Genomic DNA, 70959 nt, shown 5'->3' on the forward strand with positions numbered 1-70959 from the left:
CCTGGGTCCTCTTCCTTCTCTGGTTCCCTAAAAGTCATTTCAGGGGAGTCGATGACTCCCTAGATCTTGTTTGAGTTTGCCTTAGTTTGCTTCATTCGGTGCATTCCAGTTCTTCTCTTGATAATAATTGTATCCCCCTGTCTGCCTTCTTTCAGCAATAGCTGACCTGGCTGTGAGCCCAAAACATGGTAAATTACAAATTACTACCAGATGAGGCTACAAGTTTTCCACAGAGCACTTACTTCCTCCAGGCTCAGAACACTGCGAGGCTCAGTGACATCACTGGAGTGACTAAGACCTGCGTGTGTGTGTGTGCGCGAGCGCGTGCGTGCATGCATGTGTGTGTGTGTGTGTGTGTGTGTGTGTGTGTGTGTGTGTGGTGCATGTATGTGTACTGTCAGCCAAATATGCATTTGTTACTAGACGATAGAGCATTAACGAAGTGTCCCACTAATTTTTAAAATCAGAACGTAAGAAATAAGTCGCAATGGCCTGGGAAAATTTCAACAGTGACAAGAAATAGTTACGAAATAAGTTATAACATAATTCTCTCCTTTAAATTTATTTTCTCAATAACTTACCTGAAACTTAAAAACTCACATAGTTACAATTAATTTTAATTCTGCTATTGGAAATGAGACTTCTCAGCCATTCAGGAGTGGCGCACACCTTTAATACCAGCACTCGGGAGACAGAGGCAGGCTGATCTCCAAGTTCAAAGCCAGTCTGGTCTATAGAGAGAGTTCCAGGGCAGTCAGGGCTACACAGAGAAACCCTGTCTTGAAAAAAAAAAAAGAAAAGGAAATCAGACTTCTTGAGAAATAAAAAATAAACAATATTCCTATTAAAATGTGTTCTTACTTTTAATTTTTCAATGCTTCTAACCAAAGAATGTTTGCTATATTTTTATCAACAAATAAAAAAGTCCATCCAAACGACTTTATTATTTTTATTGATAAATTTTAATAATCTGGGTTAAGATAAGTTTCCAACACTCTAGTAAATTAAAACTAGAAGAGAAATAGAAAATCCATTTCTACTACTAAGTCCATAGAGAAACGTAATTTTCTAATCATGTGACTGGTTCTATATTTTCATCCAGGCATCAAACTGTCTTTCTCAGTCCCTGAATGCCAATATCAGTTTAAAATCTGAATTTATCCCACAAGCTACAAAGGCTGTTCAGGAAAATGATTGGAAGACCGCCTCCTGATAGGTATAATTCGGGGTGACTTACTGGTTCTGTATACAAGTAGGAAAGGTGGAGCATCTATCAAATTAAAATGGACCATCTGTAGAGCGCCTTCCAAGAGAATGTTAAAATGTTAAAAAAAAAATGCGAGTGTTTACCACAAAGTGAACCCGCCCTGTGTTTCGTGGATTTGATTTATTCCCGTGTTTTCCTGGCGGTGCTTACACGGGGTTACACTTCAGAACCAAAGCTCAAGGAGCCAGATTTCTTCGTAAGTCCCTTCCCACCAAGGTATTCCTATTAAATCAGCTGTGGTGGTTAAGATTTCATCATTTCAAAACCCGTGGCTGATCAGGAGGCTGGCACAGAACTCACTGTGCAGCCCAAGCGGGGCTCGAACCTGAGACCCTCTTACTGAGCCTCCCATGTGCTGCCATCACACGAGCCGTGTACCCCACCCCTGGCCCCAAACCCGTTCAAACGTAAGCGCCCTGTAAGCACAGCACCTATTCCCTCCCTGTCTTGAGAAACAGAGACATGGAAAGCCATCTGACGGTGGGAGAAGAGGGACTCTGGAGACCAAAGCCACGCCGCACACAGGTGAAACGCCTTTCTCCACGCGGTGTGTGGCCACGCCAGGGCAGATTTATCCACCAACACTGCTGCCCTGCCCTGTGAAAGAGGCTCCTCTCTCTTCCCTTTCCCCGGGCTGTGTATCAGTGTGAAAGCTCTTCCCAAGGACAGAGGGTCTCACTTCTTGGTTAAGTTCCTCCGAGGGAACCATGGAGGGTGACTCTGGCTTCCTGAGCATCTTGTCTAAGATCACTGCTCCCATGCTTCCCCTGAATCTCACCCAGACTAGGCAGGTGTGAATCCAGCATGTGATGGGAGCCTGTGAGACTGAAGGTGGGGCGGGGGGAGGAAGGCGTGACCTCGAGATGCTAAAGCTTAGCCTTTGTTGACAGGACAGAAAAAGAAAATCTAGGAATTCTCTATGACCCACACACACACACTCACACACACCTCAGAGGACGCGTATCTGGCAAGGACTGACTCCTGAAGTCTGTTTGTCCCTTGGTAAGAATCGGAAAGAGTGTTCTGTGTGTTTGTGTGTGTGTGTGTGTGTGTGTGTGTGTGCGCGCGTGCACGCACGCTCATGGGTTGTGTGCAGGCGTGCTCACCTACGCAGATGCACACAGCTCACTGCTGTGGACAGAGGAAGCCCCCACCCCCACCTCCACCCCCTGCTTGTCTCTGCCTCCACAAGTGCTGGGGTTAGAGGTCACTTCCGCTGCACAAGTGTTTTGCTTTCTGCTTTTCCGTGGGGCCTAGGGGGTCAAAACTCAGTTCCATGTAATTGTTGGGCAAGCACCACATACCCTCTGCAGTGCATTGTGGGAACCCAAGCACTCAAACCCAAGGGGCAAACTTTTGAAGACTTGGCGCGGCCAAGTCCTATCAAGGGAACTCAGCAGCGCTGCTTGATTAGGGCAGTGTAAAAAGTATGAAATAAAAGCAAAGCCGGCTTTTTAAAAATCTCTTTTCAAGAAGCTGGGAGGCCATTCTTTTCTGTCAGGGTTGGCAATCACCTGGCATAGACTGCAAAGTTAGGGTGGAAAACAGTAGTTACCGCCTGCTGCGTGACCAAGATAACCCTTCCTATAGACCTTCCGGTTTGCAGAGCTTCTCCCCAGCTCCTCCAGCTTCTCCCCAGCTCCTCCAGCTTCTCCCCCATCTTCTCCAGCTTTCCTTCCGGCCTGAAGCTGCAGCCTGGGTAAAGGCCACCCAAGGCTGACAGTGAATGAATTCCAGGCAAATTCCATGACTTGGTAAAAGGCAGCATCAGCAGCCAGGCTCTGAGGGTTTAAGGTAGATGATCCCCCAACAAGAAATTTCAGTGAGCTGAAGACGGAAGCAAAGGGAACTTCAAAGGAGCGCGTCTAGACAACACCTTCCTGTCTCAGAGAATCGTTTGCGACCTCCACTCACTTGCGGACCAGCAAGAAGGAAAAACCCGTCAGACCTCATTGACCATAGGTAATGAAACAGGGTAATTTCTTCTGATAATGTCACCAAAGAGGAAATCCTACAGACTAAACCGATTAAGTCCTCAGGGGAAATATCATATGAACAAAATTGTTTGAGGGGCTTTGGGAAGACTGTGGGGGGTTGGGGAAGAAGGGATTATGGGAGGGACTTTTAAAAACTGAATTGGTCTCCTTTTCTTTTCTAGCTGAAACAAAATTTGAGGGAAAAAATGTTGAGTTATAATATAGCAATTGGTAAGTCTTCTATGTGTTTCCCCCTTTAGACTATTGTAAAGGCCGAGTCCTTAGTTCTCCGCAATCGGAAACCACTCCCCTTCCAGGAAGAGCAGAGACAAAGCTGACTGCACTGGGAATGTTTTATCTTATGGCAGATGCACCAGATGAAGCAGGAAAGCCCTGCTGTGTAGCCAAGCTGATGGCATGTGAGAGCGTGATTGAAAAGAACCAAGGAGCTCTGGAGATTTCAATTTAATGCGTCTTGTTGACCATGAGGTTTGGGCTTATCCTGCTACTATGTTTACATTTTTGTTTCGAAGGGCTTTCAGTGTGAAAACAAAAGACATCATCTCAAATGCTTTTGTGTTCCGCTTTTACCAAACTCTCCCTTTTAACCACCTGTTTAAAAATCAAGGGTATTTTAGTTCTTCTTGAGGACCCCCAAATCAGTGAGCCCGTTTAGCCCCAAGCACTTGCATCCATGGAGGGAATTTGACTGTCTGTGATAAGGCTTTTGCTGACTTAACACCTCGTTCTCTGACTCTCCTGGGTTATTTGAGTCAGAACAATGGATCTTTGTTAAGGAATCTATGACCTACAGTAGCTAGCTCAGAGCTTAGAGTCCCTGTTTACTGGGGGGGGGAGGGCTCACACTAACCTGAAGTTTAAAAGCAAAAGGGCATGACAGATCTCTCGAAGGTTTTGACACCTCAGTAGGTGCCTCCTTGATATGGGTGTCCCTCTGGGAAAAACACACAAACACACACACACACACACACACACACACACACACACACACACCACTCAGCCTGTTTCTGAGCACTTTCCTGCAAATGCAGAGAGGTCTGTGATAGTAACAGCTGTAGTAACGGTCCTGAGGCTTGAAGTTTGCAGTAAATGGGAAGCATAAAGCCACACTCACTCTCCTTCTCCGTTGAGCATGCTGTTCTCCTGTAAGTATGTCCTTGAACGACTGGAGCCAGTGTGGAATCAGTAGCAATCGTCAATTACTTCTTACTGAAAGATTATATGCTTCTATTTTAAAAAGGCCCTGATTTAAGTTCTGAGAGAAAAAAAGCAACGACTATTGGTAAAATTCTGACTTGACTTGAGACCAAACAAGTTGCTATTATTACTCTTGAGATTATTAACTTGTGAGAAATATGTATGATATCATTTAAGTCGCTGCATTTAAGGGGAACTCGTTTTTTTGTTTGTTTGTTTTTTGTAAAAAGAGAAACCTCTGGAAGCATTGCTTACAAAAATCCGGTGTCTGTTAGTCCCATTATGACATCGAGCACTGCAAATGACTCACAGTGTAGGTGTTGTGAAACAAGCAGAAGCATCTAGAGTCGATAAAAACACGTCCTGTTGTGACCATGGTGACACGCCACCCTGGTCTCAGTTTCTCTTCTTGTACACTTCACCTCTGCGCACGGGGAGATCGTACTCTTCATACAGCATGCTTCCAAGTCGTGTCGGAATTGTCTCAGTGAAAAAGCGGTGTTACCAACTATGTGACACTCTGTTCTAGAAATACACTAGATCTTAATGCTTTTCTGGAACACCTTGCTTACTCCAAACACGGTACTACTATTAACCTACTACCGGCAACTTAAAAGTAGAATTACTTTCTAAAAGTCTGAAAGTGTGAGCATAGATTCTTGTTTTGACTTTGTCGTTTTTTTTTTTTTTAAGAAAATCTCACAGTGTAGATTGTGCTGGCCTCAAACTGGCTCTGCTCCCCGGACTGGCCTGGAACGTGTCCTCCTCCTGCCTAACTAAGCCTCGCCACTGGTGAGATGACAGGCATGGCCACCATTCTCTGCTTTGATGGACTGTTCTGTGGAGGCCGACTCGTCCTTCATCCTTTGTTGAGGTCTCGCCTTAGTCTCAAAATAAGCTAGGTGTGGTGAGTCACACTGGTAACCCCGGTGCCCAGGAAGCTGAGGCAGGAGGATTGCCGTGAATTAAAGGCAAGCTTGGACTATAGAGTGAGACACTATCTGAAAAAAAAGTAATACTCTTTAACCAAAAGTCCAAAGAGCAAAAAAACAAAACAGAAACGAGCAAACAAAAAAAACAACCTCATGAATTTCTTCCTTGGGCAACTACACATCATCATTTTTCCTTCCAGTCTTTTTTCTTTCAATAGATTTGAAATTATCTTGATTAGGTAATTTTGAACCCATAATTTTCTCTTCTCACATATTGGAAGCATTTTCATATGGCATAAAATGTTATTATTATGCCTAGTGGTATTTGTGACCATTCATGGCTGCCTGAGGCTCTGCAGCCTGAGGGAACCATATAGACTCTGTCATAGTTGCCAGACACTTACATACTTTATAGTGGGCTGTGTCAGACATCCCTGATGGTAAAGCTCAGAAGGAGACTCATTTCTTTCTCACAAAATGACCAAAAAGAAATGGGGCATACTCGGCACCAGAGAGATGGCTCAGCAGTTAAGAGCCCCTACCAATCTTTGAAGGACATGAGCTCCGAGTTTCAAACACAGATGAGTGGCTCACTACAACTCCAGTTCCAAAGGATCAGGCGCCCTCTTTTGGCCTCCACAGGCACCTGCACCCACAAGGAGAACATACGTAAACTTAGGTACAGGCAAGCAGGATCTCACACCCCCACACAGGAACCTATTCTACAGTTGCCAGGTATTGGCATCGTGTATATAGGTACATGGAGGCAAAACACACACATGCATAAAATAAGTAAGTCATTGTTAAAAACTGAAAAGAAAAGCACATAAACTAGTATTTCAATTTGATGAGTTTGGAAAGTGTGGTTTTCCAAAGATATATTTAATATATTTAATATCCAAAGATATATTTAATAAATACAGAGATATTTAAGATGCAGTTCATTTGAAAGGAAATGAACTCATGTAAATTCCTCAGCTTCTTGTTTTCTTTTCATGATTTCTTGGTAATAAAATGTTGAAAGAGATATATCACTTCTTTTTTTTTTTTAACAAGTTTCTAGGAACTGAGCCCAAGTCTCACTGATGCAGTCCAAGCCACATGTGGTTGACTTACAGTCTTTTTTCCAGGACTACACAGGGCTTTATCATGCAGATAGGAGTCGTTCATTTACCTGTACCAAATCAGCTGTTTAGAAGGAAGAGTTGGGCTGTCAGGAAAACAGCACAAAGTGTCGATGCTCCTTGCCAGCCTACCCTGACCACAATCACCAATCTTTTATCAAAGCCAGAGGCAAAATGTACTTGGAACAGAATCTACTAAAATGTACCTCTTGCTGTAATTCTGCGATATTACTTTTATATATGCACAGATAGTACATTTTGGCTATATTACTACCCAGTCTTATAAAGTACTGTGATATTTCATGCAACCATTTTTTTGTTTCTTTTCTTCTCTTTTATAGTTCAGGGATTGAACCCAGGGCCTGCCACACAGTCACCTCCCCACCGAGCTACACCCCCCAGCCTTCGTTTTGCTTTTTATTTTAAGACAGGGTCTCTAAAGGTTGCCCAAGGAGGCTGTGACATTGCCAGCTCTCCTGCCTCAGCTCCTGAGCAGCTGGATTCCAGCCCTGTGGCACCAGGCACAACCTAACACAATTGCTTTAAAAATTAAATTCCAAACGTGATAAATATCAACCACCATGTGTGTAACTATAAAGAAACATTGTATTCTTTTTTCAATATTAGCCATCCACAAGCTTCTTAGTATTTGTATTTGATAATTTAGGATATCTTTACCACAGGACTATTTTAAACAACTTCTTGTTTTCCAAGGAGAAAAGTGGGCAATGTGTATCCTAAAATTAAAAACACTTCACTTATAATTTAAATCTTCCTTTTCCCTTGTGCTGGGGCTAGAATGCAGGTCACCCATGTGCCAAGCCTGTACACTACCTTGAAGTTCCATTTCCACAACCAGAGGCAAAACTCCACCATTACCACTCCTTTTTAGATGTATCTTATTTTAGGTATGAGAGTCTTCTGCAGGTGTGTCGATACACCATGTACATCCCTCATGCCCTAGGAGGTCAGAAAAGGGTGTTGGATCCCCTGGAATTGGAGTTATGGACAGTACTGAGTTTCCATGTGGGTGCTGGGACTAGGAGACTGGGAGACTGTTCTTCTGCAGGAACAGGTGTTCTTAAACACTGAGCCATCTGCCAGTTTTCCCCTCCCCACTTTTAAGACAGCCGGGCACCGGCTCCTGACCCTCCTGCCTCAATCTCTCTATTCTTGGCAATAGAGGCATAGGCTACCACTCTTGGCAATGGCTTGGTGTTTTCTTTTAAAAATCAGCCCTCTCAAAGATAGGTATAACAACCATGTGTGGTGAATCTCAGCATTCAGGAGGCAGAGGCAGTGGTGCACATAATCCCAGCATTCAGGAGGCAGAGGCGAGCAGATCTCTGAGTCTGAGGCTAACCTGGTTTCTAAGTGAGTTCCTAGACAGCCAGGATTACACAGAGACACTCTGCCTTAAAAAAACAGCAAGACAGACAAAATATTATACACACGTTGTGAGTGCCTCTTTACTCTATTTTCTCCTCTTGGATCTCTAGAAATCCTCCCCAAGGGCAAAGCACTAACTGAACCGTGTGCTGAGCTCCTCTAACAGGAGAGATAAATATGAGCTGGAAGCAAAATCATCATTGCACTTGACCCATGTTCAGGGTGCAATGTTTACTTTAAAGCTGCTTGGTTGGAACACAGCAGACTGCACCCAAGAGACAACAACCGACCTGATTTACACACACACACACACACACACACACACAAACATGCACACACACATACATGCACACACACATACAGGCACACACATATACACACATACACCCGCACACACATACATGCGCGCACACACATACATGCACACACATACATATATATACACACATGTACACACATGCACACACATACACGCATACATGCAAACACACATACATGCATACACACGGAGGCATATAGGTAACCCTCACATATGTATCTGCACACACATGAACACACATGCATGCACTCTCAAACTGCTTGACTTAAAATGATGCATTGAGTCTGGAGTGGTGACTCAGAATTTAAGTGTGTTGGCTGCTCCTCCAGAGTGCTGGAATTCAGTTCCTAGCACCCGTATTGCAGGACTCACCAGCTCCAAAGGATCTGACACTCTCTTCTGGCCTCCACATATACCTGAACATGTGTGGCACACACAGACACACATATGAATACACATAAATAGAAAATAAAATATCTAAATAAAAAATAAGGTGAGGTGTTTTTCTATACTTGCAGTTCTTGGAGCAGTCAAAGACACATTTTGAGACAGGGTCTACCCTGCAAGGTTCGACAAGTTTCTCTTACTGTCCAGGCCCTCCCTGTACAAATCCCTCCACATGACTTATCAGAGAGCTTGTCAGCTGGTTCACCTCACATGAGCAAATTGGAAAACACATTCATCCACTCCAATCAGTGCCCAGGACTCAGTTGCCACGCCAGAGGAGACCACAGACCTTCCCATACACCCCCCCACTGAAGATGTTTCAAACTCAGAGTCTAAGACAAAGGGAAGCCAACACCCAGAATGCAGCATACTCACTGTAAGGCCTTTAGATGTGCCTTCCATCACCAGGGAAATGGTGAGAAAGGTCCTGATGGATGGAAGCCTGACCTGCAGGGCAGAAGCCCACCCAGGGCAGAGTTAATAGCCAGCAAATATCAGTAACATCCCCACCCCTTACGAGGCTGGAAACTCTTGAGTTGAAGCTCCTCTCCATTTGTTTTAAGATTTTAGTTTTACTTATGCATGTGTGAATGTATGCCACATGTGTGTGGGTGCTTGAGAAGACAAAAAGACACACCCAGTCCCCAGAAGCTGGAGTTGCTGGTGGCCACCCCATCCAGCTGCTTGGAAGGGAACCCAAATTCTCTAGAAGAGCAACAAGTGCTTTCCAGCACTGAGTCATGTCTCCAGCTCCAGGTTGGAACTCGTTTCCTTGCAGTTCCGGGATGACAGATGAGCATTCTGGAAATCTGCACAACAAGAGGTAACTACGTATGTCAGTGCCCCACGTTGAGGGACGTCTGTCGGGTGCAGCACACTTGTCCAGTCCATACTTGAGAAGGAGGCTACCTACAGGAGATAGAGTCAGGAGGGCATTCAGTGATCACTGGAGTCTGCCTTTTAAGTTTGTTGCTCAAAGTTCTTATATACCCCAACCAAAAGAAAGGCAAAAGACTTTCCCATGATACAAGGAACAGACTTAATTACTTCCTTAATTCTCCAAACATTTAGTAGCCATACCTTAGATCAAACCTCTTGTTAGCTGACCTTGAGGATTAAGATGTCTCGTAATCTTAGATCAAGTATTCTGTTATCTAGGTAACACATCCACACCTCAGGCCAAACATCCTTCAGCAGCCACGCCTTAGACCTTTAACCTTGAAAGAACAAGGATCGTTTTGAACACTCTTTCTGACCTTAAGTCAATATGGAATGCAGCCATCTCTGTGGACCCCAACAGGTTTATTTTGCAGCACAAAGTCCCATGATTTTGCTCTCTTTAATGGGTCAGAACTGTTCTGGTACATCAAGTTTCATTGAAAAACATTTATTTCTTAGGAACCCAGGAAAACATGTAAACAGTGAAGTGTCTCTGTCTCTGGGGAAATAGAAGCTGCAGGACACGGGCTGTCACCCCAGCATTGAGGACACTGGGACAGGAGGATGAGCTCCAGGTCAGGTTCTGGAGTGAGATGCTTCCTCAAAAATAAATTTTAAAAAATGGGAGTGATAAAAAAAAAAACAAGCAAGATACAAGAACAGCGACTTCCTAGGGAGAAACAAAAGCAGATTGCAAAGCAAATTCTCTGGAACAGTTCGCAGACAGTTTAAAGGTTAGTTTAAAAAGAGCGAAGCTTAGACACGGTGAATCAAGGACCAACTGCATAAGTAATGTCTCCAAACGTGGTCTGAAACATGGCGGGATTGGGAACTCAATGGCTGCCCAGAAGAGTAAAATACCTCCCTGGAAAAGTGAAAGCGTGGTGGTCTGAATTCTGACCAGCCAGTCTGTGTGATGATTTGTTTTCCGGTCTGTCCTAAACTGTCAGGTTGGTTAGTAATAGCTGCACCCAAACGACAGGAGGGCAAACATCTTTGAAAGGCAGTTTTGTAAACACAGTAGTTTCCCCTCAGTCCACGGTTATAGCTACAGAGTATCTGAAGGTATCACGTGGAACACTGAAGAGATCAAAAGTTCTGGGCTGGAGAAAGCCAGCTCCACAGTTAGGAGGCCAGGAGTGCTTGCTGCTTTTCAGGGGCAGGGAATTCCTCTTCTAGCATCTACATACAAGACATTCACGTTCACCGCCTGTAACTCTAGCTCCAGAGGAATCCAGCACCTCTGGTCGCCACAGGTGCCTCCACCTCCCACACAGACACACACACACACAGACGCGCACACACGCACACACACGCACTCACACACACACAGACAGACAGACACACACAGACACACACACACCACACAGACACACACACACACACAGACAGACACACACAGACACACACACGTACTCACACACACACAGACAGACAGACACACACACACACGCACTCACACACACACAGACAGACACACACACACAGACACACACACACCACACAGACGCACACACACGCACACACACGCACACAGACAGACACACACACAGACGCGCACACACGCACACACACACGCACTCACACACACACAGACAGACACACACACAGACACACACACTCACACACACAGACACGCACACACGCACTCACACACACACACACAGACACACACACAGACACACACACAGACACACACACACAGACACACACACAGACACACACACCACACAGACACACACACACGCACTCACACACACACAGACAGACACACACACACAGACACACACACAGACACACACACCACACAGACACACACACACACGCACTCACACACACACAGACAGACACACACGCACAGACACGCGCACACACACACTTAAAATAAAACACTTTGCTTGTCCCACTGTATTACTGTATTTTTTCATATCCTTTGGGGTTTGTAGAGAGAGATTTTTAAGATACCTCTGCCGCTAGCCACGCCCGCATCCCACTTCTGACACCAAACTGTCGCTGTAAAATAAAATGGCACGCCTGATGAGGGTATAGGTAACTATTTAACTATGTATTGTGGAAGGTACTTACAAGAGAAACTGGCAACCCAGGTGAGTCAGCAGCTTTCTAAGACTGGACCGGAACCCCGAAAGAGAGTGTGTGTCTCTCCTACACAGCCTTTTATTTCCAAGTCCATGTGTGCCTCTAGCCATGCCCAAAGCAGGCGTGGTCAGCGGCACAGGTATCTAAGATCTCTCTCTACAATTCCCCTTTTAGTCTAAATAAAATATTTAGACTTAATACAAAACTAAATTGTGTCAATATACAAAATGTCTCAAACACATGTAAAGCATATACACATAGAAGATGATAAGGATATTTATGCATAGAAAGAAGACTTTACACAGTATGAAGAATTGGGATAAACAATATTGTAGGGAGAGATTTTAGATACCTGTGCCACTGACCACACATGATATACATATATCATGACCAATAAAAGACCCAGAGACAGATATTGGGGCTTAAGCTACAAGCTGAAGATCAGAAAATCAAAGCAGCCGGCCACTAGCTCTTACCTCTATCTCAGACTGAAAGGGCTGATCTGAGAGCTCTTCACCAAGCCTCAGACTGCTGCCTCTCCTTGGCATGGCTGGAGAATCAGTTCTTCCTGTCCGCAATGCCAGCTCTGAGACCCTGTTCCTGTCTTAAATACCTCTCATGAGCCCTGGGTGGCCTTGAACTCACAGAGATCCATCTGCCTTTATCTCCTGAGTTCTGGGATTAAAGGCGTGAGCCACCACCTCCTGCCTTCTATGGGTAACTAGCATGGCTGCTTTGCTATTTCGATCTCCAGTAGCTTTAATAAATAATAAACAACGTATCACCACATATATTAATAAAAAATCACTAAAATTTAAGGTACAAAAGATGATATTTTAAGATGCTATTACATCAAATTTCTGTTAATTTTTTTGATTTGTAATTATTGTACTTGCTTACTCCATATTTGTGGAAATTTTATCTACGCCTATGTGGTGGTTTGAACAGGAATGGCCCCCATAGACTCATGTGGGACATTGAGGCGTGGAGGCAGACATGGTACATCTTGATCTGTAAGCAGCAGAAGCAGCTGTGAGCCACACTGGACATAGATTGAGAATATAAGACCTCAAAGCCCACGCCCACGGGCTGTGCCCCCCCCACACTGACACACTTCTTCCAACAAAGCCACACCTGCTCCCCCATGTCCCTCCATGACAATAATTGACTGAACCTCTGAACTGTAAGCCATCCCCATATAAATGTTTCCCTATGTAAGAGTTGCCATGACCATGGTGTCCCTTCACAGCAATAGACACCCTAACTAAGACAGCCTACTTTCAGAGCTGTATTCATCTCTACAACCTTGGACCATCAAACTTAGTGGTGATGTTAAGAAATGCAGGCAAAGAAACATTGTTTTTTGAAGTTTTCGAAGAATGTAAGAAATTAATTTGGAAATAAAAGGTTAGGAGACAGTTGTTTTCCCACGTGAGAGCTCTCAGAAAGCTGCTGGTCCCCTCTCCAAGTTTCATGTACCACAGCACCTGTGATCCTGCAAGTGTTAAAAAGAAAAGAAGGGTCGGACAGTGTGTGTTCGGTTCATCTGAGTTGGTCTCCAGGGGCCCTGAAAGCAGCCAGCGCAAGACAGGTGTTAATGTCTAGCCACCTACAAGCTCTTCTTTCTACTCTCAATGCTGGAATGAAGACTTCCCCTGCTAGGCTCACTTCCCAGTTGACAGTCTTCTACATCTTTAAAAACCTGCGCATCTATGTGGTCCCTCTCCCAGGAGGGAAGTACCCCACAGAGCATTTATATGTCTTCCTACTAGCTACACAAAATCACCACAAGAAACACAGTTCGCCTCTGTAGTTCTAAGAACTTGCCTTTTCAAAAATTTTCCACCCCACCTGACACCCAACCGGAACTTCCCTAGAATGTCAGGGTCTAGAAAGTGAATAGCTAGGAATTACAATAGAAACCATTCCCCAGTTCCTCCTTGGCTCCTAAATGCTAATAGGTCATTGTTTGGGTGGCTTGTCTGAGCTTAGGTTAACTTCCCAGTTCAGGCTCCAGATACTTATGGATTGCATACATTAGGTTATTCTTTTTCATTTTAAAATTACCTTAAGGGACCTGGTGTGGTGACAGCACCAGGAAGCTACTCTGTGAGTAGGAGGCCAGCCTAGTCTAATTATCAAGTTCCGGGTCAGCCTGTGTTACATAGTGAAACTTTGTCTCAAAAAAATAGAGAGGAGGGAGGGAGGGAGACTGAGAGACAGGGAGACAGGAAGACAGGGGAGGGGGAGGGAGGGGGAGGGAGGGAGGGAGACAGGGAAGGAGGAAGACAGGGAGGGAGGGTAGAGGGAGGGAGGGAGGGAGGGAGGGAGGAAGGGAGGGAGAAAATACTTTGAAACACTGGGGTAAATATAGCTCCTTGGTAGAATGTTTGTCTAGCATGCACAAGGCCAGTAATGCAAACCTAGGAAACGCACACAAACTGTTCAGATATTATCTGAGTTAATATCACAATGTCCCTATAGACTAAGGGAAGTTATCTCCACTCTCCAATTTTTAAAGAAAAGCATAGAGACAAGTAGTTAGTGTCTACGTTTTTTCAAACAAATAAAAATCTAAGTCACAAAGCTCGTAAATGACGATGCAGATCCTCTTAATTGAAGGAAGAGGTTTATTTGGCTTTTTGTTTGTTTCTTTGTTTGTTTTTAACAGTGAACTAATGCATTGATCATACTAATGCATTGATCATGTACCTGGTCCTGTTGACATTAACTTCAACGTAGTTAAGCAAGGTGTGCACAGGCCTGCTGCTCCCTACCCACAGAGCCACCACTACCCATCGCACAGAACTGCCGTTCGTGTGTCAGTCTGCCAATCATAGCATTAAGAATCTCAAGTTCCATAAAGCATGCTTTTTGCTCTCCGAGAGTGTTTAGGCTAGCAAAGAAACGGTAAAAGGTTCCCTGGACTGCGGGGTGGCAGACCCACGAGCAGGCCAGCCCCAGGCCTCCGCCTCTAGGCACTTCTATCCGAGTTTTCTGCCCTGAGTCGAGGGAAATGGAGAGACTCCGGCAATGGTGTGCCAATTTGCTGGGGTAGCACAGGCCTGAAATCCCAGCACAGAGGAGGTGCAGGCTGCATGGTCAGAAACTCAAAGCCACTTAGTCCCGGCTATGGGAGACTCCATGTGGGCTTGGTGGGAGAGAGGGTGGGATGTGGGACAATGTCCCGTAGAAATAAACAGCTCGTGTAAATGCATCACAGGTCAGTGATTGCGTCCGGGTCAAAACAAGATGCAACACCCACGAACCTGACTGAATTCAGCCACCACCATGAAACAGGGACAGAGTAATTCACCAATCACACGATTGCTCCTTTCTCCCCTGCTATTTTCCATAACTGTATAGAAGAATAAAAGTATGCTTTGATCTGCAGAATTATTAGAGACAGTAGATAAATGTAACTGCTGTAATCTCTGTAAGTGCTAAGAAAAAAATTACATCTAAAATTTTACTCTGATTTTTTCCGAAACTTTATACACACACACACACACACACACATTCTGCCAAGCAGCTTATCCACAACATGCTTGTATGGGGAAAAGAAGAAAATAAACTCAACCTTCTAGATTGTGGGACAATTAATTATCCAGACCATAATATACATGATGAAATAACAACAACAACAACAACAAAACCCTGTAACCACTGGCTTCAGTTATCAATTGTCTTGACTTCAAGGGCAAGCACAGCCTGATCACACAGTCAGTTACAAGCCAGTCAGGTCTACACAGTGAGACTCTGTCAAAAAAAAATTATCTCCACTCAACCACTACTTAGATCCTACATTAGACCACGTGACTGACTCTGGCACCGGAAACAAAATAAGTGAGCAGGTACTTCGGAAAACTACCAGCTTCCTTCCGGTGGATGGTGCACGGCCTATAGGTTATCTCTAAGGCCTGTGGTAACGGTCTGTGACTTGTGGCGGGAATTTGTTTCCATTCACACAAATCACAGCCTTCACAATGTGTGAATATATGTGTATATGTATGCAGAGAAAATTACATGAGATCATCTGATAATTCTATTAACCTAAAAGCCAAGGTATAGATGGCAACATTATAGGATTGAAAGGACCAGCACATTAAATCTTTGCCCAGTCTCCCTCTAGACATGGAATTTTCAGAGTCAAGGACCACCCATGTGTTACTCTAGAATCTGGGCCACCTGGTACCTTGTAGGCACTCAAACAAGCTGGATGAATTTAACCTAAAGAGTTACGTGGTGCAGCTTTCTCTCTTTCTCAGCACTGATTCTCGTCTAGGGACTCTCTCTCCCACTGATGTAACAGTCAAAGACTTCTTTTTTTTTAGAGAAAATGCATCTAGCTATTTACTTTCCAACCCTGGTCTTCCAAGACTAGAACCATGAATTAATGTGTGTAAGAAAAGGCATTAGACCTTAAAGAGGCCCGTGGAAAATTGGTGCAGAACTCCAGATTGGCTAAATCAGGTTTGTTATTTTATCCATTAAATAGTCTAAGCGGATTAATTGGAACCAGACATGTGAAGATTCATAGGGTTTGCATTTTAGTAACATTGGTTATTTTACAAAGAAACCTGTAAGTTACATTTCAACACATCCAAACTCACTGCTTAATGAGAATAGAGATCTTGATAAATAATTTTTAAAAATACACACAGGCAGGGATGTTGCAAGACCTCTTTCCTTTTACAATCAAGTTCATCTCACAGAAACAATGTACTCACTCAGCTCCAAACATCTTGTACAAATAGTCTCAGTCACCTACATTACCATAGATGCATTTTATTTAGAGATTATGCACGTCAAAGAAAAATTTATTTTCATGAATAAACAGAGAGAGTTTACAGCCTGAGTTGGTATTTAATGGACACCCTAAGTCGCAGTAGCCTGTCCAGGAACAGCCTGATTCAGCAGGTGTCCATCAAAGGAAACATTTGTGTCAGCTGAACCCTGATCTCCAGGCACCCAGGCCACAAGCGCATGTTCACTCAGCCCTCAGGACTGCTGTGAGAGCCTATAACTGAAACACCTTCAGAAATTAGCATAGTAAGACTTCACCCTGGCCCAAACAGAACCCGGTCAGGGTAACCACAGGAATTCTGCATCCTAGAAAAGCTGTTTAAAAACAGTCAGCCTATGTCCACATTCTCCAACCAGAGCCTTACCGTTACTCCAGACATGCTACATAGCAATCAAACAATAGATTTATGAATAGTCTTTGAAATGCCACATTAGCTCTGCTTGGAAGAGCTCAAGCCTCTGTGAGTGACCACAAGATAAAATAAATAAATACCTAATTAGATAGGCTCAACAACCTCTGTGTTGCATTCAAAATATGTTTAGCATAATCACATTACGTTGCATTGTACTTTATTATTTTGCAAACCAGTTATCACAGCCTTGGAATAATGTCAAAAATTCCTAATTTCGATGTTATAATGAAGAAATACATAAATCATCAGAAATATACAATAGTTCCCAATACAGGTCCAAATAGTCTCGTTTTTTTCTTCTCTCTCACTTTTTCTCTCTCTCTGTCTGTCTCTCTCTCTCTCTCTGTCTCTCTCATGTATGTGTGCATGTGTGTGTGTGTGTTTTGTGACACTCATGCACTCTCTGTTTAGTTGGGTGATGATTTGATTTGATTTTAATTTAATAGCTTTGTTTCCAAATACTTCTCTCTCCAGAATCTTTACTACTGTAGTGATTCAGTGCTCTGTCCCTCCCCTGTCACACTTAGCCCAACTGCTGTTGACCTGAGCAAATGTGTTTCTGATGTCTGTCAGCAAGTGTAAAAGCATAATTTCATTAAAGGGTATTATATACGCTCTGGACCAAGAGAGCAGTATAAAACCGAAGTTTGGCTAACGTTCAACCGGGCATCAAATAGCACTGGCAAGAATGTTTTTAAACAGATGGTGTAAAATCTTGCTAACATGATCGTGTGTGCTCAGCATAGAAAGGCGATCAGGGACAGATGTGTTCCAATGACCACCATCCAGAGCAGAAACAATGAGCAGGGATCTACCTTTTAAAAAAACGACGCCCTGGCCAGCGACAAAGAAAACACTGAGAAAAGTGTATCCCCGTCAAACACCAAACTCTACCGATTCTTTCTGCAGACTAAAGGTGGCATGCAAATATATCCCCTTCGGCTCCTACTCACATTAGTACTAAACCTCAGTCAAGGTGGCCAAAAGTAAGGATGTCATTCTCAAATATGTTAAGAAGGTAGTCCCACGAAGGGAAGATAAGCTCTGGGTTTAACTTAGGAAACTCAGGGCCCTAAGGATTCTGCCCATCTCTGGCACAGAACGTATTCTCATCGGCATAGCAGAAACACACACAGCCTTTAGAGCTGTACACCGTGCCTAATCAAGTTACAAGCATTCGCCCTAGCATTGAATGGCTTTATTTAAAAAGAACCAAAGGCCAAGAGGCTATGATTGGCAAGGGGACTAAGGCCAAGTAGGCAATCCCCAGGGAACTGCTCCCTGAGCCAGAGCCACTGGGGGGGCGGGGGGGGGGGGAGCATGATCAGGCCCACACCCTTATCTTAGCCTCCATTCCTCCTGAGCTGCCTGGGACAGAGGGCAGGGATGAGGGGCTGGCAGAACTGTGCCCGTGCCTGGAGCAAGTAGGTTCCAGGATTCTGCTCCAGTCCAAAGCAGGTCATATCTCTCCGGCTCCAGCATCCTGCAGGATTTGGGCATGGGGCCTGCCCACCTAGGAAACCCCTAGGCCCTGGGGGTTTTGCCTAATCCAGCCTTGACTGGAGTAGGTGCCTTGTGCTTGGCTTAATTTTAAAGCTTTCTGTGAGCAGCCCTGGGAGTGCCTGCTTGTACGGGGCTTTTTAAACACAGAGCAAGAAGTGCCCTTGCGTTTGCAAGCAAGTGAGACTGAGGGAATCCTTGGCTTGGGCTAGGGGCATCCTGGGCCAGGGGTGGGAGTGGGGGTGGGGGAACATTGACTTTCTCAGAGGAAAAAAAAGTCTTTTTTTTTCTGCTGTTGTTTTTGTTTTTCGATACAGGGTTTCTCTGTGGTTTCGGTGGCTGTCCTGGAACTAGCTCACAGAGATCCTCCTGCCTCTGCCTCCCGAGTGCTGGGATTAAAGGCGTGGGCCACCACTGCCTGGAAAAAAGTCTTAAGGAGCTCTGGATGCCCCATTTGATTTCAGACCAGGAACATTCGCCGTGAAACCCAAGCCTAAGTGCTTGGCTAGCCGGTGATCAAAGGTTAAAAGAGCAGACGCCTACATCTCTGGACCAGGCAAGCAGGATCCCTACTCTCTCTGTTCAGGGTTGACTCCTGCGGTCCAGTGCTCTGCCCACTCTAGTGAGTCGGCAGGAGTGAAGACTGGCCACAGCAGCCTTCCTGGGCATCCTTGGTGCCGAGATGCTTACAGCATGATCTGGACATCCCCACAGTCACTCTGGACGAAGGCCAAGGGCTTGGACGCCCCAGGTCCGGGTGGCTCCAAGGCAGTCCCCAAGAGGCTGCTGGAGCTAATCCACTCTGCTGCCCAGCTAGAGGAAGGGCTTGGAGCACCGGTGAAACATGGCCTGCTAGCCTCGGGCAGGGGAGTTACCAAGGAAACAGTATTTATGACCCTGGGCTGCGAGAAAGCGCACCTTGCTAGTCTGCTGCCCAGGAGGGCTCCTTGGCACAGCACGTGAACTTTAAAACTGGCGTTCAGCTCAGGATTCTCCACCGACTCTCCTTTCACTGCCCGAGTCGGACGATAATTTTCACTTGTTATTCCACGAGAAAGTGGGGCGGGGGGGCGGGGTCGGAAAGCCAGTGCACCATGGGGCAGACACAGTGATTGAGACCTTGGCATGAGTTCGTGTCTAGTCTTTGTGAGGCAGGCGTCTCCTGGAGCTTTGGGTTTCGGATCTATGAAGTGGGCATCACAGATACAGCAGAGAAAGCTGTGTGATGCTCGCTCAACAGAGGCTTATAATGGGCCCCGGTCATCTCGAAAACAGGTTAAGTCTTTTGAGGAAACGTTGCCTCGGGGCCTTTAAAGGAGCAGAGGCAAGGGTGTTGTCCCCGAACCCTCTTTCCACCCTGGATGTTAAACAGAACAGACTTGCATAGCTTGACTGGACCCACCCTATCAGAGGATTGAACTGCCCACCCTCACCACCCGCCACACACATGGTGTGCTAGCCAAGCCCTCTATCACTGAGCAGCACTCTCAGTTACGATTCGAATTTTATTTTTAAAAATAAAAGTTTCCTCCACCCCGGGAGGTGGAGATGCTCCAAAGAGATAGAAGAAGCACTGGAAAGTGTATTGCACCAGGTGCTAAAGGTGTGTTTGTGTCGTTAAATGTTCAGAAGTCCGTCTGTCCTGTCGTCCCCCCCTTGACTCTAGGACACAAAAGCAATAATGGATGCCCAGTGAGTCTGAATAGTCTCTGAAGGTGGTACAGTGTGAAACATTCTTTAAAATTACATTTATCTGGGGAGAGGCAAGTGTAACGTGTACTCTTCCCACCAGCCACCTGGGCCCTGTCACCGAGCTGTGTGAGCCCCCAAATAACACACAGAGACGCTATATTAATTATGAAGCTGTTGGTCGTTTGCTTGGTTTCTTACGGGCTAGCTCTGACTTGAGTATTTAACCCATAATTGCTAATCTAAGTATTTCTCTTACCGGAGAAAAGGGTCCAGACCTCTTACTCCTCTGGAGGCCTACATCGTGTCTCCCTGAGTCTCTCTTTCCCAGAATCCTCCTTGACCTAGGAGGATTGCTTCCCTATTGGCCACCAGCGCTTTATTCAAATCAATCAGACACATGTTTACAGAATAGTATCTCCCAACAGGCAGGTGCCATTGCTACTGTGTGCAGGTCAAAAGACAACTTCAAGGAATCGAGTCTTCCCTCCCACATGAAGGCTCCGGAGGTGGAACTTTGAGTGTCTTTCCTCACTGACACCCCGAGACACTCTTTGGGGGCATGGGACTCGGTTGGTGTCCCTCCTGAAAAGAGAGCTTACATTTTGACAGAAATTCATGAGCTTGATCACTCTAAAAGTTGCGTTTTGTATTTACAGAAGCCTGTAAATACTCAAGAATTCAGGATAAGGTGTCTCTCTCTCTCTCTCTTACTCACACACACACAGAGAGAGAGAGAGAGGGAGAGAGGAGAGAGAGAGAGAGAGAGAGAGAGAGAGAGAGAGAGAGAGAGAGAGAGGGTGATTTAATCACCATCAGGACTGGTATCCTCATTACAGCTCTTTCCAAGACTTGGAATCCCAGACATCAGGGTTCCTGGGGAGTTCTGGACATCCAGGGTGGAGGTGGGATGGGTCTGGGGTTAGATGTCATAGCAACAGCACCTGGCTCCCAGTGACCTTAGTTCCACTCTTCTCTAGCTATTCTAGGCCCCTTCTTTTCCTGGAGCAAAACCTGTGTCAGCATCCATAAAATCATAGCATTTCTGTGTGCACAGAGACCAAAGAGGCTTATCCCATACATATTCTCTGTCCAAGGTGTCCCCACAATGACACATTCTAGTATCCCTGAGTGTTCCCACAATGATACATTGTAGTATCCCTGAATGTCCCTACAGTGATACATTGTAGTATCCCTGACTAGTTGTCTCCACAATGATACACCCTAGTATCCCTACAATGATACACTCTAGTATCCCCAAGTTCAGAAGCTACTCCTTCTGTCACCTCTCTGGAAGTAAAAGCAGGTGCCCAGTTCCATTGAACACGGAGACTAGAAGTGTCCTCATTATAAATGAAGAATGGATCCCAAGTTCCCTCAATTATTTGTCAGATTGCCCACTCCCTTCCTGGCTAACGTTCTTCACAGGATTAAAATCAAATGCAGTCCTTAAAAAGAAAAGTCGCTGAGCAATGGAGGAAGCACTGAATGCAGCAGGCAGAGAGGGCTATGAACTTGCTGTTGGCCAGAGCTTTTACTGCCCAGTGCCAGGCACTAAACTGGGTTTCAGAAAACCAGAAGACCACACAGCTCCTGTCTCTATGGAGCTTTCAGAATGCCTGCCGGGGTCATCCTGAATCCCCCGTTTGTGTTAGGAAACTATTTCTCAAGACTTTCCCACAGGTGGCAGAGAGTAAGATGTCCTGGTTTTGCATAGGCAGAGCCAGGCATGGTAACCTCTTCAGACTTTATAGTTAGAAAGAATTGTGGCCAAATTCAAAACGGAAATTATAGAAGGGGTAAGCCCTCTGTACCACTGTCAACACAGTGATCCGGTCACAGCTTGATTCATCCAGGATGAATCCACTTGTCACAGTAATGTCCACTGTAAGGGAACAGACACAAACTTCACTGTGGGCTTAAGAACTGACTCCTTTTTCTCCTCTTGTGGCTTTTTTATTTGACACTCCAAACCATTCCACGACAGTGGATACCTGAAACCTCTGTGTACCTAGGGGGTACAGAGGCACACAGAAGTCCCAGGAGACAAGGGTTGGGTTGATAGGTCACAACCAAGTCTTATGAACTCTGAAAGAGTCCTGTTCTGAAACCATTTACCAAAAGTGTCCCTTCTTAACTCACCCAAAGGAGACACATGGCTAAAAGACTCAGAATGCAGCTTCCACATTGTATGTCCGGATTCAAATGTGGAGATAGTATTGCTGGGCAAGTTAAAATAGGAATTGCCTCAGAGCACTGGTGGGGCCAGCAATATCTACCGCCATGCTCACAATACGCAGATGCTAGCACAGAGTCAGGGAAACCCAGGTGCCTACTTTTAAAGTGCACACGGTTAGCCTTGAAATAAACCAGGGAGAACAGAGCGGGCCAAGAAAGTTGCAATGATGGGGGGCGGGGGGGAGGGTATGGTTAAAACTCCAGGCCAGTAGAAGGGGCTCCAGGATGACCATTCTCTCCTGGAGTCTGTGAAGTTCATGGAGGCACATCTGCTTCAGGCAGAGGATCCTGTCAGAGAACCTGGACAGAGAACCTGGCCCGTTCTGTCTCTTGGAACAAAGCTTTGGTCATGCCTCTCCTCCTAGACCTCTCCAGGGAAACGGGGTAGAATTAGGAGAGGGCAAAAACGGCACCCCACCCCCAGGACCCACTGCGTGGGTGAACACTTATCCAAGCATGATCTCTACTCATATGACAACTTCTTAGTGACCATGCTCTCCATCCCGTGGATGATAAATCCCCCCCACTCCCGGCCCCAGGAAGGCAAGAGGGGAGAAAGAAGAAAGGAAGAGAGGAAACTGGAGGAGAGCATTCCTTGGTTACAAGAACCAAGTCTCCTGTGGTTGAAATCCTCATACAGAGTTACTTAAATTTTAAAAACATCGGTTAGAACTTTTCTGCAGACGTTCAAGGCAAACGAAAGCATTTTACAAGTTCCATTCAGACAGGGAATGAAAGGCACAAGCCTGTGGACACCAAAGCTGTGTGTGTGGGCGGCTTGCAGGGCTCTCCCAAGGGCTAACCACTAGAGCGAGTTCCCTTAGCAAACTTTTATCAAATTCTGCGAACCAGAAGTTCTCGCGATACCTTGACTCCCCACTCTTGGCCAGAGAAACTCCGTGGGCACCCGGGGTTTTGCATTCAGACCGACCGAGCATGGCTTTTCTGCCACTCTGGCTGGGGTTTAATTCCAATTATAGAACCGCGAGGGACGGCCTCGGGGGGGGGGGGTGATATGACACGAGTGGGAATAGGAGTGGGGTGAGGGGAGTCAGCTCCCGGATTAGGTCTCCACCCCTCCCAGAAGAAGGAGCTCCGTGGCGGGATCTCCTGGCAGAGGGGGTGTGCCTGGAACCTGAAAGAAAGGGGAGAGGAGGGTGGATTTTTCTCAGGTTCCCCCTACACCTTGCACTTTAGGGGTTTGCAGGCAGGATTCTATAGTCAAGTTCCTGTGGTTCCCGCTGCTTTATTGGTCACGACAAAAGGCACAGAACACCCGCGGCCCCAAACCACAGGCGTGCTTAAAGAGAGATTGTGGGCTTGTGAATGTCACAACGCGTTAATGGAGTTGCGCGCTAACGTTTAACCCAGGAGCCTTCCAGGCTGCCCCTCCCCTAATTTCCTCGTGGCCCCGAGTGAGTTCTTTTCTCTGGCTTCATTTCTCTGTCCGTTAGCAGGCCGGGTTTCCTGATGCTCTAACAAGACCTAATGCACTCGTGCAGGCTCTGGTTAAGCAGAACCTAGCTGTCCCTCTGCGTGTCACCAGTGTGTATTCATTGAGACATGGAGGCACAAGCCCAGGACTCTAAAGGCGCTGGTCTGCACACCGGGGTGTCCCGAGTGTCCGTGGGGAAGTCTAGCAAGAACATCACCCTCCTCTACTCCATGGCTCAGCCTCGGTTAGCAGTAGATCTCAGACCCCGGCAGGCACCCTGGACGATGTGGGTGAGGAAGTCTTTTTTTTTTAAGAGTCTTCTGGGCCCCATGGAAGGTGAGCCACTCTCAGAATCTTCAGCACTTAATGGGGACACGGGCGGGTTCCCAGCCTGACGCTTTTAGCACCAAGTACCTCTGGATACTCTTTCTCCATCATTTACTTTCCAGATTCCTAAGCACAATAAACTAGGTGGGCAACTATCCAAAGACACCCGCCAACAGCCAAGTGTCACACATGCAGTTTCAGGGCGATCAGAGCCCAAAGTTCACTCCAGGGACATTGGCACAAGGTCACACATTCCCCTGCCTCGTCCTTGGGCCTACTGCGCCCTGGTGCGGTTCCTGGGCTGGAGAAAGCCCTGCGCCGCCAAGCTCAGGCCACTGAGGCTACATCGCCCAGGTTTTCCCCCAGATCCTAGCTCTGTCTGGCCCAGGGCTTTGTAGACATGACTCAGAATAGCCCTGCCAACCATCTGGAGGACCACAGCCTCAGAGGCAGACAGCTTTAGAAAGGGTAAGTCCCTTCAAAGGTAGAGTTAGCACCAGGAGCTCAGACGCACGCCCAGAATTCAATAGTTAACTTGGAGGGGACTTTCTCTACTTAAAGTGATAATTTTCTAATTTGGATCTATAACTTTTAAATGCCGAACTCCAGAAACCTCTGTCAACGCAGTCCCCCCTTTTTTTTCTTTTCTTTTTTTTTTTTATTCCGAGGATGCAGGATAGTTTATAAACGGCTCCTGCCGTGCGAGCCAAGTGTGAAAATATCAGTTTTATGCCTCTGATCGGAATGGCCGAGGAGGTGGGTCATTAGAAGACCACAAATTTCGCAGCTGCTCACTGCTTCCCAATCAGCAACTCTTCGCCAAGGTGGAAGCCATGGGGGTTATCTCTTTCTCCAGACCAGGACCAAGGCCTGGCTCAAAGTGATCCAAACCCCTTCCTGCACCCCTCGGTTTTTAGCCGGGCATCCTTGGTGCCTCCGAACTTGTGTGCGATCCAAAACAGCCCGGGACCAGATGTCTTTGGAGTTCTCTCCGATTCTCTTCCCTACTCCATTCATTCCGTGGACAGAGCCAGGGGGTTGAGGGGGTTGGTAGACCCCTTAGGCTGGCCTTCAGCTTCTGATTTGCATCTGATGAGCGCTGACTTCTACAAATTTCAGTCCAATAGGAAGGCACCAACAAGGCACGGCCGATTTATCTTCCCACCTAAAGACAAGCAAGATGACATATATGCTTTTTTTTAAACCGTGTTTTGTTCAGAACTGGTCTCAATTCGAGTTGGGGCTAAAAAGCCTCATGATTTTTCTTTTTTAAAAGAAAAAAAGTTTTGTGAATTGTATCTCAAACACTTAACGTTGGAAGAACAGAGGGCAAACGTTTTCTTCGCTTCCTCGAGGAGGAGCAACGAGCTCCAGTTTGCCTGCGGGCAAGCAGAAGCAAAACTTTTTTTTAAAGGTAAGCAGGGTCAGAAGGTCATTAGACCCCGGACCCTCCGGGAAGCCCAGCCAGCCTTTGCTTTCCGCTCCGCCCATCTTCAGCTCATACCCCCAAATCAAGTCCCCAGAACAGTAATGCACTTTCCACCGGGGAAACGCACTTACCGCGGGATAGCCCCGGGAGCGCGCTGGACACAAGCAATGACGCGGTCGGTGAGGTCGGAGTCCCGCCCGGGCGCAGGAGCAGGGTGGACGCAGACCAGCCGTTTAGATCTTCAGCCCCGGTCTGACGTCGTCCTCCTTCTCTGAGCCAGGAAGCCTCTAAAAACGGATCATTTACTCCACTTATGCAGAGATGGGAGCTCTTAGATCAAGATTAGTGTGTTGAAAACCTGATTGAGAGCCGCCTGATTAGGAGAGGGTGGGTGGAAAAGCCGTGTACTCGCCGGCGCCCCTCCCCACATCCCCCAAAGAGCTCTGGCGCACAGGGCTCTCCGGATGACCCGCTCAGGCCGGTCTCGCTAGCAGGCGAAGGCAACGACGGATCCACGTTGCAAACCTTAGCACAAAGGACTGTAAGGAAATCTGCAAGCTGGGTTCTAGTTTTAATTCCTCCCCGCACCAGGCTGTTAACATTCCGGAGGATCCTCTCCGAGCAGCATCTTGTGGGAAATACATTATTATGTGGATTCCCTCACCCAACCCTGATTTTTGCTTCGACGGGAAAAGAAAAACAAAACAAAAAACACATTTTAGCTTTTTTCTGGGAGTCAGTCCAAACCCGAATCTCTTCAGTGTGCCACCAGAATATAGGCCACATTTAAATCTTGGGTCCCTCTTATTCCGCACTACATTCATTGAAAGGGTGTCTCCTGATGGTGACCGGCTGGAGGACGCTAATATGAATATGTGCACAACGACTGAAAGGGAAATCAGGGGTGGTGTATGTCTAGAAAGTGTCTAAGGAGGAAAGAGGGCAGTCAAGGAAAACCCAGGGTCGCAGCCCTCACTCAGCCCGGGCTCACTCAACCCGGAGAAAGCCTGTTCACCCTTCCACTGCTCGCCCCAAGGCTAGCTGCTGGCAGCAGATCTGGGCAAAGTCTCTCATCTTCGTCTTCCGCACAAACAGGACAAGGGAATAATAAGATTTCGTGTCCGGGTGGTCTTTTTTTTATTGCACACATTTCTGTCTAACTGAAGTAAGAAAGCCCGGTTGTAAGGCTTTCGATAAAATAAAGACTCCAAGATGTCTTGATACTGCCTAAGTTCCAAATGTTTCGCTTTCGTTTATCTACGAGAAGGACAAATGGGAAATGAAAGTCATTTTCTAAAACACTTCTTGAAAATTCATCTTCTTTAAAACGAAGTGAGACTTTATAAGGAGATAACGGCAAATCAAGCAAGCCAACGAAAGGCTCCAGCACTTTTCCACCCTACCTACCCCCTACGTAGAGGCACAGGCGCAGGCGCGCACACTCCAGCACGGAATGCACAGCGGCACCGGCCGCCTCCACCTATGGAAGAAATTTTGTGTGTGTGTCTAGAATCAAATAAAAGCAACGATCGCGAGCAACATACTTTTCGTCTTTCTTGTATCCTTGATTCCGAATCTAGTCGCAAATCAGATCTAGTCGCTCAGACGCCCCTTCTTTGTCCTAAAAGGGAAAACTTTCCCGCAAATGATGATAGATAGAACCACCGATGCACGCACTTCGGGAGAACTAAACTGCTTTGGGGACCCAGGAGACCTCCGCTTCCCTTCCCGCCCGTGCGTGCGCGCGCGCAGCTGAAAGAAATGTAACCTGAATCTTTGTTTAGGTTTTGGCTGGGGAGCGAGAATGTAAAACAAATGAGACGCGGGACGCAGATTCTAAAAGAGAGAGAAGAAGAAAAAGGAAAAAACAAAGAAAAAGGAAAAAAAAAAGAAGTCAAGTGGATGCCCACTCCCCCCCCGCCTTTAGCCCTGAACTTGGAGTAAGTTGTCTGGAGCAGATAAAGATCTCAGCGTGTAGAGAAGGCGGGTTTTTTTTCCGCTAGGAGGTGAGGCTGTCCCTCCAGGAAAAGACTCCCCCCCCCAACACACACACACCCTCCTCCTGCGAGGTTCCACCCTCTGGAAAACACGACTTCTTCCCACTCTTCCTGGAGGGACAGACCTCAGTGCGGCCCAGGGAGGAATCTAAGGAGAGCGGGGGTCCCTCCCAGAGCGCCTACTACGGCCACTGCGGCCTCTTTGGGACCGGGAGACCCAGAGGCACGCACGCAGGCACGCACGCACGCACTTGTGGCATCGCAGCCCTGCGTGGTAGCTCTCCTCCGCGGCGCTTTGGGGCGGGGGCGGGGGGCGCCGCAGACACCCACGGCCCCTGACCCTCTGGAGCTGGTATGTGACAAGCCACAACGCCTGCCTGCGGGGGCCATGTATTGGAAGAGCGATCAGATGTTTGTGTGTAAACTGGAGGGGAAGGACGTGCCGGAGCTGGCGGTTCCCCGCGAGAAGGTGAGCGAGCCGCCGACGCCCCCGGCGGGGTCCGTGGGAGAGCGGTGCCCTGGAGAAAGGAAAAGAGAGTTTGCTAGGCTCCTCTCCGAGAGGTTCGCCAAAACTACCTGCCACTGCCTCATCTCCAGACCTGGACAATTATTATTATTATTATTATTATCATTATTATTATTATTACTATGTAGCGTTAGGTAGTAATCACTGCGTCCCCTCCCCGCCGGCGGCTCACTTAAGCCGAGGCGTGGAGACTCTGATTTGGGAGACGAAGCCTGCTGGAGCCTAAGGTGCTCTCGGGGCTATGTGAGTCCCGCTTTTTATTCCGTTTAACTTGCTGTTCCCGGCGGCCTGGGACAGCGGTGGGGTGGGGTGAGGTGGGGGCGTTTGGCGACGGGCACCCGATACCAATCGCTGCGCTCCGCTGAGCGCTGGTTCTTGCCTGTAGTGTCTGGGGGGGACCCACGGCGACAGACTTGAGGATTTGGTCCTCTAGAATCTGCCCGCTCTTAGGAAGGGTCAGGAAAAAACAAAAACAACAACAACAACAAAAAAAAAAACAACCAACCAAACAAACAAACAAAAATGCTTTCATTGGAAACACACCCAAGAGGCAAACCCCGCAGCAGGAGGCGAGCCTAACGGGGGAGCCGGGAAAGCTGTCGCCTCTCTCCAGAGGCGAGACATGTGGGGGTTTGAATAAGCTGGAGCCGGTTACGGACTGGGGGTCCCAGCAGTACGCGGGTAGGGGCACCCGTGGCTTCATGTTTGCCCGGGAAGGGGTGGGAAGTGGCGGGTAGAGTTTCTTCTGCCTGGATGCTTTTGTGTCCGCGTGGACGCGGCCCGGGAGCAGCAGCTGCGCGGGGGAGAGACCCGTGCGTGCGAGCGGCCACGGGCTCACCTGGGGCTCTCAGAGAGAGAGGAGAGAGAGAGAGAGAGAGAGAGGAAAAGGAGACAAAGAGACAGAAATGCAGCCGGTGTGAGCCGCTGGGCTAGACTTCTCTAAGAGACCTCGTTCGTGTGTAGAACAAAACTGAAAGTGCTTGGGGAACACTTGAGCGACGCGTCGCCTGTGTGTGCTCTAAAACACGCGGACCCGCGTTGGGTGAGGGTTTTTTTTTCTAATGGGACAAATTAAATTCAGCTGGATATTCCCATTATTCGATCCGCTTTTTTTTTTTTTTGCACTGGTTAAAAATAATCCTTTAGTAGCTAAAATGTTGACTTACTGGGCACTAAGTGGCAATTCACACCTTAGAGAAACGAGTGTAAATCGCTTTACGGTTCTAATTGCCTCAAGTTTACCAAAGAGCTGCTGGCTCCCTTTAGTCTGAAGCATTTTCATTCAAATTGTCGGAACAAACACCAGGCTTCTTAAATCCCACTGTAATTAGCTTTCAAGTATCCGATTAAAACCTCTTCACCTTTCTGGGCTATCCTATTCACAAAAGCCACCCCCCTTCCCCATTTTAGAAAAAAAAATATATGTGTGTGTGTGTCTTGCTCTTTTAATTGAGGTTATTAAAGAAATCAAGTTTTTTTTTCTCCCCACTCCCCTCTTCAGTCATTTTTTTCTTCTCTGTCACTCCACCTCTCTCTCCCCCACACACACACCCCGCCCCGCGCCCCCCGTTAGCCGGGTGTTCCCCACTCCCGGGTGATTGACGCCTAGAAAGCCATCGCTTTGTGCGCGGAGGCCGGTTATTAGCTGGGTACCCCCGGCGGGGGAGGGGGGGCGGGGAGCCGGCGTGCCGGGGGGCGAGCGTGGGGGACCCCACCCCCCCTCCGAGCTCCGAGCCACGGCCCCGCAGTCCTCGAGTCGCCCGCTGGCGGCGGCGGCGGCGGCGGCGGCCCAGGGAGGCTGCGCGCTGGGCCCGCCAGCTGCGCCGGGGCTCAGGTGCCCGCGGTTGCACGCGCCGCCCTCGTGCAAGGGGCCTTCAAGAGCCCGGCGGGGCCGAGGCTGCGGGGCGCCGCGTGCTCGCCGCCGCCGCCACCGCTACCGGCGGCTCCTGACCCGTGTCTCCCCCCTGCCTTCCCCGCTCTCGCTGCGCAGTGCCCGGGGCTCATGTCGGAGGAGTGCGGGAGGCCTGCAGCCCTGGCGGCCGGGAGGACCCGCAAAGGCGCCGGGGAGGAAGGACTGGTGAGTGCGGCGACCGCCTGCCGGCGACCCCCAAGCTCCTTGGGCGGGACAGGGCGCGCGGGGTGGCGGGGCGCGCGGGGCGAGCGGGGTAGCAGGGTGGCGGGGCGAGCGGGGCGGCGGGGCTCCAGGGTTTCTTGCGGATCTGGGAACCCCAAGGACAGGATGGGGACAACTCTGGCGGGGGTTGGAGGACAGCCCGTGGGGTAACTCCCCCCGCTCCGTGGGTTGGCGGGACGTGGAAGGGGAGGAGGGGTCTGCGGCCAATGCTCGGCTGTTCCTGCAGGTGAATCCTGAAGGCGCCGGGGACGAGGACTCCTGCTCCTCCTCGGCCCCGCTTTCCCCGTCGTCCTCGCCCCAGTCCATGGCCTCGGGCTCCGTCTGCCCGCCCGGCAAGTATGTGTGCAGCAGCTGCGGCCTGGAGATCGTGGACAAATACCTCCTCAAGGTAGGATGGGTGGGAGCATGCGAGCCCCAGAGAGAGTCGGCCTGAGGCTCTGCGGACAAGTGCCCCACCCCGGGTCAACCGAGGCTCTCTGTAGGCCCGCTCAGCAAAGCCGTCCGCCCCACGGCCCACCGCGAGGAGGGAAAGTGCGATGGGGGACCATTGGGATTTCGAGTGTCCTGAAACTTGCGTGGAGACACGCCGGTCTGCTGGGTTAATTGAGGGTTCCCCAGGTGTGTGAGGAGGGCTTTGGGGAGACGCCACCGGTCCTGAAACAGCTGACAGTTGCCGGGGCTTTTGTTTGTTTACCAAGCCTAGACCTTTACTTAGAAGTCCTGTGCTCTACAAACGGGTCCCTCCTCTCCGATATGCCCGTGTAGTTGCTGTCTTCGTAGAATAGCCCGGCTCGGTATGTCAACCGATTCACCGTCTGTCGTCGCCTCCTCTCCTTCTAGGACTACAAAAACACTGTAAAATGACTTTAAAACACCGTTTGTTTGGGGTTGCTATTATCGTCGCGGTCTTGCGTTCGTTTACGGGCACCCGGAACCTTCCCAAAGCAGACGTTTATGCAAGGCTTCTCCCAGACCTTGCTAAACGCAAAGCTGTTGTGTTCTGCCGGTGCTGGGATTTAAAAACCCAAATACAAGAAAAGTTAGGTGCCACGTACCAAGAGCCTCGGTTGAAGTGCCTCACGCGGTGGTGGTTTCAGAGTTGACTGACTTAATTCAGTTTAGCCTTTTCTTTTAAAATATTGTGCACGAGGAGTGGGGTTTTGGGGGAGCAATTTGGAGTTGGAATCATGGCAGGCTGCAGTTACACATGTCCGTGTGTCCTAATCTGAATACATGGGGTTTCCAACTTCAACTGCTTTTGAAGACCACTACGTAAAATAATGTTATCTTCTATACCAAATTAGTTGAAACCCGGTTCACTTTCTGTCCCCCCTCCCTCCCCAAGCTTCAGTTTTCAGAAGGGATAATTATGGAGAGTAAAAGTTCAAAAAAGTGAATTAGTGAGTTTCTTTAAGTTAATGTCAACATCCAAAAGCTACATTCAGGGTGGAATGGGAATTTTATCCTGGAGCCCAGACACAGCACCAGAAGAGGCTTGGCTGCAAACGGTTTTAGTTTTGATCCTTGAAGCCGGCAAACTAACCTGGCTTTCTCTTTAAATCCTGCCTTCTGAAAATCCCATTTCCAATTTGCTGCTTGGAAAACCAACCATCCACTGAGTCAAAACAAGGTTCTCAGTCAGCAGAATCTTGAGTGGTTTGTGAAACGGACTTAAGACAGCTTTAACATTTCCTAGCAGAGAAGATGCAGAAATAGTTACACAGTAAAATCCGGGTTCCGCCATGGATTCTGGCCCTCATCTTTATTATAATTTTACATATTGCTTATCTTCGTCTCATATACGGTCATATCTAAGTGGGTTATACAAAGTTTCCTTTTGTAACTGGACAGGAGTCTACCTAGGAAGGCTTTTCTACGTAAATCACAGTCTACTAGGTTTTATCAGTTAACTATACCACAGCATCATTTAGAAGCTCCGAGTTCTCAGCATCCGTACCCACAGAGGTAGTGCCAACTCCTTACTCTAAGTTTGAATCTCACTTCTCCGTGGTAAAAACTGTTTTGACCCAGGGCAGATCTAGCTTTGGGGGCTGTAGAGAAAAAAAAATCCACCACCCTGTGGGGCCAGCCACATGGACTCAGAGAGAGGGGCCAGCAGGAGTTACCTGCAGCTGACGCCCCTTCCAGCTCCCTCCAGTCCCCGTGGAGTGGTCCTAGCCTGCCTGGTGCTGAGCCATGTTGGATGAATACTAGTTCAGGGAAGGTTTCCAGAACCCTTTCCAGAATCTGTTCCCACCCTCCTTTGCTCCCTGGCAAAGACAGAAAAGGCTTGGGAGCTTTCTTTTGTTTTTCAAAAGAAACTTTGAGGAAAGGTGTCAAACCCAGACAGGCATGAGGTCTGGCTTTTGTAGAGACTTTAGAGAGAGGCCAGGGCTCTCTGTGTGTATGCTACAAAGTCCTGCTTTAGGAAACAAAAGCCTGGGTGTGAATGAAGTGGAATACTCAAGACACTTGGTCTTTCTGTGTTAATGGGAACAGTTTAGGGGAAGGGGAAAAAAACGAGGAAAATACATCCCTGCTTCCAGGAAGTCTTCATTTTAATCCAATTAACTTTTTTTTAAATATAGTGATCATAAAGTTCTTCTGAAGAAAGACCCAGACCTCAAACTTAAATGTCCATCAGAAATGAACGCTGCTTTGGGAAGGGGTTCACAACTCACTAGAAAGCCCGCTGTTTCCCTCCAAGCGTCTTTTCTGTCTTCATCCTACCCAGAGTTAATACACCCTGACCTGGTGTTTTAACCTAGTTAGTCCCCCGTGCCTGCTTACCAGGGCACTTCAGGAGCCCGCCCTGCAGGCCTGCGCAGCACAGCCCAATTCGCACCCCCTTTTGGAGGCTGCAGTGCTTAGCTTGGCAGTGGCAGTGGCATGGCGGTGTTGCAGCAGCAGGGAAGGTGCAGGTAACAGCAGAGGTGTGATCATTTGCTTCCTGAATCTATGGCCTTCCTTGTTCCTATGTCAAAGTTCTAGAGTGCCTGGCTTTATTAAACACTGTCCTGCCTCACGACTTGAGGTACAAGCGAACGTATCTCCTGGGTGCGTTTTATAACCACATGTAATGGGATAGCCTTCTTTCTCCAGAAGCTAGACTATTCAGGAGGTGGAGGCACCAGCCTCGTCCTTTGGCACTTTGCTCTCTGTAGCTTCCCGTGTTAGAAACTGGCAGGGAGGCACAGGACCACTGGGCCCTCCTTCGCGGTGTCCTGGGTGTTGGGGGAGTGCATGGCTTGCTTTCTCTTGTACCAGGGTATTTTCTTTACAAGGCGTTTTCTGCCTCTGTTGTTCTTACTGATGCTACACAGTTTGTAACCGTTTGGCCAAAAAGTAGACAGAAAGGGTTTGTTATCCCAACTTTCCTAACTGTCAGGTTTCACCAACAGATGGGGTTAGAGGGAAGATGAAGACAGACCCCCGTGTGTACGACTTTAGAATAATCGCTTTCTCTGTGTTCATAGCAGTTTGGATCAGGGAGAGAGAGAGAAGGAAAGAGAATGAATATGAAAGAAAACCAGAAGCCTTCAAAGGAATTAAAAAAAAAGCTTCAAGTGTTACCTATAGGAGTCCGGTTTCTTGTTGGAATCTAGAAGAGGATATGGCGAGATGCATGGTCATGTGGGGCGGGGGAGCATGTGCCACAAGGCTGGCCTTTCTCTTGCCTCCCACACAGCACCAGTGACTGGGACCTCCACAAAGGTGGCCTGGACCGGCTGCTCACCCTTATCTCCCCTTTGCAGGTGAATGACTTGTGTTGGCATGTCCGCTGTCTCTCCTGCAGTGTCTGCAGAACCTCCCTGGGAAGGCACACGAGCTGCTACATTAAAGATAAAGACATTTTCTGTAAACTCGATTATTTCAGGTATATTGCTGCTTTCACTTTTTAATAAACCGTCTCCAAAAGTTATGTTAAAAGATTTCCCTCGTAACGGGACTTTTTGGGTGCATGCAGTCTGATTACTCAAAGCCAGTTATGATGATATTATTTCAAACTGTCTTTTTGGAGGTCCAGTATTGCTATGTAGCCTAGGCTGGCCTTGAACTCGAAGACTTTGTGTCTCCTCTCATGTGCCGAGATTAGAGGCTTTAAGTACCACGATCGACTTCTCATTTGCATTGAAACTAAGTTTAGCGTGTGTTTGCTTCCTTTAGGAATTGGCTAGACAAAACTTCATTTTGGGTCATATTCCCACTCTGAGGGTGAAGGTCTGGGGCATTCAGAACAGGGACTTTGGGAGTCTGCAGTAAAGGGTGAGACACACTTAGGAAGGAGCGAGTGCTCCTTGTAAGGTCTATGTGAAGTGACATAAAATCACTGTGGGAAACTGATCCCTGCTAATAAACCTCCAAGAGACCAGGGATTTAGATACAATTACCAGCCATACTGTTCCCAAGAACAAGCTATCCTGCTGTCAGCAAATACAACACACTGAATTTACTCTGCCCCGAGGTCCTGTTTTTGTTTTTGTGTGGGTGTTTGTTTGGTCTGCTCTTTGACATTGACTTGTGGGGCTGTGTTGTGTATTAAGTGTGGCACGTTCTCTCTCTGATCTCTCCGCGGCTGGCTGTTTAAGTATAAGGTGTTCTCCAGGTTGAACCTCTGTGTGAAAAGTTGTCTAAAACTTGCAAGCGTTACTTTAGACCTAGTCGTGTCTCTTTATCTGCATTCCTAGATAAGAAAAAGTTCATAAAATTCTGTTTAGGAAAATTAGTAACACTATAATTACAGCATCGACAGAGTTAATGTGAAGCTGGACACAATACTTAGGGTGGGTCAGAGTGTGTGGCCATAATATTCAGAGTCTTAAGTCTGTCAAGGGATTTTATAATTGACAAAAAAATATGCTTCTCACCAGAATGATGCCATTTGTCGTGTGTGTGTGTGTGTGTGTGTGTGTGTGTGTGTGTGTGTGTGTGTGTGTGTGTGTGTGTTGAGACAGGGTTTCTCTGTGTAGTCCTGGCTGTCCTGGAACTTGCTCTGTAGACCAGGCTGGCTTTGAACTCGGAGATCCACCTGCCTGTGGCTTCCAAGTGCTGGGATTTTTAAGGCAGTAGTAACAGTTGTCTCCTCTTAAACTTACAGCATGTTAGTCACCCTTTGAAACTTTTGATTGTTTTTAAAATCAAAATTGATTAAAATCTATTTCTTTAGGATTTCTTGTGTTGTATATGTTCTGAAGTTCATTTTTAGAACTCGGAGCTCTAATTAAATTGGCAGTACTTTTAAGGATGGGTCCCTGGGTAGACACAGGTGGGTGTGCTAACCCTGTCTACCCATGACTAGGGTAGGAGATGGAAGAGGACATCTGAAAATTCCCCTTGCCTCCGATATCTTGCTGAGAATGCCCACAGATGTTCTTAGAAGTTTTAGACACCATTCCATTCTCCTGTGGCTGGCAGTCTGGCCATTCATCATGGCTGGAATGCTTCATTTTTTTCCTCCTTGCCCCTTGGGGTGAAGGATGTAAATTCTGTACATTCTCTGATAATTTCTAATTTAAATATGTTAGCATTCATTATTCCCCGTAGTCACCTCAACTTGGTTTTGTGTTTGTTTCTGGTGCTGGAGACTGAACAACCCAGTGTGTATGATAAGTACATGCTCCACCCCAACTTGATCTTAGTCGGTCAGGGTTTCTATGTGGACTTAGTGTAGTTTTGCCCTTTGAGGTTTTCAACCCGGGGAGAGGGAGGGAAGGAGGGAGGGGGAGAGAGAGAGAGACTGTGTATGTGTATCTGGAATCTCTAGATAACCTATAAACACCTTAATATATGACACAGCAAAAGGGCATTGAAGCTTCTGTTTCATTTATTTTAAAAACTAATTTCCCTCACCACCGCTGCCTCCTGAAGCGGTTTTTCCTTTAAAACAGATTTCAGTTGTGACCCTATCTCAACTGCTTCCAATATTTGGGGGGGGGAGAGTAATAAATTCCTGCTTCCTTTCACGACACTTAAAATCTTACATCATTCCAAAGAGCACCGGGCGATGTGTCAGTCTGAGGTCACCCAGTGGACACCTCCCCTGCCTCCCCCCTGTGTCCTGCAGACGCTACGGGACACGCTGCTCCCGCTGTGGGAGACACATCCACTCCACTGACTGGGTCCGCAGGGCCAAGGGCAATGTCTATCACTTGGCCTGCTTTGCCTGCTTTTCTTGCAAGAGGCAGCTGTCAACCGGAGAGGAGTTTGCCCTGGTGGAAGAGAAAGTCCTCTGCAGAGTGCATTTCGACTGCATGCTGGATAATTTAAAAAGGGAGGTGGAGAATGGTAAGTAGGTGGTCTCCAGACACCTTTGCGCCTTTCAGGACGGTGAGTGACGGAGATAAAAACCGATTCCACCCAAGGCCGCTGCGGTGTATTTTAAACGAGAGGTAATGTGTGATAAAGTCAACGGTGCTGCCCATTAAAGGGCTCCCCGTCTGCTGCTTTGCAGGAAAGGGGTGGCCTCTGAGTTCCATGCCGTGCCCTGTGGCAGCAGCCTGGAGTTTGGGTTCAGTTTTACTTCTGTGTACTTGTCGTCCTAACATGGGCCTTTTGATGTATACTTTCAACCGTATTTCAGGCAGAGTGCACAAGGCAGTAGATACCGTCTCTTACGGTCTGTCTGCAACATGTTTTTACACCTCTGCAAATTTGGAGGACTCATGTGGCACCCCAAGAAGCCCAGGTGTGTGAGTGAGGAAACTATGCAGAGGTGCGGAGCCGTCTGAGTTACCAACTGGGCGGTGTGTGGTTTTTTGTTGTCTTAAACACAGGTAATGGGATTAGTGTGGAAGGAGCCCTCCTCACAGAGCAAGATGTCAGTCATCCAAAGCCAGCCAAGAGAGCCCGGACCAGCTTCACGGCCGATCAGCTCCAGGTAGACAATGGTGATGCATGTGTGATTTCTGAAACTCTTCCCCCAAAGAAAACAGACTTGAAGCAAAATAAGATGCCATCTCTATGCTGTCTGACAACAGTTTTCTAAAAGGCTGTGCTATTCTTATTTTTTTTAAAGACCTAACTCGATAAGAATATAAATGCATTCTTATTGCCCTAACAAGTCACGGTCTGCAGAGTCTCGTCATGGTGTCCTTAGGCCCCCTTTGGTGTTTAGGACACTTGTGACTCCTGTGAGCGTCAATCTAAGGCAGACATTTTTGTCACACGAGATGACAGCAAAAGACGACAGTGTGGAGACCCCGCTGAAAGAGACAGCCAGCACCCAGGGCTGTGGGCTCCAACGTGTTGTCATTTAAGCAAATTATGTGAGTTGCTGGATGTACCAAATCACAGGGATTTTTGTAGAGGGAAGAACAGAATCTCCTAAGAGACAGGAATAATGGTTGTTGCCAACTGTAAAGGGAAGGGTGGCCCCACTGTCCCTGCGGAGGCTGACACTGCTGCCCCTTGAAATTAGACTTCGTTATCACAGTTGTCTTGGATGTGAGTATTGTCTCATTTGTGCAAACTGTTAAGAAAATACCCCTTGCTTTATATTTGAGTTTTACATATTATGATTCTATTTGGGATTGTTCCAGATGGTCATATTTTCTGAAAAGACCAGTGTGGCTGAGGTGTTTGTTTTGTGTTAAGATAAAGAACACTTACAGCGCCTCTTGTATCAACTTCAGTCGGGAGCTGGGGCAATTGTGTCTTGTTAGCCAACGAACGAAAATCCACTTCTGGCCAGCGTTTCAGATCTCCACAGTAAAAATATTTCAAGAGCGATTGGGGGAGGGGTAAGCTGGATGTGGCCAGCAAATGGACCAAATGCCGACTATTAAAATCCAGGCCCATCAAGAATAAAGCGTCCAAGTACGCAATTGCTTGCTACTTACCATACATGAAGTCCACAACCAGTAAGTAGTGCGTGAAAAACAACATGGCTGGGAAGCTTGTCCTGGGTCGACTCTCGTGGGGAGTGAGTGTTGGAGAGAGGACGGGACATCCTGCAGCTGATGTGAATTCTTGTCTGAGCTTTGCAAAAGTGCCCAGTCTGAACAGGCAGGCCTGGTTATAGGCAGTGCCCCTTAGGAGGCCAGCGTCGGATCTGAAAGTGGTCTGTTCCGTAGGAAGTTGGCTGTGACTTTGACAATTGTAGGCTTCAGAGCTTGGATGAAAAGTCCTTACTAAAATTGTAGCTGGAACTTTGAAGTCAGAGCGATTGCAGGGGGGAAAAAATTAGGTAGGATAGTTGTAGGGCTTTTTGCAGGCCAAGCCCTATGCTGGGCATCACATTCACGGCATCCACTCCTCAGCCACGCCCACAGGCTCTCAGTGTAGTCATACTCCCGAAAGGGGCACGGGAACCACCTGCAAGGTGACCAACCACTCGGCGAATGGCAGAAGAGGGAGGCCCAGACAGACTTGCCCAGCCTCTGTGCTTCTTGTGTGGCTTTGTCTTCTGAGAGACCGCGCTCTTCGCCAGAGCCCAGCAGTGCAGAGAGGAGAAATCCTGAGTCTTGCAGACAGGCTTACGATTACCACTCACAGTGTTCACAAAACACCTAGACCACGCACTGCTCCATAAGAATGTGACCTGAATCAGAAGCTAAAAACATGACCAGAAGCATGGACTCGTTTTATTCAGAGTTCAAGAGCACGGATCCTATATTCTAGGTGGTCAAAATAAATGAGGTGTATAATCCTTAGTTCTAAGAACAACAGAGCTGGGATAGCCACAGATTTATAAGGGGGTGGGGAGGGGGGCCTGAGTCATTTACTTTCACCAGATAAACCAAGTACTATATTCACCTTGTCAAACTGTCCCATTTTTAAGAAAACAATGTATTCAAATATTGCCTTCAACAAAATAATAATAATAAAAAAATCCCCTGTCAACACTGAGTCAAGATTGTCCACGTGGTGCTTCACACAGAGGAGTGTTAACACAGGGCAACTAAACAAAGTCCTAAACTTCCATTTCAGAACCTCACAGAAGAGACCCCAATTGAGAGAGGGAGGGAGGGGTATGTCTGCAGGTGTTTCTCAAACGTGGTCCCATCGGTAAGCAGGGCTTGGGCCATGGTTAGCGCACAATAGCCAGCGATGTCAGCGTTAGACACACCAAGGTTGACTCCTACTTGGTCTGTTTTCAGACCACGTTGCTCAGATGCTGGCACACACACTCCCCGACTGCTGGTAGACCCCTTGGTGTTAAAATGATGATGCTCTGTAGGGCTTCGCCAGGATCATCCCCAAAGAGCTCGCAGGAGGACTGGGAGTGGTTTTCAGTAGCTTCAACATCTGCAGACTAGGGGAACCAAGTAGAAATCCAAAGCGTCCATCTGTCCGTCCGTCCGTCCTTCCTTCCTTCCTTCCTTCCTTCCTTCCTGTGACTGAACACGGGTACTAACTGAAGGCAGAGCAATGAGTGCACCATTTTCTTTATTAGTTCGAATTGGCCAGGGTAGACTTAAGCTCCATTGCATTCCTTGATGAGCGGCATTTGCGAAGTGTATGCTTGTTCTACTATTTAAAACTTTGATTTCTAGAGGAGTTTTGTTCCTTTTTAAACCAGATCCATCATTAATGACCTTAGAAGCAAATCTCCAAATATCATTTCAGCTCTGTCTTTGTGAGGGAAAAAAAAAAGAAATAAAAGATGTGACCAGTCCACTTGCCATGGTCTTTAGGAGGCTGTGCTTAGGCAACCCCCCATGCAGGCACAACTTGATAGAAAAGCAGTGCCTTGGATAAGGAAGGGAAGAATGAAGGACCAGAGGTTACAGATGCTTACACCATTCTGCCACTCTTACATAAGAAGTCCATGTCCCTTTTACAATGAGTATATCAATACAATATCAGACTGGGCACCAGTCTGATCCGAGAAGAGTCAGTAGCCAGGGGGCATCTTAACTTAAAGGGATCATTTGCAACCTCAAGATATTCCTGGACCCATGCTGGATTTTTCTCTGTCTCTTGAGATTTCCCTCATACCGTCAAGGTTCCTTCTGTCACCAACTCCAATGTACATACTGTGTGGCAGGCAGGGAGTGTAGCATCTGTCCCCCGGGGTGGTGGGTGGGGTGGATAATGCAGAAAGATTCTGTCCTAGTCCCCTGGGAGTTCCCACTGTTCCAGTGATGGGACTTTCCAAAGGAATTGGTTAGGATATCTTCGGAGAGGGGGAGAAAGAGAGAGATGAATGATTATGAATTGGCAGGAGCAGGCAGAGACTTCAATTCACCTGCCTGGGGTGGGGGCCGAGGGCCAGCAGGTAGAACAGCGAGTCCTTACTTCCCAACCCTTCAGACAAACACAACCTACTAAACGGCCTTATTCCGTATGAATTATCTTTATTCTCCCCTCGGCTGATTGGCTCTGGGTAATAGAATTCAAACGCATTACTTCATTCTCGTGACTCCCTCTTCTAAGGATCCAAAGGCCTTGACTCTGGCTTTCATTCTTCTCTCCCCCTTTACCTTTGATTAGAGGTGGTTATTAGCGTTTCTAGATCTTCTTTTCCGAGGGAACCTTAAGGTCAGCCCCTCCCTCCTGCTGCCATGTGTGAATGCTCACCTGTCATAGCGGTTGGCATAGGGCAGTGTCAACACAGGCTGTCATAGCTGGACTTCTGGACTCCGCTGAGGCCTTGTTGCATGGACTGATAATGGATGGGTCTCCTTTTGAGACTGCAGAGGGTGCCTCATAAGGGAGCAAATGCCCCTACACACACACATGGGTGGCATCACCGCAGCGCCGTGTAACCCATGTCCGGCGCAGAGCATTCAAGGAAACCTGTTAGCGGCCTCTGAGAGCGTTCAGATCCACAGATAGAAGCCAGAGACTGGTGTGGTGTGATTTGTCTATTTCGAGGTTCCAGTGCAGGGATACTTAACAAAATGAGAAGCCACGTGAAGGAGACTCCTATTTGTGTGTCTTTTGTCTGTGAGTTCTGAGACTGGATGGAGAAAAGGGGACATCTCTGGTGTCGGCGTTGCATCCTGCAGTGGGTTGGTTTTTAACGGCCTCCGTTAAGAGCTGATGTGAATTTACAGAGAGAGTTTTCTTTTGTTTGCCCTCGGCCACATCAGTTTTCCAGCACTGTATGGAATACACGTATGACATTTTTATTGTGCGTCTCATCTGTTCCTAAACAAAGTGCAAGAGATGAAGCCGTTAACTCTTTGCTCCCAACATTTGTCTTAAAAAAACAACCCGCAGGTTATGCAAGCACAGTTCGCTCAGGACAACAACCCAGACGCACAGACCCTGCAGAAACTGGCCGAAAGGACGGGCTTGAGCAGACGCGTCATACAGGTGAGCATCACGCACCAAGGGATGCAGACAAGTCTGCCGTGGCTCTTTGGGTGGTGTTTGTGCTGTTCTTTTGTGGCAAAAACCTCGGGACGTCAGAGCCTACTTTAGGTCTCTTCCACTCCAAGTCTGTTTTAAAAAACTGTGTGACATTGCTTTTCCTGGGAAGACGCGGCACACATGTCCGCTTTCTGCAGACCAAAGCGCAGAAACCACCCAAGCCGGACGTGGTGAACCAGTGAGCTTTGTTGCCCCTTACCAGGAGGGCAGAGACGACTCAAAGACAGCTGCATCACCAAAGCCTGCCCCAACACGGGTGATGGCTCCCAGAAGCCGGGAACCTGGGGCACACTGCACAGCCTGCTGGCAGCTCAGCGGGTTGGAGCGCTCCCATTCCAGGTGCCCCAGTTGGTCTACACCTCTCCCAGCCGCTGGGCTGGCTTTGTTTTCTGCTTCTTCCAGGTGGGGAGACTAGTCTGGTTGGTCATGCTCAGCTTTTATTGTTTACTCTGACAGGCAGGGGCCTAGAGAATCTAGTCAGTTTCAGGGACTTCCTAAAGCTATTCTGAGTTGTTTACCTTCCTGCTTAAGGATGGAGCTTCCTGTAGGATAGAATGCTTTGATCTCAGAGGAAACTGTTACAGGACAGCCTGGCATTGGCGTCCCTGGACTAGGTTACTGTTTGTCGGAGACACTCTGATCATCTCTACCCATGGTATCTCTGAGGTCCTTGGGCTGAGAAGAAGCACTGCAGTTCCAAGCCAAATCTGGTTCCAAACTTTTCCCTCCCCTTCCCCCTTTCCTTCCCCCTCCCCTCCCTTTTCTGCCCAACCCACATAGGATGACGGTAGTGGTGTAGTGGTGGCCTTCACTAAAGACCCAGGAAAGAAGGGGGTGATGTGACCAAAGCTAGGGAAGATCAAGGTGTGGCCAAACGTGCTACACAGTAGGATTCGCGTGTGCAAATTCTGGGAAACGGTTGGAATTTACAAAAGGCAGCCGTGACCTATGGTTTGGGGAAGAAGGGGACGAGCAGACAGGGCATGGGGAGAAGCAGAGCTAGGAGGACTTTTGGCTCTGGTGGCCAGGAAACTTAGGGAGGTTTTTGCTTTTGTTTGTTTGTTCTCATTTTCTTTTCTTTCTTTTCTTTTCTTTTTTTAAAGAGACTTGACTGCAGGGTAGGCCTATAACTTAAACCCCAGAAACCTTTTTTTTCTAATTGCATAAGGAGGGCAGACACCAGCTGCTGTCAAGTCAGGAAGGCAGCCCATGGTCATTGCTAAACTAGAAGCCCAGGCTCTCCTGGGCACGGGTGCCTGTGTCAGGGACCCAGGAGTCAAAAGAAAGCCCATTGACTATCGGGAGGCAGAGGCCCGTCACCTTTACCTGTGCTAGCCTGGCTGGCTGTATGAGCAGCATCTGAAGGGGGAGGAGCCAGGGGTCAAGCCAAAGGGGTCATGAATTCCTTTTTTGGTACACACGTAGTTGACCCTTAGGTGTGTATTCTCCAGGGAGCGGGAAGTGTTTCAGGGATACCCAAGCGCGAAGCAGCCTCTCTAAAGACAGGGCTTACCGGCGGCCTCTGGTGACTGTAGCGTGTTGAGGGTCCCTTGGGAGGCATGTCCTGCCTGGTGTCTTCTGCACTGCTCACAAGTTCAGAAAACTACGTTTATTCTTACAAAAGAACTAACAAAGGGTCAGTCCCAAAGGAGCGCTTAAAAGATCTAGATGTCCTGTATACTAAAGGCAATGCATGTGAGAAGGACAGCACACGGAGGGGGAGAGTCTACGCAGACAGGGTGAGCGTCTCTGAATACCTGTGCATTAGCTAGCTGTCCTGGGAAGGGCTGGGTGAAAAGGAAGGAGAGACACCATCTGTCATGAACTTTCCTTATGGCAGGCTGCAAGTGCGGTGTGGTGTTGATACCCCTGAAGGCAGTGAGGTTTCCCTGTGGCTGGTTCAGACTCACTTGGCCTGGAGATTCCTCCTAACTTCAGAATTTATTCAGTGTAGAGTGGAGGCAGGCAGTTCAGATTCGTGACTGTTGGGAATCTAGCAAAGGTGTGGTCTTCCCAGAGCGGTTCTTATTACTGAAGGAGTAAGGGCCCAGAGAGAGAGAGACAGAGAGAGGGAGGGAGACAGAGAGAGGGAGGGAGACAGAGAGAGGGAGGGAGACAGAGAGAGGGAGGGAGACAGAGAGACAGAGAGAGAGAGAGAGAGAGAGAGAGAGAGAGAGAGAGAGAGAGAGACAGAGAGAGAGAGAGAGACATCTGCCAGGCTGTCCCAGGCATTTATTTAGGTCACCACGTGCAAGTCAGATTGTGTTTCAGCACTTGGCGCTCAAAGGTTGTTTTCAGATTGGAACTTTAAATATGTGTAGATGGATAATGAGGGCAGGTGACTTCCTGGTGTCACAGGTGGCATGCGGCACCCTCAACAGTGGGGGATGCTGTGTCTTCTCCTCTGAGGGGTGTGGCATGTGCTGGTGTTACAGAGCCTGTGGATGAACCTGGGACTGGAGACTGTGGGTGTGGTCTCCAGAGAATAAATAAGGATGCTGCCACCCCGCCCCATTTTTTCCCCTGGTGTGCCCAGGTGTTGACCCAGCAACGTTCCCTGTGCTCTCCCCCGGCCACCTGCTCAGGCTGCACACCCGTAAGACTGATGAGTCTGGCTCCCTTGGTGTCAAATGATGGCTGGTCAGCCATCAGGGTTTTTTTTTGTTGTTGTTTTTTGTTTTTTTGTTTTTTGTCCCGGGGCAGGGTATGTCTTTGAAATCAGGCCAACTTGCCCCCCATACTTATAAGTTCGTTGGGTGGTCTTTCTCTTCTCTGTGCCATGGAGCTCCTACTCAGCAGCCATGGACACAGATAACATCACTGACCTTTCCCTGGCTGCCGCCTCCTCCCAGATGCCAACATGCCTATCCTAACCTCCCTGAAGGTTTTTAGCTCTTTCTTTATTGTTTTCCCCTGTGACACAATTTGGAATGATGGTGAATCAAGTAGGTGTGTGTGTGAGAGTGTGAGAGTGTGTGTGAGTGTGTGTGAGGGTGTGTGAGTGAGTGAGTGTGAGTGTGTGAGTGAGTTGTGTGAGGGTATGTGAGGGTGTGTGTGTGAGTGTGTGTGAGTTGTGTGAGGGTGTGTGAGGGTGTGTGTGTGTGTGAGTGTGTGTGAGTTGTGTGAGGGTGTGTGAGGGTGTGTGTGTGTGTTAGGGATCGTACCAAGGGCTGTGCACCTGTTAGGTGAGGGTTCAATCAAACTATACCTTAGCCTGTGCTAGCATATTTTAATAGAGTGATACTGCATGTTGAAGCTTCCTTTCCTGCAGAGTCCACTCACCCGCAGACCAGCTTCTGGACGTATTCTGGCAGTCAGGCCTCACGTCCCCACATCTGGATTTAAAGCCTCATCATTCTGGACCGACTTCATTTCTGCTGTGTAGAGTCAGGAGCAGAGTGGTTGGTTGGCTTTTTGTGAGGCCCCACCTGTTGGATGTGTTTGTGGTTCATTCTGCTTAAACATGACTAGTTTGTCCTTATTATAGAGTTGACCTTAACACGCTCCTAAGGGAACAGTCTGTGTATTCATTGAGAGTGAACTCAGCAGGTTAAATGCAACGGGGTGGCTCAATCAAGAACCTTGTAGAAAGCTGTGAGCTCCCAGTAGGGATTTTAATAACGTGAATAAGGGTTTGAAATGCATCCAGCAGGTGTCTAGGAATCCAACAGTACTTCCTTCTGAAGTTCTGATTATAAAACACTGTTCCTGCTTTCTGCTTTTTCCAAATGCCAGTAGTAAAGCTGGAGACACGTTCCTACAATTCTCAAGGCTTTGCACGTTTTAAAAGGTGCTTTTAAAGCATAGAATAGACCTTTAAGTAAATCACCAGAGGCCAACAGCTAAGAAAAAAAAAAGACCATTGTTGTAAAACTTAAGCTAAAATGTTTCTCCATTAGGTGGACGTTTTAAAATTCTTTGAGGCAGAATCTTGCTTGTATAGCCCAAGCTGGCCCGTAGTTTGCCATGTAGCCAAAGAAGCAGGATCTTTTATAGCCCAGACTGGCCCGACCTTGGCATGTATCCAAAAATGACCTTGGATTTAGGATCTACCTTCCACCTCCTCACAAGTGATGAGATTACCGTCATGTGCCACTGTCTCTAGTTTCTGTGGTGTGGGGAGGGAAACCAGGATCCCGGAACAGCCTCCCCAGCTCTGTCTGCAGATTTTTTTTTTTTTTTTTTGGTTTTTTGAGACAGGGTTTCTCTGTATTGTTTTGGAGGCTGTCCTGGAACTCACTCTGTAGACCAGGCTGGCCTCAAACTCACTGAGATCTGCCTCCCGGGTGCTGGGATTAAAGGCCTGCGCCACCACCACCCAGCTTCTGTGGGCAGATCTTTAAGTCTATTTCTGGGGATGTGGTAACGACTTGGGTCACCTATCAGAAGCTGGTGTGTGACCTCTCTGCCTCCCCCTTCTCCCTGCCAGGTATGGTTTCAGAACTGCAGAGCCCGCCACAAGAAACACGTCAGTCCAAATCACTCCTCCTCCGCCCCAGTCACAGCGGTGCCCCCATCCAGGCTGTCTCCGCCCATGTTGGAAGAAATGGCTTACTCCGCCTACGTGCCCCAGGATGGGACGATGCTGACCGCGCTGCATACTTACATGGATGGTAGGTAGCGCAGCACCCAGCAGCTGGTAACGTCTAAGGCGTGATTACGATCCCGTCCACCGTTTTTGAAAGGTTACGTCAGTAATGGCTGAAGAACATTGCCCAGGGGTACAGCAGACAGCGGAGTTGTCCGGCCGTTAGTGCAGAGCTCTGCTGAGGTTGAGCTGGAGCTACCAATGATGACCTGGTGGTGCTTGGTTTTCACTGGCTGCCTTTTGTTTTTTGTTTTCTCCTTTGTCTTTAAATTTCGTTATATGTATGGGTTTTGTCTGCACGTACGTCTGTGGACCACACGCATGAAGAATACCCACCCCTCAGAGGCCAGGAGGGGGAGGAGGGTATCTGCTCTGAAACTGGAGGTACAGATGGTTGTGAGCCACTGTGTGGGTGCTGGGAATTGAACCCCGGGTCCTCTGGAACAGCAGCGAGTGCTGAGCCGCCCCTTTTGTTTTGTTTTCAAGTGGGTACATATTTAAATCTTTTTCTTTTCTATGGTCAGGGAAGGTATTGACACACATATCTCTGGACTGGAGTTTCATCTTTAGACTTTTTAAATTGAAGGAAGTCATGTATGTAGAAAGTGCACACAGTCTGGGCTGGATGAATTGTCATGCGATGGCTCCTGGAAGGAGGAGAGTGGCAACGTCGGCCTCACAATTTACACATTCCCTCACAGTTTAGTCTCTTCTGCCAAAATTTACCCTGAGTTCAGTGTGTGGGTGCATGTGTGTGCGTGTATGCATGGGCTGTGGCACCCATGCAGTGGTCAGAGGACAACTTGTAGGATTCAGTCACCTCCTCCTACCCCAAGGATGACCCTGGGATTGAACACAGGTTGTCAAGCTTAACGGCCACTGGTCTTCTCTGCTGAGCAATCTCGTGGCTTCACATGAACCGAACCAGACAGTGGGATCTTATGTCTCTCTTGTACCCCCCCACCCCGTCTTGGGGCGTGAGAGTCACTTGTGTTTCTGGCTTGTTGCAGAACGCCACGCACATCTGTTTTCCGGTTGGTGGCCTTCTGTGTCCCGGTTTGGGTTTGTGTTAGGAGCATGGTAACTGTGGGTTCTCTCTCGTATCTTCTGGCACCTTTACTTCAAACTTCTACTTACATGGGTCGTGTGTGCCTCTCTGCCTCGGGCCGCTCTGCCAGATGCTTCACGCTGCCTGGGCCGGCTTTCACTTGGAGCTGCAGCAGCCTGTGAGTGCTGAGCGCAGTGTCCCTTCTTCATGCTGGCCACTGTGGGGACAGTGTGGTGCTGTGTCTCATGATGTTTACCGTCGCCGTTGTCTCACGACTGACAGCACGCCCTCCCCCTTGGACATCTGTTTATCTCTTGAAGATCCCCTGTGTGTCTTTGGCTACTGGCCTGATGGTTTCCCTTTTCAAAACAGATTTTGTTTCTTGATTATAAACTACGTACACAGCCTTTTATGGGGTGTGTGTGTGGGGTAACTGCATGTGTGGAAAGTATCATCTACTTGGAGGCTCTCCTAAGCATTTTGATGTCTTGTATTGAGAGGGCCTCCCAGTGTCCTTTAAACATTATTTAGCTGGTTGTGGTGGCAAAGGTCTTAATCCCACCACTCAGGAAGAGGTAGAGGCAGGTGGATCTCTGAGTTTGAGGCTAGCCTGATCTACATAGAGTGTTCTGGGCCAGCCAAAGTTTTATAGGGAGACCTTGTCTCTCTCTGTCTCTGTCTGTCTGTCTGTCTGTCTGTCTCTCTCTCTCTCTCTCTCACACACACACACACACACACAAATATTATTTTAGGCCAATGATGAAGGTTTCTTACATTCCAAAACTTTGGTTTTCCATTTCAAGTATATTTTCTTCCCATTCATCTTTTAGGTCACACATTCTCTGTGTACATAAGAGCATAAACCCCACCCACTGGCTTCTTACTCAGTTGTGATGTTCAGATGGGGACTCTCATCTCTATGCTGGTGTCCTGCTTGGCACTTTATTCCTGATTTGAACAGCTGTGTTCCCTGTGCTCACACGGAAGCTCACATCTGATGGCTTCCAGCACCTGGGTCTTTTCTGCATCTTCTCTGAAGTTTCCCTTCTGGCTCTAGTCAAGCCAGATCTTATTGTTTGCTCCTCCCCTCCCCCCCAAAAAATCTACTTTATTTCAGATTTTGGGTAAGAACAAAATAATTTGAGTTTCTGAGTGCTATCTTCCTCATAGACCATTATGGTTTCCTGTGGTACCAAGCTGGACTTCAGGAATCACCTGAAGCCCTGTCAGTCCTTAGGGAGGCTACTCTAATTCTGTCCCACTGTTCTTGACTTTGGAATCCCAACTGAAGGCCTGGTTTGGTTTTTTTTTCCACCGCCAAAGTCTTAACTTCTAAACAGGTTGTTCAGGGTTTCAGCCTGTCAGACAGACATTCCTCAGGGGCTAAGCTTGTTAGTATCCTTGTTAGCAAGAAGCCTCATTTTCTCTCCTTCCAACTTGCCACTGCATGGGTATCTTTTAAATGCCTCCCAGCACACTGGCTCTCCCAGTTGCTCTCAGAGGGGGATTTGGTTGGAAGCAACACAGCCTTTGCCGAAAGCAGAATTTTAAGTTTTGGTGAAAAGCAGACAGACAGCCTATAATACACCATTGTGGCAATTTAGCTACACTGCTGTTGGGATTGTGTGTGTGTGTGTGTGTGTGTGTGTGTGTGTGTGTGTTCCTGTGAGCGACTGCAGTGTGCAACTTGAGATGAGCATGTTTGGATGCCAGCCAAGCATGGCGGTTCTCACACCTGTAACCTCAGATACACGGAGACTAAGGCCAGGGAAGGGAAAAAACCTGGGTATGCCCCCCTCCCCCAGTCCCTGCACCCAGACAGGCAGCGTCCACACAAAGAGCTCTCCCTGCGAGGTGCACACGGTGCCTTTCTGGATGTAGGGGTGAGGGTAGCGGTGAATGAGAGCCAGATGGGGCGCACTAGAAAGCCCGAAGCTTGCGTCTTCCCCCCTACTTAAAGATGCGTCCGTGGTCCCGCTTGCTTGGATCTGACACCAGATACCACACAGAGCTGATGCCCACATCCGAGACAGATGTCCTTGTCTTTTTACATGGCTTTCAGTCACCCTAAAGAACTGATGCCCACGTCTCTTTTTGTTTTGTAGCTCACCAACAACTCCTGGACTCCAGCCCTTGCTACCCTATACAATGACCCAGCTGCCAATAAGTCCTACCTAATTCCTTTCTTCAGGGATAGAAATGATTGAGGACATAAACTTGTCATTTATTATGTATAAAATACCATTGAAAAGATATTAATGTTAATTTTTTATTTAATACTCAACGCATTTCAGACACCCTTTCCGCTGCCCAGGTATGTATCTGTAGTTGGCCTGCAAGACACTTTTATTGATTCTTCATTTCGTGTTTTTTTTTGTAAAACTTATGTTTACAAGAAGAAAACAAGTCAAAGCATTTTTTTTTTGTATTTTGTCTGGAAATAGTTGGCTCTAGTGTGTTTCTGTTAATTTATTTGTCATCAAAAGAGCACTTTGCCTAAAAGACTGGACTGATAATGTGCAAAATGTTTACAACCCTTTGTGAAACTGTAGTTTATCATTAGTTCGTACCTGTAAGTTATTGTTATAAATATTATCTGTATTTTTTGTTATACACAGCTTTATACCCTGAAGCTTGTATCTGTGAATTTGCAACTGAAATTTATTTTTGCCAGTGTTTTCTGAATGAGCTGAAGGCGTGTCCACTGTAGCATGCCCCCACACCCTCGGTGTGTCTGCACCTGGGAGCTCCAGCTGTAAATAACACTCTAGTTTACGAAGCCACCATCCTAAGTTCATTAAACACCTTTCATCCTTGTGAAAGTTGCCGCGTCAGCTTGTCTTCCGTGTGTGTGTGTGTGTGTGTGTGTGTGTGTGTGTGTGTTGCCACCAGTAAATTGCTCTTAATTTTTTTAAAAAATCTATTTTGTTTTGAGCGGGGTCACGAGTACCTTTTTATTTGGGAAACCTATTTTGTAGAAAACTGTACTTAACAATGGCAAAAAACAAACCCACATGAAAACATCCCATTTGGCCTTTAACCGCTTCCAAATCAGCTAGTCAGATTCATGTGAACTTAAAGGCAGGATGCTTTTCAGACTGACCATTGGGGTACCCCTCGCTCTAGACATGAAATCCAGACATAGCATGTATTTTTTTCAGAGTTTTAAAGGAACTAGAGAAGCATTGAGTCGGGTTTCTTGAGCCAGGGCTCTGGGATTCTTTTGTTCCCAGGTGACGGTGTTGTAGGGAGTCTTAGTTCTGAATTCTAACCCCCAGGACTTAACTCTGCGCACAGGTAACAGATGCTTCTCTCTGCATTACCGAGGCGAGCAGTACCACGCCTGCACACTCTCTCGGTCTTTCATAAACCACTTGTGGAGAGCAAGGTAATGAGACTCTTAGGCTTAAATGTTTCTCCATGGAGTAGACGGACATCTGGCTGGGCACTGGAAGTAATAGTGAAGTGTCTGTAATCCCATCTTCATCATCATAAATGCAACCAGAACACAGTCACATGGGCACAAGGAACTAGATGACCTGCCTCGTGCAAGTGGAAGAAAGGAGGAACAATTTCCTTTTTCAACCTGCTGTTCTAGTTGACCAAAGCCCAGATAACACAGCCAGAAGTCTCCCTACCTGATTCTGGGGAGGTTGACGCGGGTCTCCTTGGGTCTCACTACCTGACACGGGACAGGAAGGGTGGTGACGGTGACATCAGCTTCACTTTTCCCAGATGTCCCAGCAAGCTCCCGTGGCAAAGCCAAACTCAGCACTGGGCAGTCTGAGATCATTCCCCAGCTGTATGTGATCGGCAGCCTCAACCATGAGCCTGGGAAGGGGCCCAGAAGGGGAAGGCTTCTCTCTCCACTGCCCTTTCCCTCTGAATCTGCAAGAGCTTGTAAAGCTCCCAAAGAGATGAATCTCAGAGTTGGAGCCACAGTTCAGCAGAGACTCAAACCCGTGTGAATGGATGCAGTATCTATTCCCCCGCACGGAACATTATCAACAATGAGATGGATACAGAATTAACAGTGTTGAGGGGACAGGAGCCTTCACTTTACTGGGAAAGATAATCAGAAGGTTAAATCTTAGAACTGGAGTGTGTCTTAAGCTACCACGCCCAGTGTGAGCACAATGCTTGCTGGGTTCGAACTGGAGGTAGTATGAGGTAGCTTTGGTGAAGGCGGTAGGAAGGGGCCAGATGACAGCTTTCTTCTTAGGTGCGAAGAGACCAGAGAACAGTTAAGATACTCATTTTACCAGTAGGTACAGCAAACAAGGGTTCTAGAAAGATCTTCAGCCCTGCTGGTGGAGACATACAACACAGAGGCAGTTAATGCACTCGAATGCCCTCAAAAACCACGACACTAGGGAGGCAGGAATAACTTTTGCCATGCAAACCAAGCTTCCTGCTCAGACAGGGGAACCAGACCTCCTTAAACCACGCTTGTTAAGCAGGACAAGTTGCCATTAACAATAGTAATCGTGCATTTCACAAATGCCATTCTTGAAATCCCATATTACTATAAATTATAAGCACACACACGGCTGAGTATCCCATAATAAACACTGTAAGGTAGAACCATAGTTCATACTTTAAGAAACCGTTACGTTCATTTGAAAGCTGATAGCGGCAGCATTTCTTGGCACACGGCATGTATAATTACCGCAGCAGAATTATGAGATTAGATGGGATCTTGAGACGTTTGCTAGGGTATGGAGGGTCTTGCCGGTTGGGAGAGAAACACTTCTGCATTGTTAGGAGTCTCAGGTTAGAATGCAGCACTGAATGTATGTCAGCGCAGGAAAAGGAGGCAAAGGAACTGAGATTATACAGCGAAAGTTTCAGAAAGCCAGATCTGAGGCTCAGGCTCAGGGTCGTTCGGATGGCGGAGCGTTTGTCCACTCTTCATGAAGTCCTGGGTTCAGGGTTCTGCCCTTCAAAAACCAGGTATGGTTATATCCTATCGCTGCAGAGGGTGGAGCCTGGAGGAGCAGAATTTCACAGTCACCTGTGGCAAAATAACTACTCCAAAGCCACAAAGAAAATGGGAGGCCCAAGAGTCGACCGCTCACTGGGTATGAGATCTGAGTTCAAATCCCCATCTCCCATGTGACATCTGGGCACAGCCACACATGTCTGTAACTCCAACACTGGAGGTGGGGTGGGAACAAATACAGGTGGGTCCTGGGAACTTACTGGCCATCCATCCTAGCTCAAACAGCAAGTATCCAGTTCAGTGAGAGACATTATCTTAAAAAACAAAAAACCCAAGGTGGAGAGCTACAGAAGGCAGCTGACACCCTGCCCATCACAGGTATTCACACCCGACCCAACCCCTCCCCACCCCCACGAACTCACACTAAAAGCAATAGAAAACGTGTTAGGAATATATACTGTGTTCACAAGCAGTCCTGTTGGATAACCTGATTTTTCCCTCCTATGGAATGTCTTCTAAAATCACTGACAGAGTATCTCCTACTCTTTGAGAACTTCACATGTGTAAACACCGTGTCTCGGCCACATCCCCATTCAACGCTCCCCTCCACTCATCCCAAGGTGTTCCCCAAGCAGTCCACTTTATCGTTATGTTCCCGCCCCCCCCATAGGCCATTGAGTCCCCTTAGGGCTGCCTGCTGGAATGTTAACTGATCATGTCGGCTTGATCTTGTGCAAGTGACTGTAACTGGAGTGACTTTGTTGGGGGCAATAGCCACCCCTTACGGTCTCTAGGCCCTGTTCCTCGATGTTCCCTGAGTCTTGGGGGAGGCATTGACACGTAGGTCTCATCAGGGACCGACACTTGATCGTTGCTTTTGAAGCAGCGGGGCTGTTGTGAGCCTGTTCTCACCGCCGGCCGTTTCGAGAGAAGCTTCTCTGGTCAGGACTGAAGGCTGCACTCATTAAAACAGCATCTTAATCCCAGCATGCACACTGACCTCCTAAATGACACAACCAGATTGGTCTGTGCCCTAATAAATTGGTAGCAAGTCGAATACCTGTTAACTGTTAGCAATCCTATAGACAAATTGCTAATGAAACTTGCATAAATGTCTTTTAGGTAAAATATTAATCTGTAAGATTTTAATTGATATGAAGGGTTATGGTAGTTATCTCTCCCAAATCCAAACATTAAAACCAACCTCAGTATCATAGTATTAAAAAAGAATTTCTTATACAATACTTACAATCCATGCTACATTGTAATTATATTAATGAGACATCCCCTGCCACCACATATATATATTAAAAAGAGGTGGGAGTTGGTCGTGCTACACAACTTTTCCTCACTACTTGGGAGGTGGTGTCTCTAAGTTTGAGGCCAGCTGGTCTTCAGAGTGAGTTCTAGGACAGCCAGGGCTACACAGAGAAACCCTGTCTCTGAAAACAGAGGTTGTATGTGTGTGGGGTGGGGGTGGAAGCCATAGCAACCAGGATGAACGGACTCATAAAAGAGGCCCGAGGGGGCTTGTTTGCCCCTTAGCATTTCCATTCTTTGACGATGTGCAGCCTGGGCCACCTATGAAGAGACCCTGAATGTGCCGTTGTCCTCATCCTCAACGTCCCAGCCTCTGAAACTGTGAACAACAAACACCCTGTTGCTTATAAATCACCCCGCCTAAGGTATTTTGTTACGACAGGCAGCACAGTAAGTTTAGAGTCCCTGGCATCCTCTCACATCCGGTTGAGCGTCATCCAACACGGGGTGGGTGCTTGAAGGGTACCCTGAGCACCTCAGATGCATCTTGTTAAAAACTCAGTGACCTCAGGGTAGGCAGGGTCCATAGTCTCCCGGCTCTATCACAGGCCTGGACATCCAAACTCTGTGCCCTGTGTGTCGGCGACAACCCCAAGGCAGTGTGTGAACAGAGCAGTTCCGTTCCTCCAGATCCAACCTTTCGATTTTATGCCCTTACTCTCAATTTTCTTTTTCTTTTTTTCTTTTTTCTTTTCTTTTTTTTTTTTGCTGTGCCAGGGATGGAATTAAGGGCCATGTGCATTCTAGGCAGGTGATTTGCCAATGCTGACGCGTGCCAATTTGCTAATTTGCTCTGTTTAAATGGCAGCTGTGGCAGATGTCCTTATACCTTTTTCATTGATTAGATTTGCTTTTTTAGACAGTTTCCCACGTGTGTACAGTGCACGCTGACCACTCTCACCCGCCTTGGCACAGTCTCATCTTTCATTCTGTTTTGTGACTCGCTGAAGGTTACCCAGGTTCATCTGTTTGACGGGGCTTGGCAAACCTACACTTTTATGGATACAATGTAGCCACCGCTGGCTGTTTCCCTAGTGTATTAGTTACCTTTTCTGTTGCTGTGGTAAAAATACTCCCACCAAAATAAAAGACCCCCAACAAAAAAGCAACGTTAGGGAGGAAGGGTTCATTTTAACTCACAGCTTAAGATTCCATCATGGAGGGGAGGCTGGAGGGCCAGGCAGGGGAAGCAGGACAGCAGGAGCAGGAAGCAAGCCTGTCCTACTCCGTGCAGGAAGTACAGGAAGCACAGGAAGCAGGAAGTGGAGCCCGGCCATAAACCACACCCCTCCCCACTCCCAGGGCTGCATTTCCTCCCAAGGTAACTTACCCCAGCCTTGCAAACAGTACCACCAACAGGAGCCTCTGAGAGACCGCGCTTTCGCAAACTGCTACTTTTAGAAATGGTGTGGTACTTTTAGAAGTGGTGTGGTTGTGCAAGCACCGGGGGAGAGAGCAGGAACTGAGTTTGGTGTGTAAAATAAGATTGTCTCTAATTTAAATTAAAAACATTATTAAAAAAAAAGACTTGAAATTCCTTGAGAGTTTCCAGGCCCTTCACGTTGTGTTCACCACAGCCATCTCCTGCTTTTCCAGATCCCTTCCGACTGCGCCCAGGCAGTCAAATGAATTTCCTAGCAATTCTTTCTAACTTTATGGGCAATGGGAAGATTTCCAAAGCTATACTGGGTGTGAACTGCTAATTTGCATTTCAGAGAACTCGTTTCTCATAGAGGCGGCAACATTGGGCACAGGTGGCCATGTCTCTTAGTTATTTTGCGCATGTGGTCAGAATGGATGCCACAGAGACCTTGTTTCACCCAGGTATCATTCGCTTGGAACCAGATTTTAGTTTACCCCACTGCCCTCTCCGCTGTCCGATGCTGTACGCCTTGCTGGTGATTACGGTTGCAGCTCGCGGAACTTGGCCTTCGCATCTTTCTGAATATTTCTTTTCCCTGTTTAATTAAGGAAGGAATGGAAATTTAGAGCGTTTCCATTAGCATAGTTATTAACGATTTGGTTTTATACGCAAGAATGATGCAGATTATTTTCGTAGGTGTACGGAGCCCTTAGGGGGATGCATTCATACTCTTAGTAGTATATGAGTTTTACAAGGAAGTCCCAGGAAGGCAGACTCCAGGTCCAGGGGTTGTCAAAACCACAGCAGGACATCCATCCTCTCCTCTCTCTAAGCTGTGGTCACAGCCTTCCTCAATGGCTGCTAAGCACCAGCCACGTAACTGAACATGGGAGTTAGAGCAGCTGAGTGGAGTCAGGAGATAGGGTGCCTGCATGTACGTGTGAGTGTGTGTGTGTGTGTGTGTGTACATGAGGTGTGCATGTGAGGGGTGAGAAAGTTAGGGGAAGAAGAAAAGTTGCTAAGAAGTAGAGACAGGAAGGGGTTAGGGTTCTCCCCTCGGAGCAGGCGAACACCTGGTGGAGGATGCTGGGAAAGCAACCCGAGCCCTGCACGGTGCCTGAGCATCCGGGGACGTCTTCCCGGAGAGCCTGGATTCCCACACTGTCCCCCCATCCTTCCTCCAGCATCTATCTGGCTTACTGTGGAAGTTCGTGCTTTTCCTACAGCTTTACTAGGGATGTGAGACACCTGCATTGCTGAGGACCCAGCCTCCCCCGATGCCGTTTTCCAAAATTAGCAAAAAAGATTTTATGAGGCTGAGGTGAGAAAATGAATGGGGAAAACAGAACAAAACAAAACTGTGTTTAGAAACAGGATCCCTTGGGTTGAGAGTGAGGCTGGTGCCGAGAGAGAGATGAGGCAGAGACGATGCTGAGCAGCTGGAGCATCTGGAAGCCGCTCCCCCATCCTTCACTTCAGTAAACCCAGAAGCAGAGAATGATCTACCAATGAGCTCCTCACCCTTGGCCTTATCTTGTTACAGCCTCGGTTCTAACGCAAAGCACCCGTCCAGAGTCCACACATTCCCTTCTCCACCTTAAAGGGCTCTTTCAACCAAGGTGTCGTCACCCTCTATGATTTGGGTTAGAAAGTCTGTAATTTTGTTTGCTGGGGTGTTTTGGATGTGTGCAAAAGAAAAAAAATTAAACTCAAAGGAATTGTGATACTATGTTTAAAAAGTGGAAACAGTTTTTTTGTTTTGTTTTGTTTTTTTACAAATTCCATTTCAAAATATTTACTTCCAGGAGCCAGGGTGAAGTCTCAAGAGAAACGCCACCAGCTCTTAGCTGGTTTCCTTCCGATACACTGGAAAGGGGCTGTTCTGTCGCCAGTGTGGTTCTTAACCACACATTTTTGTCTTCGGTGGTGGCTTCCGCCGAGAGTGCGAGCCTGCCCGCCCAGTTCATCGATTGTCTTTCTGGAATCAGTTCTGTTCACTTATGGTGATGGCAGGCATCTGTCTTGTCTCAGAGGGCACAGGGGGCTCCACAGCCTCCTTGGCCAGATCTCAGCGCTGGCTGTTGGTGAGAGGTCTATCACCGGAGCACATTTGGGAAGAGATCAGGAGGACTCTGACAAGGACCCGAATCCACTCCCTGTGAAGGATCCCCACTCCTGTGAGTCTAGGAGAGGAAAAGGCTGTGTTGTAGCAACCAGGAACTTCTGGCTACCAGGGATGTGCTGAGTAAATGCAGACTAGAGTTGAAAAGAAGAGGCAGGAGGTGCTTGCTGCCTATTGAGGATGTCTACGCGGTAACCGCCAGGACTGAGGCCCTGGTAGAGACTAATGCAGATGCGGGGGGGGGGGGGTGAGATATGGCAGATGCTCAGATGCCGATCACAGTAGGTTAAACCCTGGCTTTGCCACAGCCCGGTGCTGAGTATTGTCACTGTAGGTAAACAGCCCAGTACTGTCACTGTAGGTAAGTTAGTAAACTATGCTGGGTAAAGCCTTCCCGCCAGCCTGGTTCCAGAGCCACATCAGTCCCAAATGAACACACAGGAGGCTATATTAATTATGAAACTGTTGGCAGTTTGCTTGTTTCTTACTGGCTAGCTCTGACTTAAGTATTTACCCCATAATTGTTAATCTAAGTATTTCTCTTACTGGAGAAAGGTTGTGGACTTCTTACTCCTATAGTGGCTACATCGTGGCTCCCTCTGTTTCTCCTTCCCAGAATCCTCCTTGACTCCTAGTCCCACTTATCTTGCTTCCCTATTGGCCAACAGTGCTTTATTCAACAACCAGTAAGAGACAGATTTACAGAATGGCATCTCCCATCAAAACTATTACGTTCTAGAGTCCTCTCTCTCTCTCTCTCTCTCTCTTTCTCTCTCTCTTTCCCTCTCCCCTCCCTCACTCCGCGCACGTGTGTGTGTGTGTGTGTGTGTATGTGTGTGTGCGCGCGTGTGCGTGCACGCGCACATTGGTGCTTAGAAGATGCTGGACGCTCTGACTCCTTGGCAAACTAACTCTTACCCCTAGAGGAGGGAAAAGGGGCCCCTTTCCCAAGACTTTCCTCTCCCCTTTGCTTCTCTTTTCCTAGATAACTCTGCTGATTGTTCAAACCCAGCTCACCGCCCCCTATTGGTGGGTTGCTGCCCTCGCAGTCCCCTCACTCCTCAAAGACTGCATCTGGACAACAGCCTTCCCACCTAAGTCTGCCTCAAGTTTAGCCCTGAGAATGTGGGGAAGGGATGGTTGACCTCAGGGTCCCCAGAACCTACCCGCTGTCTCCCATAGTTAACACCTCCACGCAGGTGGGTAGGCTCCAAGGACCAGCCTCCCTGAGCACCACTTTACTGTGGCCCATGGTGGGGAGACGGTTGCTGCCTCAGTTGGAGACCTGTATCTTGTTCTCTTTACCTAAGCAAAATAGACAGTTGGGTGATTATCGAGTAACTCCGGCGAGGGAAGCAGCCAGCACACATGTGTGTATCCAAGTTGCCCAAGTTGGCCTCCTCCCCAGCCTGTAGTTACTGGGGTAATTGCTCAATCTTCTACTTGGCTTTCCTCGTGTAAATGTGGCTGCAGTGTGCAGCCTCCTCACCGGCTCTGGTCTAATGTTGCTGAGGCCCCTTCTCTTCATCAGCAGTAGCGTTACGGGCCATCAGCTCACTGTGGTCCATTAGTCCTCAAAGAGGACTCAGAGGTCGGCGTGCTCACTGTTTGCTCTGTGTCCTGGAAGTCTCTGCTGACTTTTCTGTGATTCTGTGTGTGTGTGTCTCTTTTTCCCTCTGTCTCTCTCTGTGTGCATCTCTTTGTCTGTCTCTGTCTCTCTCTATCTCTGTCTCTTTCTGTATGTTTCTCTTTGTCTCCCTGTCTCCCTCTCTCTGTCTATCTCTCTGTCTCTGTCTCTGTCTCTCTCTCTCTCTCTCACACACACACACACACACACCTTCTGTCATGAGTTTCACACTGTGGGAATCTGCCACAGCGTTGTCTTCAAATGCAGCTATTGAAAGATCCCCTCCTCATCACCCCTGACCACAGATCACTGGAGCCAGCGTGAAGGTCTCGGAATTAGTTTTCGTGTATTGGTGCCACCCTGGCACACTCCAGAGCCACCTTAGAAGAGAGAACTTCAACTGAGGTGATACCTCTTCTCTAGGACATTGGTGTGTAGGCAAATCTGCTGGGGGCTTTTTCTTGATTCATGGTTGCCAGGGGAGGGCCAGACCCCTGTAGGCACTGTAGGCAATTGTCTAAGAATGCCGGCTGAGCAAGCCACAGGGAGCAAGCCGGTAAACAGCACTCCTCCATGGCCTCGGCTCCAATTCCTGCCTCTACCCTTCCCGCCTTGAGTTTCCGCCCTGATTGCTCTTCATAATGGATGGTAAGCTGCATGCTGAAATAAATCCTTGCCTCCCCTAGTTGCTTTGATCAGTGTTTTATAACAGCAACAGAAAGCAAGCAAAAGTGAGTCGTGTCTAAACCCCTGCCTTTTGCTCCTAAAAGTGCCTTGGACTAACTTTACAGGTGTCTGCTGCGAACCTGTCTCTAGAGCGTGTGGCTCACAGATCTCACTATTAACACGGAGTAAGTCACCTTCTCTCATCTGGGCTGCTTCCTTCCTGCTCCCCATCCCCCTGCTAAAATACACGGGACACAGATATTTTTCTGCTGAACCCCTTCCCGTGGCTTCCCGTCTACTCAGAAGAAATAGGGCATTCTGTGGCCCCGCCGGACACCTGCCTTTGGACGGTCCCCATTTGCCTGCACCCTGGAGCCCCCTGGATCATGCCTCATCCCCTCTCTCTCCCTTCATACACTTTCTTACTTTTCTCCAGCCACACTGCTCTTCCAGGCTGCAGTGAGTGAGAATAAAAGCAGGGTTGAGCCAACTGGGTCTGTGGTTACCTTTCTGCTATGTCTCATCTAGTGCACTTCTAAACAACGGTCATGCTCCGTCCACCCACCGCACAGGGTTGCTTGGAGAATGACATGACACACTGTCAGCCCTACATAAAGTAGTAGTTACTCCTGGAATAAGGGACCAAGTAAAGCAGGAGAGGGGCCCTTGGGTGGGAAAGCAACATTAGACTCCAGAACAAGGGAGCTCTCTCCCTCACGACCAGGTCTTCAGCTGCACACCACTCTACACCGAAGTGCGGTCGAGTCTTTGACTATCCCGGGCTGGAGCTCTTTAGTCTCAGCTGACACGCAGCCAGCCTGACCTTCTGATCAGCGCACTGCCTAGCCCACAGCCCTACCTACTCCCCTCCAGGGGCCAATTCTAGAAGACTGAGTCCTCTGAAGCAGAATTCATCTGATGGCCTCTTGTGGGCTCCCCCTCCAAACTCTGCAGATCTCTGTTTAGCTCTGGGGGCCCCCTAACAAAGACTCGGCGGTTCCCAGACCTTGGCAGTCAGACTGGCCCACTTACATCCTAGTCTCACGGCTCAGTGGGCCTCTGGGAGCCCCGAGAGCTCTACCAACTTTGTTTATGCCTTTTCAGCAGAAATACCAGGCTGTGTTGCCAAAAGAGTCAGGCCTGTGTTCCTGCTGGGGCCCTTACCTTCGTACTAACGTGTGCCCACGGTAGCCCGGCGTGTCACACCTCCACCTGAAGCTCCCACCCCACGGCTGGCGTTAAGCAATCCTCGGGGAATCCTACGTCTGAGTGGATTTCAGACCAGATGCCTCCAAATGTAATTGGAGTTTTATTAAAGTTTAATGAGCTAATATTATAGAATTCTGCTAATAGCCCAGGGGAATAGGCAAACGCTGCACGTGGGCTTATATAATACTGTAATGATACAAAAAATTCCCGATGGGCAGCCAGTGAAACAAAACAAAACAAATAAAGACCTTGAAAACAAAACCAAGATTTTTTTTTAATGTTAAGCATGGAATTCGGGATTGGGTGTGGTGACACAAGGCTCACCTTTAGTCCCAGTAGGATGGCGGGTCTCTGTGACTTTGCTGCCAACCTGGTCTATATAGTCAGTTCCAGACCAGCCAGGGCTTCACAATGAGAGGCCATCCCAAGCAGCAAGCAAGTAGGAATAGAACCCAGGAGCCTCACACATGCCAGACAAGCACACTACCAGCAAAACACAGCCTCAGCCGTAAGCCCCCAACCACCATTCCTGGCTTCATAAATCCCCTCCCAAACGGTATCAGGAACTACAGAGAGTGTCACAAAATTTTTTGGGAGAAACGATGACGAAAAGGGGCGTACATCTGGACTGCTGTCTCAGCTCGGTGGCTGGAAGGAGAGTTAGGTGTGCTGACTTGCTGTCGCTATGGAGGGGGACCAGAAGCCCCGTGAAGCCCCGAGGGGGATTCTCCATCAGGTGATCAGAGTACCAGGTTACACCCTGTGAACCCCAAGGCTGTGGAGGTGGAAGGAAGGACAGGTTTGCAGTGAATATCTCTGCCTCATCGGGTCCAGTCCATGCAGGGTCTGCCCCTATACATCTACGGCTCAGTCGTCAGGGTCTGAGTTGAGCTAGGAACTTAAACACAGTTGAATGTCACTGGGTAATGGGAACAAGCTACTGTCCTTTTCCCTCTGTAGATGATACAATGATTTGAACTAAGGTGTCCCCCCACACCGTGTGTGTTTGTGTGCGCGTGCGCGCATGTGCAGAAATGCAGAAGCCAAAACAGGATGTTGGGGGGGGGCTATTGCTCCCTACCTTGTTGCCTTACAGAAGGATCTCTAGCTAAACAGCTCATCTCTTCAGCCTGGCTGGCCAGCCCGCTAGCTCTTGGGGTCTGCTGGCCTCCGCCCCCAGGGCTGCGTTTTTGGCAGATGCCACCATGCTTGGCTTTCCCCGAGTGCTGGAGGATTCAAATTCAGGCCCTGGTGCTTACAGAGCAGGCACACACTCACCCATGGGGTCATCTCCCCAGACCTGGGCCAGGGTCTTTTGATTTTTCTTTCCCAGCACATTTGGCACACCGAAGACTGAGAAAGAGTGCCGGTCTGGCGGTGTGGGAAGCTAACCAAGTAAGACACGCTGAGAACTTAACTGGCCCGGGAGGGGGGTTCAAAAATCACAACAAACAATTGGACTTATTTTGTTTATAGCCGAATTCCTTTCACTGACTCTTTTTAATCCCATGAAATCTCTGACTAAATGCTATTTGGCATCTCTCGGCTGCCAAGGTGTGAGTCAGTGGGTTTGGATAGGACGGATGTATTTGGTACCCAGCATCTGAGTGCTTCCAAACATCCAGACATCTTGGCCAGTCCCAGAGACACTGGCTCAAGCCTCGTTTTCTATTTTTTTTTTTTAGGTAGGAATTCTGAGTCACTGAGTGACAAGAGACAGAGCCTAATGGTTTGTTGCCGTCTGTTTACTCCGTTGCACTTGGTACATTCCATGCAACCACTTCTTCCAGAATGTGGGGGGCAGGGGGGGTAGCATCTAGCTGGTGCTGTCCTGTGGGAGCTCATCCTCATGGTGAAACCAGTGGGAGTACAGGCAAGTACCTCACAGGTGTCTGTGCGCCAAGAGGATGGAACCCAAGCTGGAGCCGTAGCTGTGAGGCGCCCCAGGACACTTCACTGTGAGGACGGGAGGCCCACGGAGCAGACAGCCTCAGGCTCTGGGTGATGTCGTATCAAGACCTCCCTTTTCCTGAGACAGAGGGGCAAAGAGAGATGGGGACACAGTGAGTTTGCGCTGATAGGCAGATAGAGTTTGCACGCTGTGACCCAGCATCTCAGCAGTGTGACTGGGGTTCCTGGAGGGGAGGGGCTCTCTAGTATCAGAGAAATGTCGAAACCCCCTTCACCTGTCTCTTGAACATAAAAACACCTCCGTAGACAGAAGTTTCCGTTCTGCCTTGTCCTGCAGCTGTCTAGTCCCAAATAAACACACAGAGGTTTATGTTAACTATAAACTGTTTGGTCAATGGCTCAGGCTTCTTATTGGCTAGCTCTCTCTTAATTATTAACTCATTTCTATTCATCTGTGTATCTTCATGATGCCTCAGCTTACTGGCGATGCTCCGGCCTCTTGTTCCCTGGGTAACTACACAGCGTCTTCCTGACTCTGCCCACTCCCTTTCGCTATCCCTGTTTGGATTTCCCACCTGGCTAAACCCTGCCTGCCCGTTGGCCCAAACAGCTCTATTCATCAGCCGGTGAGAGAAACACATATTCACAGCATACAGGATATCCCCACCACACCTCTCTGGTACGAACACTCCATGTCGTTGTGTGATGACCCACTGATAAACTCCATAGCTGTCATGTTCTGGCTCATAGAAAGAGTGACCTTCCTCTTTGCAAAGATATCTGGGTCATGGTACTCAGACTCAGGCATCAGGTGGTAAACAAATGCTTTCCAAGTTTCCTCCCTACAGCCTGCCTTCCGACCCAGGTGAGAGGAGGAGGGGGCTTCAGGAAGGAGCTCCGGGGTTCAGCAGGAATGTAGTTGGGACATAGTTTCCTGAGCATGTGTCTGAATTCTTCCGCCTGGAATGTTAATGTGGTTTATGTGCATTATCCTCAGGGCCTTGGCGTTTGGAATAGACTTTAGGAACCACTCATCTGCTCTTCTGATTTTTCCTCTCTGAGGCCTCTTTAGAAATAGGGACTAAATCAGATTGGCTTGGGCCCCATGCCTGGCGTCTCTGAGGAACTACCTGGGCTCTGCAGGAGAACCAATCCTCAGTAATTACCTTGGTGAGATGGGAAGTCTTCACCAGGCTACCTTAAATAGCTCTCAGACAGGCAGTGGTGGTACACACCTTTAATCCCAGCACTCGGGAGGCAGAGGCAGGAGGATCTCTGAGAGTTCCAGGCCAGCCTGGTCTACAAAGCTACACAGAGAAACCCTGCCTTGAAAAACAAGATAGCTCTCAGCTAAAAACTCTCTCTGGACAGTGAGCCCAGAGACTTCATGCACACTCCAGCCATGCTCTCTATTATCGAGCTAGACTCTCAGCCCTCTCCTCAGTATTTGTTTTGAGATAAGATCCCACTAAGTTTCCCACGCTGGCTTTGGTCTTACCCCACAGCCATGGTGTGCCCTGAATTTGGAGCTTTCCTGACTCAGCCTCCCAAGCAGTGAGGCTAAGGGGCTGGCACTGCCAGATGCTCTTGTTCTAAAACTTTGTCTTAAAAGTGGATGGGGGTGGGATGGGGGTGGGGAGTGGGTATGGGAGGACTGGAGGGAGAGGGAACTGGGATTGGTTTGTAAAATAAGATTGTTTTGAATTTAAATAAAAATTGACTAAAAAAACATCTCCCTGGACAATTTCAAATTCCAGCATTCTGTCCCTTTCTAGCGTCCCTTCTTTTGGAGAAAGGTGCAGGGTATTAGGTGCAGACTGAGCGTGCCCGGCCTGTGCCCACACCCACTTGCTCGGGACAAGACAGATCTCTATTGAGTGAGCCTTCAGCAAGGGCTAGGCTGAAGCCAGGAGGTAAGGCGCCGGCCTGGCATGGCCAAAGACCTGGATTGCATTTCCAGCGTCCCAGAAAGAAACAGTTTCCAGAAACCCAGACAACAGAGATCCACATCAGGATGAAGTCAGCACCCTGCACCAGGTGATCCCTTGGCATGCGCGATCAACTCTCAGTCCTTCCTGCATCCCATGAGTGGTCAACCATCCCTAAGTCATCTTTGGGTAGACCCAGTTGCTGTGGAGTGTTCGGCGAAGGTGCGTTACATTCACTTATGCTGTGGAATACTTGCTTGATGACGCAAAGATGTGTCCCGTTCTTTTATGTTTGTTCAGCTCCGTGAAGCTGCGTCACCCACGTTGACTGCCTAAAACACCTGGTTGGTCTAATAAAGAACAGCCCATTGCTAGGAGAAGGGATAGGCGGGGCTAGCGTGCAGATAGGGGGGGCTAGCCTGCAGATAGGGGGGGCTAGCCTGCAGATAGGTGGGGCTAGCCTGCAGATAGGCGGGGCTAGCCTGTAGGGAGAGAAAGTAGAAGAGAGAAGAGGGGAGGAGAGAGAAAAGGAGAAGGAAAGGAGGACACCAAGAGTCACTCACCCAGCCTCACAGCCAGCCGTGGGATAAGAAGGAAACATATATAGAAGAGAAAAGTAGAAACCTGTAGGAGGAAGTCTGTATGCCGCCATTAAACATGTGACTTACTAGAGGCGCATACAGATGAGGTAATAAAAGGGCGGTTTACCACACCCACTTTAGGCAGGACTAAAGACGTATACGGCTGGACGTAAAGACGTATACGTACGTAGGCGGAACTACGTCACTAGGGGGCGTTACCGGGGGAAGGCATAAAAGACAGCACACAGGAAGTCTCGCTCTCTTTTCCCGGAGTTCGGCTTCCGGTTCGGCAGCGGAAAACTGCTTGTCTCATCTGGGTTACTTGTTTGGTATCTTGTAATTTCTACAATAAATACTTAGTTTTACTTCCAGTAAGTGTCGCTTATCGTTACAGCGTCCTTTGGAGCCTACAGAAACCCAGAGGCAAAAAGGCAGATGGGATAATTTAAGAAAAGCTGGCTAGAAACAAGCCAAGCTAAGGCGGTGTGTTCGTAGTAAGAACAAGTCTTCACATATTTGGTAGCTGGGTGGCAGGCCTTCCACCTGTGGAGTCAGCATTAAACCTCAGCAATTTTGCTCCAGAGTGCACACTCCCAATCACCACACTGCCCTGTCTCCAAAAATATAAGATGCAATCAAGAAAACTGTATTCATTTTCAGTGCTGGAGTTCAAACCCAAGGCTTTGCATATGCTAGGCTGATGCTCGTAACAACTCGACACTCCCACCCCACCCCAAACACAGACATCCTAAACTATCTTAATTTACCAACTTGGAGGGGGGGCAGTTAAAACTTAACCTTTTCTACTGAAGACATTCTGAATCCGCACCACAACCACTGTGTCCTTCCACCGCCCCAAAGGTGAGGATCCCGACCATCCTTTCTGGTCTAAGGGGCCAGGCTCCACCTCTAGGGTCCTGAACAGGAAGACACTTTCTGCCCTGCTGAAGGTCCATCCATTTTCTGTCGGGTGACACAGAGCTACTGGATCCTGAAGAGGAAGGACACGGGTGACCTCAGGTGCCCATTTCTGCCCCTGGTGCCGCCCAGGGCCCTCCAGGTGAAGAGAAGACCCTGAACATTCCCGGCAATCGCGCTCCCACCCACCCCTGAAGTCCGTAGTCTTAACCCACACAACCATTTCCCCCAGGGGAAATCTGCAAGGGTCTGGGGGCCTACAGCCAGCCTCTGTGGCCCCCTTTATCATCTGTCCCCGAACTCTCCGTCCCCAAAGCCATCCTGTCTGGGTGTCAGAGCAAACCCCACCCCCTGGAGGAACTCACTACTCAAGGTAGAACTGGAGGGGACACAATGGTGCCCGGCAGCCCCTGCAATGCTCTCTGAACACTTCCGGCCCATCTTCCCCGCCCCCGTGGAAATTAATACGCTGGCTCACTGAGGTCAGGAGGAGCACCGGGAAGGCCGTCCCACTGTCCTTCCTTTGGGAGCCAGCTATCTGGGGAACAGGCTTTTCTGCCTTGCTGCTGTGAGTTGGAGCAGCTTGTTTCCGAGAACAGCAGCAATGGGACTCCCAGCGACTGGATCCTGGATCGAGACAGAGTGAGCCATTCAGCCTCTTGCAGGCCGGGAAAGGTTCCAGGCATGTCCACTCTGCAGCTGAAGCACGTGGCCAGAGGCAGCTACAAGTGCAGCTCAACCTAAAACCGTAAACTATTAAAACACTGTGAGAGGTTTTGCTGGTTTGTTTTTAGCTTTCGTACTTGATGGCGAGATTCTCAGGGGGCGAACTTTGTAGATGGCAATATTGTGTCACAGAGTCAAAAGTTTGGGCATGCCTGCCAGGCCGTGGTGATGATCTGAATTGTTGGCCGTTTTCTTCCCCTTTCCTTACTTTGTTAAAAAACACAGATTTTTAGGGCTCAGCAGGTGTTAGCCACTGTCTGAGGACCTCAGTTTGACCCCTGGAATCCGACCTCCACACATGTGCTATCGTGTGGGCATGCTCACTACACACACACACACACACACACACACACACACACGCACGCACGCACGCACGCACGCACTTACATACATATAGTCCCATTCACACATATACACATTTTTTCCCTCTTCCCAGAAGCCCAGCCCCTCTCCACAGAAAAGCAGCTCCTCAACTTCCCTTGTCCTCCCTCGGTCGACTGTGTCTGCCAACTAAAAGACATGAACATCCATCTCCCCAAGTGGCCCCCTGGGAGCCCTGTTCCCCGAATTGAGAGGATGGGAAGGGACCCTGCAACACTCTCCCCACAAATTTCACCCCAATCTCCGGTAACTTAGTGCGTGTACTCCCTCGGATCCAAGCAAATCTTGTAACAATTTCTCAACCATTGTGGTCAACCCCACTGTTCTTCTTGGACGGACCGTGGCCTTGTCTGGCAGCAGACACTAAAGAGAGAAGAGTTCTGTAACATCCTTTGATTTCCCAGTGGAGGACTTCTACAGCAACACACGCTCTATCATGGTGAGTAGGGGACTTGGGCAAACCACTGTGGACAAGTTTGCCATTGTGTGCCTTGAGGAACACGGGCAGGAATAAAAAAGGAAGTCTTGGGTGGCGTTGTGGCCTCTCCACCTTTGTATCAACTGTGACAGCTTTGCTTCTGTTTTCCAGTGAGTTTTAAAAAGAATGCACTTTATTTTATTGTAGCAGTACAGTTTAACTGTTAACTAACCCTGTAAGATGATGAGACTGTAGATTATTGGACTTTGTTGTTGGTATTGTTGTTGTTTATGACCAGGCTGGCTTTGAACTTAGAGATCCACTTGCCTCTGCCTCCCAAGTGCTGGGATCAAAGGGGTGTGTGCCAACATGCCAGGCCTGATAGAGTCTTACACAGAAGGGGATGAGAACAGTTTTAGGTTACAAAGCCTCTCTGCCCAAAACAAGCTTTCCAAAATAGATCACTTCTTTTCTTAGTGAGTCAGTGTGACAAATATATTCAGTGACTTGTCACATCTAATTCCCAGTGAATTCATGGTCAATGGAATTTTTCTTTAAGACAAACAAAAAAAACCCCTAACTTTCACAATTATACCTCAAAGGAAGAACAGATGTTGAATTCCTTTGGAGGTGAAAATGGTTCTTGCTACTTTAACACTCAGAAAATCAAATCCACCACAAGGAAAAACAGCTACGATGTAGTAGAAAGTAGGGAAAAATAGTTTTATGTCCTTTTCTGTGACTGCTGTCTTTTGCCAATATCCTATTTATTGAGGAATGAGCCTGTGAAAATTTATTCTATGTATTAACTGTTGTGGGGTATTCAGAGAATATTGCTTGGACATGGGTTTAAGCCAATAGAAAGTCTTTATTAGATGTCTGGCATCTACACTGGATGTTCAGGATCCCAGAGTATCACTGAGCCTTTCTCAGGGTGAGCTTTGAAGCACAAAAAAGATGTCTTGGGTTGACACACTTCAGTTAACAAGAGCAGTTAGCCAGAAGCAGAGCTCCAGAAGCCAAATGGCAAGGTCAGTTCATTTAGAGACTTTCCAAGAACTAAGGACTTTGATGGACTAGGTCTTTGTTTTCCATTTGGGTTGGTGGTGCTGTCTCCATACTGAGTTTCACAGCCTGAGTGGCACTTCCATCATGGAGTCAGTTGGGCTAAGGCCTGTGAGCCTGCTACATCAACTCGGAAAGGCTGCAGTGTCTTCAGTATATACAGCTCAGTCTAACTGTTTTCCCCTCACCGGTCTCTCAAAAATCTTCTTCCTCCTGTAGAAGGAAGCTTGGCTGAGATACACTGCTCATGCTCACTCCCGGAGGCCCCCTCTCTCCCCCCGGGCCAGCCTCCAGGGGCATCCAGCCTCTTTGCCTGTGTCCAGTACTCCATCTCCTGAGACAGGCAGTAGTCACTTTCCTCATCGCTGTTACAGAATATCCGGGAAACGCAGCCTAAGGGAGGGTCCACCATGGCTCACAGTTGAAGGGTCGGCACTGATAACACTGCATCCGTAGTCAGGAGGCTCTGCTGCCAGGCTCTGGGATTGGACCGTCATTTTTAGTGAGAGACTTCCATATCTATTAACCCATTATAGAAAGACCCTCACAGACATGAGGCGAGTCTAGATTTTATCAAGCTGCCAACCAATGTTAATCATCAAAGGGATTTGTTTCTCTCGGGGACAATTTCTTACTGCTTCTCATGGGGAATTAGTCAACGTGAAATACCAGCTGCCGGCGGCACTCGCCGAGGTCTCCTTTCCCTCCTCACGGCCGTCATCCTCAGATTCCGAGGACCCTCTGTCACCGAACGTGTCACACTCCTCAGGACACTAGTGACCGACGGCCGGAAGCAGCCGCCGCCCCCCTTCTCCCCAAAGAGAGGAGTTTCCCCTTCTTCACCGACTCAATCTGCATTGACTTTGACATCTGCCAGCAGCAACCATTCTTGATGTCTTGGCCTGTTCTCTAGAAAACCCTCCTCCGGAATTTCAGCAGGAACTACCCCCTGGTAGTGGAACCAGATAGCATGTTCTCTCTAGACAGCTCTGGTGTGATTTCCCAAGATAGCTTTATGGGAAACAGCTGGCTCCTTCCTGCACCATCCAACAGATAAACAGCGTTGTCAAAATACAAGCAGGCTGCTTCTTTCCTGGGATAAAGGAAAGCAAGACACCAGAAAGTAAATGGGGGAAAAATCGTGATTTTTTTTCCTTTTTGCTTTGTTTTCTTGTATTTAATCAAGCCAATTTTTAAAGAGAAAGTCAGGTGTAAGCTATTAGCTCAATAAGGCAAACACTATTATGTTTGTTTGCTTGTTTGCTTTGAGAAAAGGGTCTCCTAATTTAGCCCTGAATGACCTGGAACTCACTATGCAGACCAGGCTGGGCTGGAACTTGAAGAGATCTTCCTGCTTCTGTCTCCTGAGTGCTGGGATTAAATCCCACCACGCCCAGCCCTAAACTGCATACATATTAACAATATCATCAACTATGCAAATTAAACCTTAAGGTTAGCAGGAAGGAATTAGAAGTCTGTTCTGTTAACTCTTATACCGTTGCACTCAGCTGGTGAGTGAGGTGTCATTTACAGAAAACATGTTCCAAAACAAGAGCTTAGCATTAAGGGTCTCATATCTCTGTAACCAAAACAAGACAACCCCCCACCCGAAAAAATGCTCTGGAGGCTGGGTAATGGACTAAATAGGTAAAGTGCTTAGCTTGCAGATATGAAGACCCGAGTTGGGCTCTGGCCTCCATGTAAAACAACAGGTGTTCTGGCACGCACCTTTAATCTAGCGCTGGACCGTGGAGACGGGAGGCTCCCCAGAACTGTCTGGCCAGTCGGCCTAGCTGACTCAGTCAACTCCAGGCTTTGTGAGACACCTGGTTTTAAAATATTCACCAGCCTCTGGACTTTACGAGCGCGCACACCCACAAAATGTATGAAGTGTGGTAGCTTTACCATAGTAACTTCAGATGTTGGTGATGTCAAAACAATGATCATGGAGAATGCGTTCACTTCATTTCAAGTGTCGTCTGTCAATCATGAAAAACCCATCCTTTAAAAAGAGAAAGAAAAGCCGGGCGTTGGGAGCCAGAGGCAGGGGGATCTTTGTGAGTTGGAGGCCAGCCTGGTCTACAGAGTGAGTTCCAGGACGGCCTCCAAAACAATACAAAGAAACCTTGTCTCAAAAAACCAAAAAAAAATTATAAAAAAAGAAAGAAAGAAAATATCAACGATGTAACTAGTGAGGCCAAAGACCAGGGCGTCTCCATGTATCACTCTGTTCTTCATGCCACAATGTAACTGGGCTAACACTAGGAACTGAGTGAGTGGGAATACTAGTTAGTCAATGGCTGGATGGTTTTTCCTCTTAGCATGTTTGTGGTACACGTTTTCATGTATGTGCCACATGTGCGTGGAGCTGCCCACGCATGTGGGTGTACATGTGGGTGTTAAAGACTGAGGTCAACGTCAGCCGTCTTCCCCTGTGGCTCTCCACCTTATTTTGGGAGACAGTCTGTGCACCACGAACCTGGATGGACCCATCAATTTGGCTGGACTGGCTACTACTGAGCTCTAGTTAATCTGCCTGAAGGTGGGGGCTTAAAAGAGTCCACCAGACCCAAGATAAATGATAAACAGGTGTTTGTTAGGGAAGAACTTATGAGGATAAGAGTA

General features: G+C 48.0%; 1 protein-coding gene and 2 long non-coding RNA genes across 4 annotated transcripts; 1 reads left to right on the top strand and 2 right to left on the bottom strand.

Annotated features, from left to right (window-relative positions):
* Nucleotides 1-23479: 23479 nt before the first annotated feature.
* LOC121142274 lies at nucleotides 23480-27449 on the bottom strand. Its single transcript, XR_005879252.1, has 3 exons — nucleotides 27090-27449; nucleotides 25677-25832; nucleotides 23480-25281 (listed from the first exon to the last, which is right to left on the bottom strand). It is a non-coding gene; the product is annotated as an uncharacterized LOC121142274 (long non-coding RNA).
* Nucleotides 27450-27675: 226 nt separating this feature from the next.
* Lhx8 (LIM homeobox 8) lies at nucleotides 27676-49979 on the top strand. Of its 2 annotated transcripts, none has more exons than XM_040751564.1 (9): nucleotides 27676-28011; nucleotides 30059-30145; nucleotides 30429-30590; nucleotides 33958-34079; nucleotides 36267-36487; nucleotides 36976-37079; nucleotides 41369-41464; nucleotides 45951-46138; nucleotides 49263-49979. In XM_040751564.1, exons 1-9 carry the CDS (start codon nucleotides 27931-27933, stop codon nucleotides 49333-49335), a joined length of 1134 nt encoding a protein of 377 aa, XP_040607498.1. In that variant the 5' UTR covers nucleotides 27676-27930; the 3' UTR covers nucleotides 49336-49979. The 2 variants fall into 2 exon arrangements, with proteins under 2 accessions (XP_040607498.1, XP_005083534.1); XM_005083477.4 differs by having other exon boundaries at nucleotides 27683-28011; nucleotides 45951-46134.
* A 12156-nt stretch (nucleotides 49980-62135) lies between these two features.
* LOC110343435 lies at nucleotides 62136-69419 on the bottom strand. The gene is made up of 3 exons (XR_002385707.2): nucleotides 66223-69419; nucleotides 65625-65817; nucleotides 62136-62435 (listed from the first exon to the last, which is right to left on the bottom strand). It is a non-coding gene; the product is annotated as an uncharacterized LOC110343435 (long non-coding RNA).
* Between the last annotated feature and the right edge of the window lie 1540 nt (nucleotides 69420-70959).

The sequence above is a fragment of the Mesocricetus auratus genome, unplaced genomic scaffold, assembly GCF_017639785.1.
Source record: "Mesocricetus auratus isolate SY011 unplaced genomic scaffold, BCM_Maur_2.0 Super-Scaffold_100009, whole genome shotgun sequence".
NCBI lineage: Eukaryota > Metazoa > Chordata > Mammalia > Rodentia > Cricetidae > Mesocricetus > Mesocricetus auratus.

Bases quoted from the DNA above. Each gene is read 5' to 3' on its own strand.
- Lhx8 (XM_040751564.1), top strand. From the start codon at position 27,931: ATGTATTGGAAGAGCGATCAGATGTTTGTGTGTAAACTGGAGGGGAAG. The intron at 30,146-30,428 runs GTGAGTGCGGCG...CTGTTCCTGCAG, and splicing joins GCGCCGGGGAGGAAGGACTG to GTGAATCCTGAAGGCGCCGG. The intron at 36,488-36,975 runs GTAAGTAGGTGG...TCTTAAACACAG, and splicing joins AAAAAGGGAGGTGGAGAATG to GTAATGGGATTAGTGTGGAA.